This window comes from Siphateles boraxobius, unplaced genomic scaffold, assembly GCF_051911475.1.
Source record: "Siphateles boraxobius isolate OS27281-9 unplaced genomic scaffold, OSU_SipBor_1 46, whole genome shotgun sequence".
Lineage (NCBI taxonomy): Eukaryota > Metazoa > Chordata > Actinopteri > Cypriniformes > Leuciscidae > Siphateles > Siphateles boraxobius.
In genome coordinates, this window is record NW_027509097.1 from 18,342,776 (window position 1) to 18,394,759 (window position 51,984).

The window sequence follows — 51,984 nt, forward strand, 5'->3', positions numbered from 1 at the left end:
TGAAGGAAAACAGCCTACTTCAACCCATCTTGCAGGAAAGAGAGTACTGAAATGGTCGAAAGCTTTCAGGATCTCCTTTGGAGAAAAGACTCACTCAACGACTAGGTTCCACTTCTTAAGGCGTAAGCCCGATGTAACCCTCGTTCCCTGAGTAGGGAATGGAGACGTTCCGTCGGATGACGACGAATGGGGTTTCGCTTAGAAAGCCTATCAACTTCGAGTATTACAACATTTTGCCAATGGCAAAGGAATGCCATGGGTCTGCGGAATTTGCATAGCGTATCTCCTCCTTACCTCGTGGGTATAAAAGGAGGACGTCGGCAACATGCAGATATGTTTCTTCGCTGAGGAGCAAAGACTGAGCTCAGGCGATCCCCGCGGTACAGCGGAAAGTGGCAGGCAGACGGAACGTCTCCGTTCCCTACTCAGGGAACAAGGGTTACATCCGTAACGAGACGTTCCCTTTCGTTGTCACTCCGAGTTCCGTCGGATGGCGACGAATGGGGTCACCAGTCTAATCACGCCACCTTCTCAGCTGTCTTCCAGTGCCCTGCGTAAATCTGAGATCCCTGTCGTGAGACTGGACAAAGGACTCCTATTTATCACAGGAATACCAAGGTACACTGGGAAGCAAATCCCAAGCTTAGGGGAAATATGCAATTAATGCCAACCCAGAGGGGGCGGAAACTTAGAGAATACACATATGACCCGAAGGAACATATGGAGACACTGGGGTGTCCAGCCGCAGGTGGAATATTTCAACCCCAGGGGTGGCAAGGTGGCTTGCCAAGGGAAAGACACATGCTCAGAGAGGCTTACAGTGGAAATACACATGTGACGGTAGCTCAGGGGAGGCACCATGCACACGGAAGGCACCTAGCCGACGCGCAGGCAATAGACACTGGCGCCGACGTCAGGAGTGCCGGAGGAACTCAGGGCTTACAAGGAAGCTCACCTGAGGAGAATACCGCACGTATCCAGTCCGTGGAGAGGAATGGCGAGCAAGGGAAGACACCTCAGCTTCCCACCATAACAGACAAAGAGCTGGTCTGAGGTACTGAAACACTGTGTTCTGTCTACATAGGCGCGGAGAGTGCGTACTGGACAGAGCAGTGCCAAGGTTGGGTCTGCCTCCTCCAGGGGCAGCGCTTGCAGGTTCACCACGTGGTCCCGGAAGGGAGTGGTAGGAACCTTGGGCACATATCTGAGCCGGGGTCTCAGGATCACGTGAGAGTAAGCCGGCCCGAATTCCAGGCACGCTTCGTCAACGGAGAATGCATGCAGGTCCCCCACCCTCTTGATGGATGTGCGCAAGGTCAGGGAAGACGAGCAGCAGGTCATTCTAGTCACGCCGTACTGGCCCACCCGGGCCTGGTTCCCCGAACTTGTACTCCTCGCGACAGCACCTCCTTGGCCCATTCCTCTGAGGAAGGACCTCCTTTCTCAGGGACGGGGCACCCTGTGGCATCCTCGTCCCGATCTTTGGAGCCTCCACGTGTGGCTCCTGGACGGCTTGAGGCAGGTTTGAGGAGGATCTGCAGAGGATCTCTTCTCTCGGTATGGACATTGCCTCGGTCGCCATGTAAAAGGCGCAGCTTACAAGCGAGCGCGCGCAGTCACTGCTGACTTGCCTGAGACAATTCGAGGGCAAGAGTGCGGTTCCACTGAAACTTTTTCAGAGGCTCCTGGGGCATATGGCATCTGCAGCTGTGGCGACGCCGCTCGGATTGCTTCATATGAGACCGCTTCAGCTTTGGCTTCGCGACCGAGTCCCGAGGTGGGCATGGCATCAAGGTACGCTCCGAGTACCAATTACTCCGACCTGCCGTCAGACCTTCACCCCATGGTCGAACCTCAGTTTCTCAGGGCGGGTGTCCCCCTGGAACGAGCTTCCCGGCATGTTGTTGTCTCAACAGATGCCTCCACCACGGGCTGGGGCGCCATGTGCAATGGACATGCTGCCGCGGGCTCCTGGACAGGACCCCAGCGCCTATGGCATGTCAATTGCCTCGAGTTGTTGGCAGTACGTCTTGCCCTGCACCGCTTCCGGGCGCTGCTCAGGGGTCAACACGTACTAGTCCGATCAGACAATACTGCCACTGTGGCGTACATCAACCATCAAGGTGGTCTACGCTCCCGCCGTATGTGATACGCTCCCGGCCTATCACAACTCGCTCGCCACCTCCTCCTATGGAGTCAGAAGCATCTGAGGTCGCTTTGAGCCATTTCCAACCCGGAGCTCTGAACTGTGCAGCCGACGAGCCCCTCTCTGGAGAATGGCGACACCATCCCCTGTCGGTTCAGCTGATTTGGGACCAGTTCGGGGATGCACAGGTGGATCTGTTTGCCTCTCACGACTCGACCGATTGCGCCCTGGATTATTCCCTGACCAAGGGCACGCTCGGCACGGATGCACTGGCGCTCAGCTGGCAGCCGGGCCGCAAATATGCGTTTCCCCCATTGAGCCTACTTTCGTCGCTCGGAGAGCAAGGTCAGAGGCGCGCAGCTCAGTGAAGAGCCCTGGGTCAGTCCCGCCCTCGTGCAAGTCCATGAGCATCTGGGTCTGGTAGACCAGCAGAATGACCATGGCATGCAGTGAGGTGGCTGCCAGTCCCGTGGTGCCATAGGATCTCGCCACAAGTGTAGACGAAAAACTACAGGCCACGGACGGGTGCTTAGGATTACGCCGAGAAGAAGCACTCTGAGGACACATAGCATCGCAACAGAGTGTTCAGCCGGGGGGACCCCAGTGTACCCATGGGCAGCGGGCCCATCGAGGGGAGGAAAGGCGGATGAGATCAGCGAGCGGTCCCGAGAAGAAAAGGGGGCCTTCTAGGACTTCGAGATCTCATCATGCACGTCCGGGAAGAAAGGTATTGGGGTTTGCTGTGGACGAGGGTCGCCGGCCTTACCCAAATAAACAATCGTCCCGGGAAAGCATGGCTGTCATCTCCGGATCAGACTCAGGCACAGCCGTATGCACACCAGACGGTGGCAGCTGTGACGAGTCGTCACTTTCAGGAGAATCAAAGCCACCTTGTGAAGCTGCTACAAACATAGTATCATCCTCTGTAGCTTCAAATGAAACACACGGGCCACCAGAGGGTAGACCCGTGGGAATCACCTGTTCACTAGCAGGCACCGTCATTAAGGAGGGGGGCTGGGGTCGCGGACACAGAGTTGGCACCTTGTTCCAGACTGTCACCCTCAGGTCACCCTGGCCACCAGCCGAAGATCGGGGGGTGGATGAGGGGACTCTCACTCTTGTGAGTTCACCGAGTCTCGACCTTAATGACGCGGTGGTCATGTTCCCACAGAGAGAACATGAGTCATCCACGAGCGCTGCTCTAGCATGATCAAGCCCAAACATACTAGACAACGCTCGTGCCCATCAGAGTCCGATACCAAGCTGCCGCAACCATTCATTTTATTTTTTATTTTTTTAAATGCACAGGCGAGACGGCTTTAAAAAGACGTGCCACGTGCGAGCTCTTTTATGAGAGGAGAGAAAACTCCGCGATGTTGAAGCGAGCAGGGAGAAACACACTCACTGGCAGATCACTGCACAGATCAGCAGGCAATGTGAATTCGCTGCAGATCGCCGTCACACCAACACCAGAGAGTGACTCGTCTCGTAGAGCGAAGTCAGAAATAGCTGTGGAGTGAAGAGATACTCTTGGCTCCGAAGCAAAAACATATCTGCATGTTGCTGGCGTCCTCCTTTTATACCCACGAGGTAAGGCGGAGATACGCTATGCAAATTCCGCAGACCCATGGCATTTCTTTGCCATTGGTTCATTTTGTAATACTCGAAGTTGATAGACTTTCTAAGCGAAACCCCATTCATCGTCATCCGACGGAACTCAGAGTGACAACGAAAGGGCAAGAGAGATTTGCTCTTTTTCTGAAAATGTGGGTACCGCTGACCCCATTTTTATAGCAATCCGCGGCGGAAACAAACACACACATAACAAAAAACTCTAGCCGGCCCTCCAAACAGCCAGAGGGAGTGGATCGGTGACCACTCCAAGAGCAACTTCTCCATCCCTGGGGGGCCTGTCCAGGTTCAGCGTCTTTTTTCAGCTGTCACTTACCACCTGGAGCAGCCTGGTCGGCACTTCCGCAGCCGGCTCCACGCCGGGACCTGGGTGTAGGCTGCTGCGATGGTCCATCGGGAGCTGAGGTGGCTGCAGGCGGGCGCCCTTGGCAACGAGCAGGCGGAGGATCTGACGTTGGTGGGCAGGTGAAGGCAGCAGCGTCCCCCCGGGGCAGGATGTGTCAGATAGCCTCCGTCTGCTTCTGGGCTGTAGAGAACTGTTGGGCAAACTGTTGTACTGTTGAGCTACAGCGTCACCAAATAACCCAACCTTGGAAATGGGAGAGTCCAGGAACCGAACCTTGTCCGCTTCTCTCATGTCAGCCAGGTTGAGCCAGAGATGGCGCTCTTGGACCACAAGTGTGGACATCGCCGAACCAACTGCGCGAGCTGCAACTTTCGTGGCCCGGAGGGCGAGGTCAGTTGCAGCGCGGAGGTCAACCATGAGCTCACGGTCCGGACTACCTTCCTGCATGTTCATGAGTGCCTGGGCCTGGTGGACCTGGAGCAACGCCATGGCATGCAGAGAGGAAGTGGCTTGCCCACAAGCTTTGTAAGCCTTGACCGTAAGAGCTGTAAGGAACTCAGCTTTCTGGAAATATTAATAATCAATAATATCTTGTTATTATTAATTATAAATATTTGGGTCAGTTAATTGGATTAACTTGATGTGGCTGAATTAATATTACAATCAATTAATCAGTTCTTCCAACGAACTCTTTTGATTATTAATTTATTCTAAGAAAAGGGTATCTTCCATGGCCACCGAAGAATAAGTATTTCTTCGCCTGTACAGTACTTTGAGCCAGTAGCAAAAACCGTGATCATAAAGTGACTTGTATTGCAAACAAAACAGAACCAAATACATATTATGTACAAGTTTTATTAACTAAATATAGATATTTATATGAATATAAATAAACTAAACAACATACACACATGAATACATAAATAGGTTAGTGATAGGATGAAATTGGAAACCGGAAGAGGGTCTATGAGAAGAACCATCAGAATTTCATTTTCACATTTCATTGAATTGAATACTTGCATTTGTAATGGGAACAATTCTTGAAGTTGTTGAAAATTGAAGTCGTTGATGGTTCCGGCAGTGTCAAGTGGAAGTTGGTTGAGCGTTCTCTTTCTCCAGGAACGCATGATTGGTTTGGTCAAGGCCTGGGACTCTGTTGAGACCACGCCGAGCACCCAGGAGAAGTGAGGAAGTCGGAAGGATGGGTGATTGGAGTCGTTGTTGGTTGGAGTCTTTGTTCCAAAACTCTTGAAATTGTCCTTGGTTCTTTGTGAGAGAGTCATCTCTCTCCTGCCTGAGCCCATATCTGGTTGGAATCGAGGCCTGCTGGGCCCTTGGGCCCCCGTGGAGGGGGAGGGGGTTCCCCAGAATCACCAGAACAGTGTTGCGGCTGGATGAAAGAACTAAGAGAGGGAGGTCACATGTGGACTGTCTCTAATAAGGCCTGGAAAAGATCCTCCCCTAAGGGTTGAACTCGACCAATCAGAAAGGTGACATGTCTGAGAGGGAAAGTGGCTCTTAGTTGATTTATGGATCTTTGTCCCTAGCATGATTATACCTTCATTAATGTTCAGATAGCTATAACACATCCACACTGCATTCTAGAAGAAGGTGATGTACATCAAAGTGTGAGTCATTAAATGAGCATTAATTCGGTAGGAGGCATGATACAGGTGAGGTTACATTGATCGTTAGTTGGTTGTATACCAGGATACATACCATAATATATACCTAATAGTACACGAAACAGTAAACCATTTACACTGTTTCTTTCACAGTTTTATGCATGTTCATTTATAGATCAGTTAGTCTATGATTAATGCAGCAAAGTCTGTTTTAAAGAGGTTTCTGTTTCATAGTCTCTCTCTTGAGTATGTGGCCACATTCCTCGGAGGTCGTAAAATCTCCTTATCATGCCCTGTAACATGACACTGTTTCTGCCCTTGTGTTTGTTCATTTGGGCTGTGTGAGGAGTTTCATAAACCTTTGTATATAATGAATAATTAGTATGTGTCTGATTGCTCCTTACCCTACAGACCCCCCCTTTCGATCGTTGTTGTCCCCCCTCAAGGACAACCACGAGCGAAGTTGGAAGTGCAGAGAGATCAGACACACACTTGTCATAGAAGGCTGGAAGGCCATGGTGGCCTCTGGTTGCTCGTGTCTTCTGGAGCGGTGGTCGTTCCACGGCTGGTGATGTGGACAGTAGCCAAGTCCAGGTCTCTGCAGCAGGTGTTGAGGCAGCAGGTGTTGGGGCATTCTGAAGTTCATTAGTTTTAGGGCAGGTGTTTCCTTGTGGTTGCAGGAAGTGGTTAGGCCTCTATGTAGCATAAAGAGGTTTTCAAGCTGACCTGGTGCTGGTGGCCGGAGGTCAGAAGGTGGTTGTTAGCCTCTCAGTCACAAGAGGTCTGAAGGATTGAAGTGTTGTTCTGTCCTTATGGTGGTGCCGACGCAAGCTTGCCTAAGCTGGGGTGGGCAAGGAGTCGGAAGCTTGTACCTTACAGGACTCCTCGGGTGAGTCCTGTGCAGGGAGCTATTTTGCGTGTGTCAGCGGCTCCAGTAACTCTGAGGCAGGTGTGTCCAGCTGTCCTTGCGGAGCCTCAGATTTACACCTGTGTGAAGGGTATGGAAGAGGATGCTGTCGTTGACAGCTGTTGGTCTTCCTGTGGTGTTTGCAGGTTGAGGGTGCTGTCCTCCATGGCTCCTCCAAGGGGCTTGGCTGGTACCTGGGTTTTTGCCATGGTGACAGTTCTGTGCTGGTCCTGGGCATGCTCAGTCCAGCTGCATTGAATCTGGTTCGAACCTCAGTGTCTAGCTGGTCTGTAAGGCTTTGGGCACAGGTCCGCTCCTTGTGGGACGCTGTGATCTATTATGTGAGGTTGTTTACCTTCTGTTTTATACCCATAAGGTGGGGTAAGGAGATGAGAATCTTGATCACCCCGGTGTGGCTGTAACTCTGGCTTGGGTCATGGGTCGTTTGTCCTCTTCTCTCATGGTGCAGTTCCGTTGGCTCTGGTGCCGTCGGATATCAGCAGCCATGGGTGGAACAGTGTTCCTCGCGATGGCTTGTCAGTCTTTTTGGTCTCCTAACCGGTTAAGGTCAGGTTAAGCAGAGGATCTGCAACATTTTGGCACACCTGTGGTGAGAGACTAATGCATGACCCTAGAAAGTTCAGAGCTACGGTTTAATGGGTTCGCTAGATATGTAGCATAAAGCTAGGTATTTCATGTGTAGCTAGCTAGTGAAGTGTGTATTGTATCCTTATCATCTTAGCTGTGGATGTTAGGAGGCTAAGACTTGTGTGGTTCCGAGAGTATTTCCTGGAAAGGGCATAGCCGAGATGAAATAAATGACTTAAGATGGTTCTTATGACTAAAATATTTCTCTGGACTTAACTGGTGGTTCACTACGGCTTGACGAAGTGAAGAATAGGAGGAAAAAGGACAGCATTCCTATTCAAATTATGCTTATTATCAATCCTCAGGACTATAGTTATGCCCTAGTAATCGTTGAAATTACTTGTGTTGCAGGGTCATAAAAATTAGTGCACTTGTTGAAAATAAACAAAATCACAAATAAAGGTGTCTCGTGTTCCTTTCTGGGCCCTATGGGAAATGGAACCACATTTGAACAAGAGAGGAAATGGAAATAAATCATATACATGACAGAATAGACAAGTGAATAGCTGACTGCTATTATTATCGAAGTAAAATAAAAATAAAATGGACTTAAATAAGTGATCAAAACAGCGGGAATGATCTGAAATTGAGAATAATCAATAGCACTAGTGACTAACCTTTAGATTTGCCTGGACCAACACTCCATAGTGGGTCACAGCTGTTGCGTGTTTAAGACCACACCGTGTGTGTCCCTCCAAAGGTTTAGTCAACATGCTGATGAAAATTCTCAAAACTGTAAGAATTCTTCTCTAGCTACACAGCTTACATGTAATTAAACTTGGGTTTAATTGACAGGGCATCTGCAAATTTAGCCTACAGCGCTCAGCAAGGACTATGCCAAAACTAGTGAAGGTGAAATTCAGCTGAGAAGAATTGAAAGTAAGGAAAGAGAAAAATTAGAAACCCTAAATGGGGTTAAAGAAAGTATTTTAGAATACTTTGCGCTGTATACATAAAAGCTGTAATTAAGGCTTCAAGTAAATGATGCTAACCGCTAACAGTAGAAGTTATTATGTAGCTTAGCCTAAGCTGGATGGATGCTAGGTTAGCTTAGCTTAGCCTAAGCTGGATGGACGCTAGGTTAAGTTAGCTTAGCCACCTAGGCTGGTTTGTTTACAAGATGACGTCATGAGTTAGCACTTCCTGTGACAAGTCGTTGTCATGGGAACCAGTGCATGTCAGAACAATTCAACAGTCCATGAAGAATGTCTGCACATTTTAAATGAGTTATGCATGTTTAAACGGGTTAAAAGGGGGCGCCTATACTTTAAGTCTTTCAAGAACTTGATGTTACATTCAGTAAAATGCAAATGTGGTTTGGCATTTGCAAATTTTACTCATGGAACTCTTCTCTTTACTTTACGCAACTTATTCTATTTTTTTACAGAGTAAGGAAATAGATTTGCTGTAAGTCAAAGCTTGTCTAAGCCTATATAGTTACGTCCATCTCGTGCATAAATACTGACTTTTCAGCGAGTGAACAGTTTTGATCGCTAGGTAGCTCTCTGCTTGTAGATGCAGCCAAAATTTAGGTGAATTACATCAATCTAACAATAATTTGTAAGGTCTTTACTTTGTAGAAAGGGGAGCATCACCCAAGTCTACGCGTATAAAACACTGTACTGAGATTCCTTCGTCAGAAACAGATTAAGCAATACTGCAATTTGGATTCCTTCAACCAAAGCAGACTAATAAATACCGGTACAGTTTGCATGCCGCTGAGATGAGATTCCTTTGTCAAACAGACTTACGCTTTAATGCTGAAATTACCGATACCAGTTAAGACTCCTTTTTTTTTTTAATTATTATTATTTTAAGTAGAGATGTCAATTCCAGCTATCGTTTTATCTGCATTTAGACAAGCCAGCAGCTAGTGATCAAAATGTGTATCGCATATCATGTCCCATTTGGATCGGAATGATCAAATAAGCACTTTTAGGATAACAGTAGTTACGAAGGGGCTCTAGGTCATGCTAGTTTTCCCAGCTTAGGTGGTTTGCTTACTATCTGGCATTAGGGTGACGAATGCCCTATTTGGAGTTTGTATTTCCTGTAACAAGTCATTGTCATGGAAACTAATGTGCAGCAGTGTATATTTCAACCAGCGGGTTGCACAATGTCTGTATGTTTCAAAAAGCAGTGCATAGTCTGTTGCCACGTGAGGCTTACACCTGCATTCAAGATTTTCTTTAAATCAGTAAAATTTAAATTTTACTAATGCAAACTCTTGCTTCCTTATGAGCACACATTTTCATCTACTTTAAAAGTTTTATTTCCTATGCTGACTAGGAACTTTGTAGCAGAGTCGTGCATTGTGGTCATGCCGTGTGTCTTCTGGGTTTTGAAGTTCAGAGTCAAAAGGTTCTTGAAGCTGGTGTCTTCCTCCATCACAGGTTCGTTGCACGCTCCGAGGTAGCTCGCTTGATGTCTGTGGTAGTAGCACAGGGACTTTCAGGGTTACCCTGGTTGGTGTCTGGGACCGCGCCCAGTCTACATTCAGACTCTTAAGTCTGAGAATCCTGTTGTGATGGCTTGTTCCAGCTGCTGGTAGTTAGACTGGATGTTTTCTGGCTGCCGAGCCAGAAAGCGTCGCACCTCTGGGCTGGATGTGATCCAGGTCAGATAGAGTCTAGCAAGCTCTGGTGTAAATGCAGGGATATGTCTGGCCGTTCGGTTGAGGTCTTTGAGTGTCACTACACGCGTCGTTTCAAGATTCTTCTGAATCAATCCTTTTCCTTCCACGGCTGCAGAAGCTTTAAGGAAATTGTCTGATGACATGTTAAGCAGAGGGGTTTGTCCCCCCCCTTTTGTGCAGGGCTGGGGAAGCCTACGCTGCTGATGCGAAGTTCAGCAGGGTACATCTGTCTCGTGGGGTCCATTTGCAGTTGGTTGGACTGTTTCAGTTCTATTTGGACCACATCGAGCTGGTCTATAATGTTGCAGCATCGCTGAGTCAGTGTTGGGACTTCAGCTCTGGCTGCAAGCCGATGGCTTCAGCGTCTCTCTCTTTGAGTTCAACCAGTTCCTCTCTCGTCTGTTGGCAGGTGCTCAGCAGCTGTCAGAGCCGCTTGAAAACTGGTGATCTCTTTCAGTTGCTCCACGCTGTCAGGGTCCCTGCATCTGTCCTGTGCCTTCTCCCGTTAAGCAGGGTTCGTTCTCTGTGGAGTCCTGTGGCTGGCAGCGTTAGTTCATTTACCTCCTGTTTGAGGCCTGCGGGAGCATGGCCAAGGAGAAGATAATGCTGGTCAGCTCTTGGTGGCTCAGGCTGGGTGTCAGACGTCTGCTTTCGTTGTTGCCTAACTGTTCCTTCCTCTGCCGTGGCAGGTCGTTGCCTGCTTCAGGCTGAAGGATGTCCATGACACTGCTCTGCCGGGTCTTCAGGTGGTCCTGGTGGCAGGGCCGGGTGTCTGAGGCCTACTGGCACACTTGTGGGAACACGAGAGAGAAATGGCACAGGCAAATGCAAGTTTCTACAGAGGTGGTGAGCTATCTGTGTGGGAGAATGGCTATGTGGAGCAGCTAAAATTTAGTGTTGGTGAGCACACACAACAACAAAAAAAAGTTTTGAGTATCTTAGTTGACGTGCTTTAAGAAGCATCGACTGATGACTGGGCTCTTACATGTCATAACCTATTACTCAAAAATGCTGATGGTTCTTCTCACATGTTGTGCTAAGAGAGTAACAGATAGAGCAAAACCAACATAAAACAATAGCATGCAACCAGAAAAGAAGAGGAAGAAAGGAGTGTTTTACCTATTTAGGTTTAGCTAGGAGACATAGGTAAACAGGAGTCACTTATGGGTTATGCTGCTGTTAGACTAAGCTACCAGGGACACATCAGACATCTCAAGGTCCAAAAGAAGAAGAAGAAACAATGGGAAGTGTTTCCAGTTCTGTCTGGGGCCTACTGTGCGTTTGTGTTTAGCCGTACTTCATGTATTTAGCTTGGTGCTAAGGAGTGAGGATGGGTAAAACACAGACAGGAAGTAGGATATTAATGACCTGTGTAACTCACTATGGAAACAACAGTCGCTAGATATTGTAATCCTATAGAGAGAGAGAAGATGAGGATAGTGACTAGTGATCTAAAATAAGGTAAAGGTAAAGTTAGAACGTCCTTATAGCTCTAAGAAAACTAAAAGGAAAGGGAAGCGTATCAAGTAATTTAATTAAATTTCAAATTTAGTTAAGCCCTTTTTTTTTCTTTAGCTGAATATAAGAATTCAGGCTGAAACCAAAGTAAATAACTAAATTGAAATAAAATCAAAAAAAATTATGTAAACATTGTGTGTTCTCATAGCTCTGGTAACTAAGGGGGAACTTGAATAAGCAAATTAATTTAATTAAATTCAACTTAACTGAATAGGACGATTCAGGCTCAACAGGTGTAAATACACAAAATAAAATAGGGGTAGATTTAAGTAAAAATAAAAGAAACACAAATAAAAACCCAAAGTATCTGGGTTTCAATCTGAAAGTGAAACCAAGAGGAAGGGGTCGAGAGAGAGAAAGAGAGAGAGAAGAGGGTGGTTTAACCCTCTTATGAGACGTGCTTCGTGAAGCTCTGACACCAGGGTGAATCATTCGTCTCAAATCATTCGGAGTGTGTAATGTGTATCACTGCTAAGGTCACGTGATTTTATTAAACTGGGCTTCGTTACGCGTCATAGCTGTTTCGAAATTGTTTTAAATTTCAACGGTTCGTGAACCAGTGTGTATCTGGTCTCTATGTGATCTCGTATCACTTTATAGATTCGTACACATTTAATGACGCATTTGATTTAGGGTCTGATTGACTTTCAAGTCAAGCTTTCATAAAACGAGCCCTACAGTTTACTAAGATATTTTGCCTTGAAAGACACTTCATATTAAACGATATTAGGTAGCTCGCGGATTGCCATTACCTGATTACACCTTTTGATAAAACCTTTGCGATTGGTTTGTAAAAGGTGTTCCGTTGATTTGAGTTTCCGCTACACTTCCACTGTTTTGACCAGCAGGGGTCGCCAGTGAGTGCGCTTCAAACAAAGAATCATTTGTGACGCAGTTGACTCCTTTGATTCAAAGCCTCGAAGAGCTTTGACTCTCATTACTCGTGTTCAAATTACTCAGTTCAAATCAGGCAAAATCTATAGTCTTTGGTTTAAGGTTACACTTTACGCTCTAACGTGTCTAAGTTTTTAGGCGGTGCTAAAACTATCACTCGAGGTAGAGGGTTTTACTTGTAAGTTAGGATTGAGGGAGCTATTGGCTACAACCGTCGCTTGTTTACACGAGGGTCTGTGAGATTGGTGCTGTTGTCAGAAAAACTAGATAGGAACGCCTGCTCGCGTTCCGGACGCAATGCCAACCAACAACACAGATCGTTCGGAGCAGCGGACTAGCTGTGCTGACAGTTTGCACTGAGTCTCTCGCTTAGACACGACGTTGCGTGTGAGTGACTCTTTTTAACAAATCAAAACAGCACCGTTCTTTCACAGACAATGGCAAATTAGTTAGCTGGGCTAGAATTTATACCACTAATTCGACGCGATTGTTTCATATGAGCGCTTCAGCGGTTTAATATGAATACAATGACGTAACGCATAATAAGGCCTTAATCGGTGATTGAGGAACATCGCTCAGATCACATTCAAAAATGCTGAAAATGGAGATTTCTTCGTCCATATCAGGTTAATTTGTTCTGGTACCATTTATGCGCGCGGCTAATCTGAGATTTCTTCGCCAGAGAAGGCTTATGCTCGATTTATATCTGAAATTAGGCTTTCTTCGCTAATATCAGGAGTTTTTTATCGTACGATTTAAATATGCATTATAGCATTTGTGAACTTTCTGCCATTCATAGGAAGGCATATTCAAGCTATAGTTTTGCTGATTTACCCAGAAACTTGTACGTGCATGTATGAGATGTTAATAAAAACTTATGGGACAACATATGATTGATTACTGTCTGCTTGCATACAATGTTTAATACGATGCCTTAAAATTCTCCACCATATATGTAAGGAACTCAGCTTTCTGGAAATATTAATAATCAATAATATCTTGTTATTATTAATTATAAATATTTGGGTCAGTTAATTGGATTAACTTGATGTGGCTGAATTAATATTACAATCAATTAATCAGTTCTTCCAACGAACTCTTTTGATTATTAATTTATTCTAAGAAAAGGGTATCTTCCATGGCCACCGAAGAATAATTATTTCTTCGCCTGTACAGTACTTTGAGCCAGTAGCAAAAACCGTGATCGTAAAGTGACTTGTATTGCAAACAAAACAGAACCAAATACATATTATGTACAAGTTTTATTAACTAAATATAGATATTTATATGAATATAAATAAACTAAACAACATACACACATGAATACATAAATAGGTTAGTGATAGGATGAATTTGGAAACCGGAAGAGGGTCTATGAGAAGAACCATCAGAATTTCATTTTCACATTTCATTGAATTGAATACTTGCATTTGTAATGGGAACAATTCTTGAAGTTGTTGAAAATTGAAGTCGTTGATGGTTCCGGCAGTGTCAAGTGGAAGTTGGTTGAGCGTTCTCTTTCTCCAGGAACGCATGATTGGTTTGGTCAAGGCCTGGGACTCTGTTGAGGCCACGCCGAGCACCCAGGAGAAGTGAGGAAGTCGGAAGGATGGGTGATTGGAGTCGTTGTTGGTTGGAGTCTTTGTTCCAAAACTCTTGAAATTGTCCTTGGTTCTTTGTGAGAGAGTCATCTCTCTCCTGCCTGAGCCCATATCTGGTTGGAATCGAGGCCTGCTGGGCCCTGGGGCCCCCGTGGAGGGGGAGGGGGTTCCCCAGAATCACCAGAACAGTGTTGCGGCTGGATGAAAGAACTAAGAGAGGGAGGTCACATGTGGACTGTCTCTAATAAGGCCTGGAAAAGATCCTCCCCTAAGGGTTGAACTCGACCAATCAGAAAGGTGACATGTCTGAGAGGGAAAGTGGCTCTTAGTTGATTTACGGATCTTTGTCCCTAGCATGATTATACCTTCATTAATGTTCAGATAGCTATAACACATCCACACTGCATTCTAGAAGAAGGTGATGTACATCAAAGTGTGAGTCATTAAATGAGCATTAATTCGGTAGGAGGCATGATACAGGTGAGGTTACATTGATCGTTAGTTGGTTGTATACCAGGATACATACCATAATATATACCTAATAGTACACGAGACAGTAAACCATTTACACTGTTTCTTTCGCAGTTTTATGCATGTTCATTTATAGATCAGTTAGTCTATGATTAATGCAGCAAAGTCTGTTTTAAAGAGGTTTCTGTTTCATAGTCTCTCTCTTGAGTATGTGGCCACATTCCTCGGAGGTCGTAAAATCTCCTTATCATGCCCTGTAACATGACACTGTTTCTGCCCTTGTGTTTGTTCATTTGGGCTGTGTGAGGAGTTTCATAAACCTTTGTATATAATGAATAATTAGTATGTGTCTGATTGCTCCATACCCTACAGAGCAGACAAGAACTTACAAGCTTTAGAGGGGTGACGAGGATCACCCCTCCAGGAAGCGGCGGCCGCCGGACACAGTTGAATCACGACAGACCTCTCCACTGGAGGGATAGCCTCATAACCCTTTGCCTCTCCCCCGTCAAGGATAGTGAGGGGGGAGGAGCTACTTAGGCAGTTTCTGGCAGAGCATGGTGCCATCCATGCCCTCGTAAGCTTCTCATGCACTTCAGGAAAGAAAGGAACCGGGGCGGCGGACTGAGAACCAGCACGACCCGCCCCGATATACCAATCATCAAACCGAGACGGCTCTGGACACGGTGGAGGGTTCCACACGAGCCCTACCGCCTTGGCAGCCTTTTTCAGCATACCTGACATCTCTGGATTTAGCTCGGCCAACACTGGTCTCCCAGGAGGAGGCAGTGAAGACGAGTCGTCATCTCCAGAATTCAGCTCCCCATCTGATGCTGCGATCGACATACTATCCTCTGGAGGGGCCCCAAATGATGCATGTTAATCAGCATGTTGTAAGCCCAAACATACGACACAAGTTTCGTGACCGTCAGAGGGGGACAGCGCCAAACCGCACCCAGAAACGCACGGATGGAATGGCATCTTGAAAAAGACACACTCACACCCGTATTGCTCTTTTAGGAATGGGACCGTCACCAGTGCTGGAGCACACAGGGAATGACCGTGGCAACACTGAATTAGTTTTTAGACAAAAACAGTGAAGCACTCACCTCTCGCCCTCTAACCAACCGTCAACACACAACAAACAGTAGAAATTTGATGCTGTTAAAACAGCAGTTGAGAGCTGAGAAGCTTGCGATCATCGCTGCACCACGCTGTAAAACACCAACACTGGGAGGTCTTCCTGCAAGAACACCGACACACTCGCTCGTTGAAACAACAGCACTCTTCAGAGACATCAAAGACAATTTTCTCCGAAGCGAAAGGCAACTAGTGTGTGCATCCACTTCCGTATTTATAACAGTGAATTTATAACGTGAAGTAAAATGGCGGCGCCCTGTGTGGATGCGGCTGCATAGGCTCACGACAGTTTCGAACTCTCCGACCAAATTACTCCGTTTTCCGACCAAATTACTCTGTCTGGGAATGGCGGAAACAGTCGCCACGTATCATGAGCTGGTGTATGATCGTCAATATTTACTGGAATTACGACCATACAGCGACTTTGGGTTTGTAGACAAAAGTGTCCAGGAGTGTCCAAGTAGCCTTGGAGTGCTATGTCGGCAAGTCCCAGCGGCCGATAGCTCAGAGGACTCGTCTACCAATACAAGCCGACAGAGAAGGAAGCGGAGGCGGTGCGATCGAAGGCGGAAGCGCGGCTGCCGGGGAGGATTAACAGCTAGGCTAAAAGCTAATCCCCACAGAACGCCGCTTCCATCTATCTTTCTCTCAAATGTCCGCTCGCTAGACGGAAAAATGGATCACCTGCAGCTGGAGTTAACCCCAAATCAAGAGCTTAGAAACTGCTGTGTTTTAATCCTGACAGAGACATGGCTAAATACATCAATCCCGGATAACGTTGTTGACATTGAAGGACTTACTACATTCCGAGCCGACAGGAGCCGTGAACTCAGTGGTAGATCCCGGGGGGGGTGGTTTGTGTATTTACACAAATAACAACTGGTGTAAAAATGCTAGGACAACCTCAATTCATTGTTCATCGGACATTGAGTTTTTGACTGTAATCTGCAGGCCTGTTTACCTACCCAGGGAGTTTGGCTGTATTATTATTACTGCCGTGTACGTGCCTCCCAGTGCCAACACGAAGGTGGCTATGTCTGTTCTCTACCAGACCATCAGTGAGTTGCAATCCACTTATACTGAGGGCATCTTCATTGTTGCTGGGGATTTTAACCAGGCCAACATGAGAACAGTTCTTCCACACTTCCACCAGCATGTGGATGTTTGCAACAGAACATATTGGATAAGGCGTATACAAACATCAAAGGTGCTTTCAGAGCAGCCCCTCGCCCCCAACTTGGCTCGTCAGACCATCTATCTGTTATGCTAATTCCCGCATACAAGCCCCTGCTCATCAGTGGGAAACCTACAGTGAGGCAGGTGAGAATATGGTCAGAGGGGGCAATGGAGGCACTCCAGGACTGTTTTGATTGCTCTGACTGGGACATGTTCAGGACTGCTGCCACCTACGGCGGTCATACGAACATCGATGAGTACGCCATGTCGGTGTCAGCTTACATCAGCAAATGTACAGAGGACGTTAGCGTCATGAAGACCATCATTACCCGAGCTAATCAGAAACCCTGGGTTACTGCAAAAGTACGCAAGATGCTAAAAGCACGGAACACTGCCTTTAAGTCTGGCGACGTAGAGGCTGTGAGAACAGCAAGAGCCAATCTAAACCGTGCCATCAGGCTGGCAAAGCGTTTTCATAGTAAGAAAATCCAGGACCTGTTTCAGGACTCAACCAACACCAGCAACATGTGGAAAGGTATAAGGACCATCACTAACCATAAGGTAACATCTCCTCCAGTAGGTGAGGCTGACACTGACTTTCTCAATGAACTAAACATTTTCTTTGCGAGGTTTGAGGCACTAAATAGCACTTGTGCAGAAAAAGCAGTTCCTGATCAGCAAGAAAAAGCACTCTGCCTGGACATAGCTGATGTACGAAAGTCTCTGAGGAGGGTAAATACCCGGAAAGCCCCAGGCCCTGATAATATTCAGGGGCGAGTGCTCAAGGATTGTGCAGATCAGCTGGCCGGTGTTCTGACGGATATTTTTAACATCTCGCTAGACCAGGCCATAGTGCCAACGTGCTTAAAGACTGCCACTATCATTCCAGTGCCAAAAAAATCTCGGATCACCTCACTAAACGACTACCGGCCCATCGCACTGACTCCCATCACAATGAAGTGCTTTGAAAGGCTGGTTAAAGACTACATTATCTCCAGACTCCCTTCCATGCTGGATCCCTTCCAGTTTGCCTACCGGCCAAATCGCTGCACTGCGGATGCCATCTCCTCCGTCCTGCACCCGAGTCTTGCACACCTAGAGGAGAAGAACACGCATGTCAGGCTGCTGTTCCTGGACTTCAGTTCAGCTTTTAATTCCATCATTCCTCAACATCTGGTGGACAAACTGGGACACATGGGTCATGTGGGACAATTTCCGCTCACCGTTGCGGAACTGGCTGCTTGATTTCCTCACTGACAGACCTCAATCAGTGAGGGTTGGACAGAACACCTCTAGTGTCATTACTCTCAGTACAGGCTCCCCTCAGGGCTGTGTCCTGAGTCCTCTGTTGTTCACTTTGATGACACATGACTGCGTCCCTAGGCATGCCACAAATCTCATCGTGAAATTTGCGGATGACACAACGGTGGTAGGCCTAATAAAGGATGACAAGGAACTGGCCTACAGAGAGGAGGTGGAGCAGTTGGTGGGCTGGTGTAGAGATAACAGTCTGATCCTGAAAGTCGAAAAGACCAAAGAACTCATTGTCGACTTCAGGAAGAACCAGCCCAGCCATGTTCCACTACTCATCAACGACATAAACGTGGAGGTGGTTAGCAGTATAAAGTTTCTGGGTGTGTTCATTACTCACGATCTTACCTGGTCTGTCAACACTGCATCGCTGGTGAAGAGGGCACAGCAGCGGATGTACTTCTTAAGGAGGATGAGAAGAGCCCATCTGCCCCCGCCTATGCTCACCACATTTTACAGAAGCACCATAGAGAGCATCTTGACCAGCTGTATCTCAGTGTGGTGTGGAGGCTGTAGTGCCTCAGACTGGAAGGATGTAAGAAGGGTGGTGAAGACAGCAGAGAGAATCATCGGCACCTCTCTTCCCTCCATTCAGGACATTGCAGAGAACCGCTGTGCCTCTCGGGCCAGGAAAATTTGCGGGGACCCCTCTCACCCCCATTACGGTCTGTTTAGTCTACTGGCCTCCAGAAAGAGGTTCCGCAGCATGCGGTGTCGGACCTCCAGGTTTTATAACAGCTTTGTCCCCCAAGCCATCAGACTGTTGAACACTAATAAATAATACTTAGTACTGCTGGTCCTATACTTGACTGCTGTCAAATATTGAGATAGATATTTAGATAGCTAAATTATTTATTCCACTTTGCTATTTATATATTTATTATAATCTGTTTGTACAAATTTTTGGGATGAACATTTCCCTGCATTGAAACTGTAAAAAACTGTGGCCTATGCAAACGAAATTTCGTTCTGTATACACTTGTTGTATTCTGAATGACAATAAAGTCTGTCAAAGTCAAAGTCAAAGTCAAGTTATACCCGCGCCGTGGGGGCGGAGTGTGTGATGCGTATCATGCACGCCAATTCCATTGGCTCGTTCAATAGTACTCGAAGATGATAGGCTCTCTGACGCAATCCCCCTTTCAGTCGAGTCGACTATATCCGACGTTATCGACTGAAGGGGAACTATAAGTACGTGGAAACTGATGAAAAGTGCCCAGAAACATATCAAGGGTAAACCAGATGATTGGAAGGCAAACAAGGCAAACACGGATTTGTTTATAAAGAAAAGGGAAAGATGTTCCTTGCCACAGAGAGTTATGACTTCAGCCAATGATGAAAATTCTGAATTCCTCAGTAGTCTTTGTGAATTATATAATTAGTGATTTAAATACAGTAGTCCTCATTTGCATAGGCTCCTTAATTGTGCAGGAAAACAGGTGCATAATGAGTCCCTGCAGTTGGTTAAAAAAATGTTTGGCCAAGAACAAATTTTTCATACAATTACAGTAAAATTAATTTTAGTGAGCAATTATTGATGAATCATAATTTTGATGTGAAAACGTTCGTACACAGATTTAAAATTGTGCAGAGTGAAGGAGGCTCAATAAGTGACGATAGTGGTTAGTTACCTCTGATATTTTACTTTACAGATCTGTTTAATTTATTCAGTTGTTTGAATGGTATGTGCTTCTGTGGGGAAAAGGAAAACTGTCTTACTGAACAGAATGTTATAAAATATAAAAAAGTGTCGCCATATCTTTGTTCAAAATGGAGAATCTCTTTTATTGTTAAATGAATTGAAGGTGGTATACATTAATACATTTGGTTTTCAGTAGCTTCATATGACATTGCATAGAGAACACATAAGGATGTGGCATGTTTAAAGGGATAGTTCACCCAAAATTAATATTTTGTCATCATTTACTCACCATCATGTTATTCCATACCTGAATGATATTATTTTGTTCAAAATAAAATGATATATATTGAAGAATGTTGGTAACCAAACGTTTTGGTAACCATTGACTCACTTATTTGGTTCTTGACTCAATTTTAAAGAGCCCTTTATCCAAGAAGGAGAAAAATCTTAAATGATTGCATCATTTTTCATGTTAAATGGGCTATTTAGATTTTTCTAGTGGTAAAGTATGTTTACGAGCTGTTAGATTCATAAAATTTGAAATAAAATAAAAAATGGATAAAACATTTTTCTTTTAATTAAATTGATGGGAACGCCTAAAAGGTTCTATATATGAAGCAACTGACAGAACCCTTTATGGTTCTATGCAGAACCTTCTCTTCTAAGAGTGATGGACAAGGAAACCCCAGACTGTGTTTATGGACTTTCAGTTGGTTGTCATGAGTTCTCTTTGTTTTTAGTTTGTCTGTCTTGACCTAATTTCCCAGTTCTAAGCATGGGTCAGTTCAATATCGGTCATTGTCAATGTTAGTTGTGTTTATGTTACTGGCTACGTTCCTGAGTATTCGAGTTTGCTATTAAAGGACTATTTTGCAAGATATCCTGTTTCAAGTATCTTTGGATTCTAAGACCCGTGACACAGACATTATAACTATAGATTTTTAAACCTGTATTTCTTTCACAAATAAAAACACTACTTTTTTGTGCATTGTGTGTTAAGAACGTTGTTTTTACCAGTAACTAAAACCACTTAAACTTGCAGAATTGTGAGATTCAAGCAACACTATACTCTTGAAAATTAAAAATGGAACATTACCAATATTTTTTTTAATGGTTTTATATAGTCAAATTTTTTAACCCAATGAAATCGATGAAATTCACTATTACTACAACATTACTAAACATTTAGTTCAGACTGTTGACATCAAGTTCTAAATGGTATAGCCTATTGCCTCAGTCTCTTGCATTAGTCTCAAGAAAAACTTTTTTTCCGAAGAAACATTGAATTACTGCTTAGTTGTAGCAAACTCATGATAATAAAAAAAGGCATTGCTGAATAAAAATATTAGACCTTATCAAACTATTTGCATAACACGGGCAAATGTACTACCTTTGATAAATTATACAGCAGTTCAGACTGCTCAGATATCTGGGGTTCAGCACTGTCCTCTATTGACTTAAATAATGTACTACAACTGGAGCTTCAAGTATAATAACCTACATTTGTAATTTGCCACAGAAAAAAAATGTCCACAAGAAACTCACTGAATACTGACACATTATTATAAAATATGAGACACAAAGAAAATACATAAAATGTAAGTCTTGTGTTGTAACCCACTTTCTTTAAAGCTTGCAACTGTAGATGAGAATAAATGCTTTTGAACAAAAAGTCAACACACTTTTATACACAAACACTTATTTTTTCAATTAAACATTATTAATGACTTTATATATCTAACAGTATTTCATAAAAATTGATTAAACAAAGAAAAAGACATTTAAAAAAAAATACAAATTGTTATTCCAACGCTATGAAGTTGCTGGTATAATTATCATCAAGTCTTTATTTTTAGAACTATAATAATCCACTTGTTTGCCTTCACATGACACCAATTTTGGGTCTTTGCTCAGGTTGTTCTTTCGGTTTCTCCGGCAATGCCGAAAAACAGCAACTGAGAACAGCAGGAGAGAGCTTGCGATCAGGGCGAACCCACTCAAAAAGAATGTCGCCGTGTAAGTCCCTGTGGTGTCAACCAACCAACCTATACAAAAAAAAAAAAAAAAAAAAAACTTAATTACTTCACAGGTACCTTTTTTTAAAGTAACATTTATCCTACCAAGAAAATAACTGTTTTAATATGGTGAATTGAACAGTTTGGTTGGGTAACATGTCATTAACAGTTTACCACTTATTGGGCTATTGTAATTTGGCAAGTCATTGCAAAGGACAATTGTGGTTAATGTTCTCTTACGAGAGGTTCTCTCGTATTGCGTAAGTTTAGCTTACGCTACGGGAAAGATTCATCTTCTCGAGATACTGAAGCCAAAAAATTATCCTTAATTTTGTATTCCTTGTCAAAGCAGTGCAGCAGCTAGCAGACCTAGAGCAGGCCATCTCGCGTGCTCATTGGCTGCCCTGCGGGCAACTGCTGCAGCCTACCAGTGAGCCCGGCGTGACGTCACGCCCAATGAAGGGCGCCCGCGCCTTCATAGCATCACAGCCCGCCAGAATGGGCGTGGCTTAGCGTATCACACTAGGGGCTGTAGGCTGACTTCCCTGATTTTCGTCTCTTCAGCGAGCTCTTCGCATCGCTGGATCTGAGAGAAGCCACCGCCGCCGTCGAACAGCGGACAGCCAGCTTAGGAGAGCGCTGAGGAAGCCGGCCGTCTTCGCCACCTTCAGCCATCCGTGCGAGCTACGCTATCCGGCGACGTATCCTTTACCTTGCTAAAACCTATTCTAAAAGAGCAGCGAGTGTCTTTTTTAAGACGCCTCGCACTTCCGGCTGTGAAGCGCTTCCGCTGTCGACCCTGCGGGCTCGACTCGAAGCCTTCAACACCCCCCGCCTCTCCTCACCGACGCGCAGCTGCCGCTCATGAGCCTCACTGCCGTCGCATCTGAGAATGAGGCCGAGGGACACGTACGAGCACGCGGCTAGCTCTCTTTACGTTACAAGAGAGCTACCCCGCCCTCGTGTCCCCGTTCGCGCGTCATGCAGAGCCCTCTCGAGCTCTCTGCATGACCCGGACGGGCATCATCTGTGTTACATGTAGGTCCCGTGCCCACTACTCGTGCGTGCGCCCTCGTACAAACACTGTTCCAGTTCTGCTCCCGAGCACGCGGCTAGCTCTCTTTACGTTACAAGAGAGCTACCCCGCCCTCGCGTCCCCGTTCGCGCGTCATGCAGAGCCCTCTCGAGCTCTCTGCATGACCCGGACGGGCTTGCGCGCCGCCGTCGAAATGTCTCGCCATGTCAGTCCCCTTAGATAAGGCTACTGCAGTGGTGTATTTGGCAGCCAACGAGCCGGTAATGCAACCCGCTCGCCTGCACACATCCGCCGTTCTCGCGGCGACCCCAGAGAAATCTCACGTGAGTATAATGTCTGATTAAGAATGTAAGTTACGTGCCCGCTCACGAGCGCTCACGCTTACTAACAGACACATCGCCTCCGAAAAGACGTGCGTGTTTAAGTTTATTCCCTGTCAGTCCCACTAGTGAATGTAAGAAATGTGTCCACAAGTCTGTGCCCACTATCTGCCCGCTCTGTTACACGATCAAGAAAGCAGGTTATGAATGCAAGTCTCGTGCCCGCCAGAGTGCGTTCACGCTTGCTAACACAAACCTCCCCCCGGGCTCCGCCCGCGCGTTTAAGCGTTATCACAAAACGCAAGGCATTAATAAAACGCTCCCCATCCATTATGATCGGGGCGTCAAATACACTTGTAAGTCTAGTGCCCGCACTCATGCTTACAGGAAGCTTTTCCACCCGGAGCGCTGCTAGCGCGTCAAAGAGTGAAAAAAGAATGTTCCCCATCCCTTATGATTGGGACATCTCACATAAATCAGCCGGTCTCGGCTTTCAGCGAGCAGCCATTGCCCAGAACCGAGAGCGCGCGCACCGCGCTTTCGGCTCCGGGTCAGTTTCACAAAAGAAAGCAGGTTATGGATGTAAGTCCATAGTGCGTTCACGCTCGCTAACACAAACCTCCCCCCGGGCTCCGCCCGCGCGTTTTAAGTGTTATCACAAAACGCAGGGCATTAATAAAACGCTCCCCATCCATTATGATCGGGGCGTCAAATACACTTGTAAGTCTCATGCCAGCGCACACGCGGCGCACACAAGCCCGCAAATGGCGGCGGTCTGAACCCGGAGGCCATTCGCCCCCTAGCGGCTCACATAGCTGCGTGGGAAACTATCCCAGGGATTTCAGAATGGGTGTTGAGCACAATAAAGCAGGGCTATACACTTCAATTCATTCGCCGTCCCCCGCGCTTTCAAGCCCGGACCGCGACGATTGTGAATGCGTAAGTAGCACACCTACTTCACGCAGAAATAGCAAAGCTGCTGTGCAAAGGGGCTATAGAAAAGGTACCGCCTTCTCTGAGCGAGTCAGGCTTTTACAGCCGATATTTTCTCGTACCCAAGAAGGACGGAGCCTTCAGACCTATCCTAGATCTGAGACATTTGAACTAAGTGCTTGCGAAAAGACCGTTCAAAATGCTTACGACCAGGAAAATCCTCACGCACGTTCGCCCGAGGGACTGGTTTATTTCTCTAGATCTGAAGGATGCCTATTTTCAGATTCAGATAGTACCCCGTCACAGGCAATTTTTGAGATTCGCCTTCGACGGTCAGGTATATCATTACACCGTCCTGCCGTTCGGCCTGTCCCTGGCACCCTGTACATTTACGAAGTGCATGGACGCGGCGCTCGCCCCCCTGAGAAGTCAGGGGCTGCGAATAATGAACTATCTGGACGATTGGCTGATATTGGCACAGTCAGAGACAGAACTGCTATCTCACAGAACAGTGCTTCTCAGTCATCTGGAAAGCTTGGGTCTCACGGTCAACTGGACCAAGAGCTCATTACTGCCCAGCGGGTCAATTTCCTTTTAGCAATAGCACTGGACTCGGTGACCATGACGGCTTGTTTATCGACACAGCGCGTGCACCGTGTTCGCCACCTAGCCGCATCTTTCCAGAAGGGCAGCTTTCTCCCTTTGAAAACATTTCAAAGGATGTTGGGCTGTATGGCATCAGCTGCAGCGGTGCTCCAGCTGGGCCTACTGCGCATGCGCCCGCTCCAACGCTGGTTGAATGCTCGCGTGTCCCGCCGGGTGTCTGGCGGCCAGAAAATCAGAGTGACTCAGGCCTGCATAGCAGCTCTGCAGCCCTGGTTAGTGGCCGACTGGTACCAGCAGGGAGTAATGGTGGGAACCATCTCTTATCGTAAAGTCATCTCGTCAGACACGTCCAACTCGGGTTGGGGCGCACTGTTCGAGGGCAGACCGGCCTTTGGCCAGTGGTCAGACCAGGAGAAGGGTTTTCACATAAACTGTCTGGAAATGATAGCGGTCGAGAACGCGCTGAAGTGCTTCCTCCCGTTCATACAGGACCAGCATGTTCTTGTCCGCTCGGACAACATGTCTGTGGTATCCTATGTAAACCGTCAGGGCGGTGTCAGATCCAGAAATCTCTGCAATCTGACGGAACGCCTCCTTATTTGGTCTCCGATGCACCTGCGCTCACTGAGGGCGGCGCATGTGCCTGGCCATTTGAACGACGGCCCAGACAAACTGTCCAGAAACTGTGGCGCCTATTCGGCAGAGCGGAAGTCGACCTATTTGCGTCAAAAGACAACGCTCAATGCCCGACGGTCTGTTCGAAGGACGAGGATGCGCTGGCCCAGGTTTGGCCCAGCCTCCCGCTATATGCTTTCCCTCCGGTCTATCTGTTGCCACAGGTGATCAAGAGAATCAGGGAAACGCGCCACTCGGTGCTCCTCATAGCCCCGCGTTGGGAGAATCAGATTTGGTTCCCGGAATTAGCAGGGCTGTCACATACAGCTCCGTGGCCGAATCCGGTGAGGGCAGATCTCCTCTCTCAGGCTCACGGCAAGATCTGGCATCCCAATCCAGAGCGCTGGTCTCTGCATTTATGGTTGATCAACGGGTACTCGTTGCCCTGCCAGAAGGAGTGATGAACACGATCACGCAGTCTAGAGCCCCTTCCACGAGAAGGCTCTACGCGTCTAAATGGTCGGTGTTCTATGGATGGTGCACCGACAGAGATCTGGAACCGCGGACATGCGGGGTGGCGCATCTGCTCTCCTTCCTAAAAGAGCTGTTGGATAAGGGAAGGTCCCCATCCACGCTCAATGTATACGTGGCGGCCGTGGCAGCGTTCGCAGAATCGACGCACGGCCAGTCATTGGGAAGACACGAGTTGGCCATCCGCTTCCTTAGAGGAGCTAGAAGGATGAATCCGCCGCGCCCCCCGTCGGTTCCCATGTGGGATCTTTCATTGGTCCTCGAGGCCCTGAAAGCTTTTCCATTTGAACCACTAGACACCGTGGGGTTGAAATATCTATCACTGAAAACCGTCTTTCTGACTGCACTGTCGTCAGTAAAACGTGTAGGGGACCTGCATGTGCTGTCTGTCAGCGCGTCGTGTCTTGAGTTCGGACCGAATGACTCTAAAGTCATCCTCAGACCTAGACATGGCTATGTCCCTAAAGTGATGGGCACTCCATTCAGAGCGCAAGTTATTTCGTTGTCAGCTCTCCCAGCATCTGACAGCGAAGGTGATGTGAATCTCCTCTGCCCTGTCAGAGCGCTGAGGTTTTACATTACGCGCTCCGCCTCCTTCAGGCGTTCGGAACAGCTTTTTGTTTCGTTTGGTGGGCGCACCAAGGGTCTCGCCTCCTCGAAACAGAGCCTGTCCAGATGGATAGTAGACGCTATAGCGGCCGCTTACGCGTCAAAAGGTCTGCAATGCCCTCTGGGCATCAGGGCTCATTCCACGAGAGGCGTGGCCTCTTCGTGGGCATGGTCCAGTGGAATTTCTATCCATGACATATGTGTAGCGGCGGGCTGGAGCTCCCCGTCTACCTTTGTCAGGTTTTATAACCTAGAAGTTCCTGCCTTGCAGGCTAAACTGTTGTCAGTCTGAAGGAGAGGTGTATTCTGCCCAGATCTCCTGCTCAGATCACTCTCACATGACTCAGCTCTCCTGGTTGAGCTGCACTAAGTAGGGTATGTGCCATGTGCCTATACAGACCGGCGCGCTGCTCTGTATTCCCTATGTGTGCTTATGTACAAGTGATGGCCCGCGTGGCTGGCCACCTTATTTTTTCCACTTATGGGGTTCCCCTGAAAGCTCGGGGTCTCATGTGGATGCTTGGCGCGCACGGCGTTGACAAAGTGTTCCCGTAGCGTAAGCTAAACGCAATACGAGAGAACCTCTCGTAAGAGAACGATACTCGGTTACTAACGTAACCTCGGTTCTCTCTAGAGAGGGAACGAGTATTGCGTAACCGGCCGTGCTCGCGCCACGAGCGACTTCGCTTCAGTCGACGAAAACCAGGGAAGTCAGCCTACAGCCCCTAGTGTTATACGCTAAGCCACGCCCATTCTGGCGGGCTGTGACGCTATGAAGGCGCGGGCGCCCTTCATTGGGCATGACGTCACGCCGGGCTCACTGGTAGGCTGCAGCAGTTGCCCGCAGGGCAGCCAATGAGCACGCGAGATGGCCTGCTCTAGGTCTGCTAGCTGCTGCACTGCGTTGACAAGGAATACAAAATTAAGGATAATTTTTTGGCTTCAGTATCTCGAGAAGATGAATCTTTCCCGTAGCGTAAGCTAAACTTACGCAATACTCGTTCCCTCTCTAGAGAGAACCGAGGTTACGTTAGTAACCGAGTATCGTTTTTTTGGGGGTTTTTTCGTGCTTTAACATTCCAAGTGGTTTTTAACCTATCAAAATAAAATAATTTGAGGCCTTTACCTCCAATGGGTGGGCTGACCAGATAGGGAAGAGCGTGGAGGAAGTACACAACCCCAAGAGCTGAAGAGAGGTATGTTGTCCCTACAACATCTGATGTTACCACAGGAATCAGGGCAACATAGGCTCCATCAAAGTACCCATAGAGCACAGAGAAGGGTACCAGCAAGACAAATGTGCGTAAAAGGGGGATAAAAAGACAACATAGTCCCTCCATTCCTACAGCAAACATGTAGCATATATTCCTGTACTTCTTTAGACACCTGGGAGAGACACAGAAAGGGTTAGTCAGCATGATCTGGGGCCGGATGCATAAACGTAGGCATTATGTTAAGACATTGTGTTAAGTTAGTAAGGGGCAGTCAGTCTTAGTTTTAGGTATCAAATTAGGCTAATCTATGTTTGTATGTTACTAATTTAAATAAATAAAAAAACTATGAACAGTCTTAAAGGGGACCTATAATGCAAAATTCACTTTTGCATGGTGTTTGGACATAAATGTGTGATGGCAGTTTGTGTACACAACCACCCTGCAGTGATAAAAATCCACCCACTCCTTTTTTTTAAATACCCATAAATCATAAGCAGTGTCTCCCAACAACCTGTTTTCAGAATGCGGCTTTAGTGACGTCTATAAAGCCACAGGCCCCGCCCACGAGTTGACAGACACTGCCGTTAGAACCGCCCTGATCGAGGTCACAGCGAGTTGATAGTTGTACACATCCGCCATTGCAGCACTGACGAGAATGTCTCCCAAGCGTTGTCGGTGTTGTGTAGCTGGATGTATTAATCCACATAGCTCTATTTATTTACTGGAGCGATAGGCCTAACGTTACTGATCATGGCAGTAATGAAAGTGAGAGCGCACACAATTATTACAGTTCATAGGAGTTGTTTTACGGATATACAGTTTACCAGTTTATTAAGCACCCCCTGAAAAGGTGTGTATAATATTTGTTTACTGTTAGTTGTAATGAGTGTTTTTGTGTACTTCGCAGTGTATGTTGATATTAATGAAAGGGAGAGGGAGAGAGTTTATGGATAATACTTTAATGCGGACTTCTTATACAGTGTTTATTCAGCTCTTACAGTGATTTTCTAGAGTGAAATTGACGCTTCATTTTTTGTGTGATGTACAATAAACTTCATTGAACTCATCAGTATATTTTTACAACATTCGGACGCGTTCCGCTACAACAGGCTTGTACTAATAGTGGATAAAAGAAAGATGGAAAAACAAGTTATAACCGTAATTAAACTAGACAACACCTGTTCAATCTCCATACAGCATATATTATCTGGCTCTGTGGGCATTATTGTCCGACACCGGGTCGAAATGAACACAGCTACTGAGAGTTTATGTTTTGATATTATCATTCCGTGAGATGACGCGCAGCGGGAGCTCGTGAGGCTCCGCCCTCTGGGCCGACAGCAGCTGCTCATTTGCATTTAAAGGGATACACACTAAAACGGTGCGTTTTTTTGAGCCTCAAAAGTGACAATTTAAACATGCTGTAAAAAAATTATCTGTTGGTTATTTTGAGCTAAAACTAAAGAAATGTGATGTCTAACTTGTAAGACTAGTCTTAGAGGTTCATGCAACCCTCCCCATAAGCAAACAATAAACATTCTTTTTGGTTTCCTAAAACCTGAGGGTGTTTTTTTTGTTGCTTTTTGACCTCTTCAAATAACTCATCTGGCAAAAAACCATGACATAAAACACCCTCTTTCTAAACTGACAGCTGGGTCAACGATAAATAAAGAAAAGGACAAATCTTTTAAAATCAAATAACATGTGTTCCAAGTTATCACAAATGTACTATTCATGTTGGTTTCATGTTTGAGAAAATATTCACACCATTTAAAATAGGTTATGTATACATGTATACACATATTAAACATTATTATTAAACTTTTAAAAGTGAAAAAAAAAATTAAAGGTATTTTTTTTTACAAATATGTATTGTTATATTAAAGGTGCAATGTGTGATTTTTAGCGGCATCTAGTGGTGAGGTTACGAATTGCAAACAAAAAAAGTTACGGTGGCCGACAGGAAAATATGTCATCGTCTGAGACAGCAGAGAGTAGCCAGTTCAGCAATAAGGTTTCTTTACAAGGATAAATTAAGAAATTATGTTTACTTAATTATTCAGTAAAACTATGTTATTGTGAATATTATTGTTACTTGTTCATCATTGTGACAGTGTTTTATTCGCTGAACTAAGCTTGCTTCCTTGCAAGAAGAGCAACATAGTAACAAAACGTGTTTGTCTGTTTAGGGCTACTGTAGAAACATGTCGGCGCATTTCAATGTAAGGTGCAACGTGCATTTCAGTATCCTCATAACTGTGTTCCTTTCTTGAAGGAAATGCTATCTGCAAGGATTTTCAGTCAACAAACTTTTATACACAAACAATTATTTTCAGTCCGGATTTAGACCGTACCATAGTACTGAGACTGCTCTCATTAAAGTCACAAATGATTTGCTCTTATCATCCGATCTTGGTTGTATCTCTCTATTAGTGTTACTTGATCTTAGTGCTGCATTTGACACCATTGACCACAACATTCTATTAAATAGACTAGAAAACTATGTTGGCATTAGTGGAATTGCACTACCATTGTTTAAATCATACTTATCTGACCGTTATCAGTTTGTAGCAGTAAATGAAAAGATGTCTTATCGGTCAACAGTTCAGTATGGCGTACCACAAGGCTCAGTACTAGGACCGCTGCTGTTCACTCTGTACATGCTACCCGTTAGGAGATATCATTAGGAAATGGGAATTAGTTTTCACTGTTATGCTGATGATACTCAGCTCTTTATTTCCTCAAAACCTAACGAAACTTACCAATTCACAGAATTAACGGAATGCATAACTGATATAAAAAAATTGGATGACTAGTCATTTCCTTCTACTAAATTCTGAAAAAACAGAGATTCTAATTATTGGACAAAAAACTTCCACACGCAATAACCTAGAATACTGTTTAACACTTGATGGCTGCTCTGTCAAGTCTTCGTCGTCAGTTAGAAATGCTGGGTATTTCCTGGGTATGCTCTTTGATACCAATCTCTCATTTGAAAGTCACGTGTCTAGTATCTGTAAAAGCGAATTTTTCCATCTTAAAAATATATCTAAATTACGTCATATGCTCTCATTGACAAATGCGGAACAATTAGTTCATGCGTTCATGACCTCAAGGCTAGATTGTAATGCTCAACTGGGTGGTTGCCCTGCACGCTTAATAAACAAACTACAGCTGGTCCAAAACACAGCCACTAGAGTTCTTACCAGAACCAGGAAGTATGACCATATTAGCCCGGTTCTGTCAACACTGCATTGGCTCCCTATTAAACATCGTATACATTTTAAAATATTGCTGATTACTTACAAAGCACTAAATGGTTTAGCTCCCCAGTACTTGAGCGAGCTCTTAACCCATTATAGTTCTTCACGTCTATTGCGATCTCAAAACTCCAGCCAGTTGATAATACCTAGAATATCAAAATCAACTGATGGTGGTAGATCCTTTTCCTATTTAGCACCAAAACTTTGGAACAATCTTCCTAACATTGTCCGGGAAGCAGACACAGTCTGTCAGTTCAAATCTAGACTAAAAACACATCTCTTTGGCTTAGCATACACAGAACACATTATAGATTGCCATAGTTCAATGTTAGGCTGCATAGTTGAGATCAGCCGGAACCGGGAACACTTCCCATAAATCCTGATGCACTTTGTACATCATAAGAAGGATGGCGTCTACGCTAATATTAGTCTCAATGTTTATCCCGAGGTTTACCGCAGTCCGCCGGATCCAGGCCATATCCAGATCTGATGAAGGACCATCACTTGGACACAACGACAACGCATCCCTGAAGTGCCAGCCTCATCAACACTGTGAAGGCCTCATGGACACCTCAATGATGACTCCGACCCCTAACCAGATGAACTGGATAAATATTGTGAAAGTTCTGATCCAATCTGACTTCTGACCTATTATGCCGCCTAAATCATAATCATACACTGTTCGTTTGTTGGCCAAAGGAGGACTGCCCCCTCGACTGAGCCTGGGTTCTCCCAAGGTTTTTTTCTCCATTCTGTCACCTGAAGGAGTTTTTGGTTCCTTGCCCCTGTCGCCTTTTTTTTTTTTTTTTTGCCTTCATTCGTCATTGACTTTTGGCTTGCTTAGTTGGGGACATTTAACATTTAATTTTGAATTTAACAATACTATTACAACTTTACTTTCCTGTTATCTCTGTAAAGCTGCTTTGAAACAATTTGTATTGTAAAAGCACTATATAAATAAAGGTGACTTGACTTGACTTGACTAAGGGGAGCCGTGGTGTATGTTCATTAAGTAAGGTCTTTATACACCACTGAAAACTTCTTTTTCAAGGTAGTGACGAAACGCACTCTGTAGCACTGTTTGTTCGCTTTTGGCTACGGTAAAAACATGACGAGACAATATGTCGACCTCCATAGAAGGGGCTGCCCGCGGTTATGGACATATAAATGTCTCATTCTAAGGTAATAAAAACATAACGGTTCATTATGCGAGGTCTTTATACACCACTGAAAGCATAGTTATGGATCTTATATTGCATTTCTGTCAATAGATCCTCAGAAATATCACACATTGCACCTTTAATTTATATAATTCATAATTCATTAAAAGTGTTTGGGGAGTCACACAATATGACATTTTACAACCTGATATTTTAAGAGACTTATTTACATAATCATGAGGGTCTGCAGGGGTCTTCTCTATGACATAATTTCCTGTTTTGTATTTATTTCTGCTTGTTGGTCATACCACATGACTTTGATTATGTAATTAAAAGTTTTTCAAATATAAAAAAGAAGTGAAGCATTTTTGTTAAAACTATGTTTTAAATAAATAACAGTAAACGATGATGCTAAACTACTAGGCTTATGCCCCCCAATAATTTAATTAATCTTAGAATAGGTGTATTAATTACACTGTATTGAGATCTGGACCAAAAAAATTGTCTCATGTCAATGACCCAGTTGTTTATTGGATAACAAAATTGGTTCATAGAAAAAAACAGATAATTAGATCTGAAGAAAAGAAAAAACAAAAATTTGCCTAAGTCAATAAATGACCTATTCCTGTTTTTGACTAATGCAATATTAACACAGTTCACAAAACAACATACCTCATGTCAGTGAGCCAGCCAAATGTGATGTTGCCCATGATGTCAATGACCCCTAGTATGGACATCAGGAACGCAGCATGCTGATGACCGACACCTACATCCAGTGCGTAGGGCACTAGGTACACAAATGGAAGACTGCATCCACTGGCCAGCAGCAGGAAGGAGCCTGACAACACCATGAAGTCAGGCATGAGCAGGAAGTGGTATTCTTGCATGGACTGAAGGCAACGTTGTTTAGCATTCACTTCTAATTTATCGCCTGCAGCCTTCCCCGTATGTACGCCATTTAACGCAGGCGGCTTAATGCTATACCCACACTCTGAGTCCACTGGAAGAGGGCAGGCCTCCTCTTCCTTTAGAATGATGGGCCGTAACAGAGCTCCACATACACACAGGTTAGACACAAAGCCCCCTAAAATGAGGAGGGCCCCACGCCATGAATAGTGTTCGATTAGCAGCTGCACTACTGGGGCCAGGATGAAGGTCCCGATGCCACTGCCAGACATGGCAATGCCATAGGCCAAAGCCTTCCTCTCACAGAAATAGATCCCGACCATGGCAATGGCTGGAGTATAGCAAAGGGCAAAGCCAAGCCCTAAAAAAAGAAGGATATAAAATAAAACCGTAAACATGCTGAACTTGCTACATACTAAGCACCGCGGATGGGTCTGTAGATCAGTGTTTTTAGGGATCTTGGGGCTCTTACCAGTTACCACTCCCAGGGTAAGGTAAAGATATTCCAGACTGGTGGCGAAGGAGCTGAGGACTAGTCCTACTGAGGCCAGGAATCCTCCTAGTATTACAGCTACGCGACATGACAAGTGATTCCCAATCAGGCTTCCGAGTGGAGCTGCAAAAGTAACGTGAATAAATGTTGTGCTCATACTGAACAATATGTTTGAAATAATAAAAGTCATATTTAAATACATTTACATTTATTCATTTAGCTGACGCTTTTATCCAAAGCGACTTACAATTGCTATATTTGAGAGGTCGCACGCCTCTGGAGCAACTAGGGGTTAAGTGTCTTGCTCAGGGACACATAGGTGTCTAACAGTGGATTCGAACCTGGGTCTCTCACACCAAAGGCATGTGTCTTATCCACTGCGCCATCACCACCCCAAATAATATTTACTGTAAGCCGGGTTTCCATCCACAGACACTACTTTGTAATCATTACTGTGTCATTCCGTGTCAACTCATCCAGAGGTCCCCGGCTCAATTTTTTTAAATAAATTTTTGTCTGGTGAAAGAAATATATAAATGAAGAAGAAAGCCAAAATATTAAATGTCTTGAATGTATATTTACTGAGTAATCCACTATTTTGTAGAGGGGGGTCAAAATGACAATTTTCACCTGAGATTTGGAACCAAAATACAGGGGTGTAAAAATGACTTTAGAATGATGGCAGCATCCTTATTTGGTAGGTCTATTAGTAAAATCTGTTGACTTTAGAAATCTTTGTTGCATTATATGCCAACAGTGGCAGTTCAAAAATGTCAAAAAACAAAAGTTCCCTTTCGTTGTCACTCCGAGTTACGTCGGATGACGACGAATGGGGTTTCGCTTAGAAAGCCTATCAACTTCGAGTATTACAAAACGAGCCAATGGCAAAGAAATGCCATGGGTCTGCGGAATTTGCATGGCGTAACTCCGCCCCACCTCGTGGGTATAAAAGGAGGAAGCCGGCAGCAAGCAGATATGTTTTCGCTTCGGAGCCAAGTGTATTCTTCTCTCCACAAGCCATCTCTGAATTGTCAGCTTTACAAACGAGTACCTCGAGTGTTGGTGTGACGGCGATCTACGGCGAGAGCGTGCTTCCTGCTGATCTGTTGCAGTGGTCTGCCAGTCGGTGCGTTTCTCCCCGGGTGCTTCAACACTTGAGTTTTCTCTCACTAAAAGAGCTTACACGTGGCACGTCTTTTTAAAGATGTCTCGCCCGTGTACTTCTGGTTGCGGCAGATTGGTATCGGACTCTGATGGGCACGAGCGTTGCATAGTATGTTTGGGCATTGATCATGCTAGAGCAGCGCTCGTGGATGACTCATGTTCTCTCTGTGGGAACATGACCATCGCGTCATTACGGTCGAGACTCGGTGAACTCGCAAGAGTGAGAGTCCCCTCATCCACCCCCCGTCCTGCGGCTGGTGGCCAGGGTGATCTGAGGGTTACGGTCTGGAACAAGGCGCCGACTATGTGTCCGCGACCCCAGCCCCCCTCTTCAATGACGGTGCCCGCTAGTGAACTGCTGATTCCCGCGGGTCTACCCTCTGGTGGCCCGCGTGCTTCAGTTGAAGCTACAGAGGAAGATGCCATGTCTGTTGCAGCATCACTTGGCGGGTTTGACTCTTCTGGAAGTGAGGGCTCGTCACAGCTGCCACCTTCCGGTGTGCATACGGCTGTGCTCGAGTCTGATCCGGAGATGACGGCCATGCTTTCCCGGGCAGCCGCGAGCATCGGACTTGAGTGGAGGCCTCCACCCTGTCCTGAGCGCTCGCGGCTGGACGATTGGTTTTTGGGTAAGGCCGCCGACCCTCGTCCTCGGCAAACCCCAATACCTTTCTTCCCGGATGTGCTTGATGAGATCTCGAAGTCCTGGAAGACCCCCCTGTCTTCTCGGGACCGCTCGCTGGTCTCATCCGCCTTTCCTCCCCTCGATGAGGCAGCTGCCCGTGGGTACACTGGGCTTCCCCCGGTTGAACGCTCTGTTGCCATGCAACTATGTCCTCAGAGTGCTTCTTCTCGGGGCGAGCCTAAGCACCCATCCAAAGCCTGTAGATTTTCGTCGACCCTGGTGGCGAAGTCTTACAGAGCGGCGGGACAGGCGGCTGCTTCACTGCATGCTATGGCCACTCTGCAGGTCTACCAGGCCCAGATGCTCAGAGACATGCACGAGGGTAGGACAAACCCAGGGCTCTTTGATGAGCTGCGCACCGCGACCGACCTTGCTCTCCGGGCGACGAAGGTTACCGCGCGCTCCCTGGGTTTGGTGATGTCCACAGCTGTGGTCCAGGAGCGACATCTGTGGCTGAACCTGGCTGACATGCGGGACGCTGAGCGGACCCGTCTGCTTAACGCCCCCTTGTCCCAGGCCGGCCTCTTCGGCGGTGCAGTTGAAGACTTTGCCCAACAGTTTTCAACTTCCCAGAAACAGACCGAGGCCATCAAACACATTCTGCCCCGCCGGCCCGCTGCTGCCTCCACCTTGCCGGCCGGGCAGACGCCTCGACCTGTTTCCCGCCGAGGGCGCCCTCCTGCGGCTCCCGCCCCTCCCGCCCGGACCACGCAGCAGCCTCCACCCAGGGCCGGTCGCGGAGGAAGCCGTAAGAAGGCGCCACAGCCCTCTCCTGCCCCGCCCCCCGCTAAACGCCGGGCCAAGCGGCGCTCCTGAGACGGGCTGCTCAGGGATGATGATTGTTTCTCAGGAGGTGGTAGCAGGACCACTCCTTCCCCCGGTGGAGGGCCGGGGGAGAATCTTTTGTTCTCCACTCCCTGCTGCTCACCCACGGGTGGGCAGCACCCTAATGTGGTTAAAGACAGAAACAATCCCCTCTTCCCTGAGCTCACAGAGTTCTCGGGCGACACAGAGCGCCGCCCACAAGCCGTGCTCTCCTCGCCCCTCTCTGTCCCAGAGGCGGTTGACACGGCGTGCCGTCCACGGACCGCTTCGCCCCTGTCCCCCTCTGTCGCCAGACCCCTGGCAGAGCAGGCCCCCGCGGGACGACCAGCCTGGTCCTCCCCTGGCCCCCTCTGCCAGGGTGCGGTTGCTAACTGTGCCCCCTCTCCGGGCCGCTATGCCGTCCACTTCTGGGCCAGTTACTCCGCCTCGCTGCCCCTCCGGGGGGACGCCTGTGGCTCGTATGATCCCGTTGGTTCAGTTCCTGGGAGCCTGGCTAGAGCTTCCCCGTCTGTCCCACTGGATCGCGCGTACCGTCAGGCTCGGCTATGCGATTCAGTTCGCACGGTCTCCTCCCCGCTTCAGGGGAGTCCGCTCCACTTTGGTCGGTGGCAATGCCCCTATCATGAGAGCAGAGATTGCCACCCTGCTGGCGAAGGGTGCAATCGAGACTGTCCCTCCAGCCGAGATGAGGTCCGGCTTCTACAGCCCCTACTTCATTGTCCCCAAGAAAACCGGTGGGTTACGGCCAATCCTGGACTTGCGCGTGCTGAACCGCTCCCTTCACCGGATGCCGTTCAAGATGCTCACCGCCAAACGCGTTTTCGAATGCATACGGCCCCAGGATTGGTTTGCAGCGATCGACCTGAAGGACGCCTACTTTCATGTCTCCATTCTTCCTCGACACAGACCGTTCCTCCGGTTTGCTTTCGAGGGGCAGGCATACCAGTACGCGGTTCTCCCTTTCGGGCTAGCCCTGTCTCCTCGCATCTTCACGAAGGTCGTCGAGGCGGCCCTTGTTCCCCTTCGAGAGCAAGGGGTTCGCATCCTGAGTTATATCGACGACTGGCTGATCCTAGCTCACTCTCGAGATCAGGTTTGTGAACACAGGGACCTAGTGCTCCGGCACCTAGCCCGTCTAGGCCTTCGGGTCAACTGGGAGAAGAGCAAACTTTGCCCCGTGCAGAGGATCTCTTTTCTCGGTATGGACATCGACTCGGTCGCCATGTCCGCGCAGCTTACGAGCGAGCGCGCGCAGTCACTGCTGACTTGCCTAAGACAATTCGAGGGCAAGAGTGCGGTTCCACTGAAACTTTTTCAGAGGCTCCTGGGGCATATGGCATCTGCAGCCGCGGTCACGCCGCTCGGATTGCTTCATATGAGACCGCTTCAGCTTTGGCTTCGCGACCGAGTCCCGAGGTGGGCATGGCAACACGGCACGTTCCGAGTACCAGTTACTCCGACCTGCCGTCAGTTCTTCACCCCGTGGACGAACCTCGATTTTCTCAGGGCCGGTGTCCCCCTGGCTCGAGCTTCCCGGCATGTTATTGTCTCAACAGATGCCTCCACCACGGGCTGGGGCGCCATGTGCAATGGACATGCTGCTGCGGGCTCCTGGACAGGACCCCAGCGGCTATGGCATGTCAATTGCCTCGAGTTGTTGGCAGTACGCCTTGCCCTGCACCGCTTCCGAGCGTTGCTCAGGGGTCAACACGTACTAGTCCGCTCAGACAATACCGCCACTGTAGCGTACATCTACCATCAGGGTGGTCTACGCTCCCGCCGTATGTCACAACTCGCTCGCCACCTCCTCCTGTGGAGTCAGAAGCATCTGAGGTCGCTTCGAGCCATCTTCATTCCCGGAGCGCTGAACTGTGCAGCCGACGAGCTCTCACGGCTTCAGCCCCTCCCTGGAGAATGGCGACTCCATCCCCAGTCGGTTCAGCTGATTTGGGACCAGTTCGGGGACGCTCAGATAGATCTGTTTGCCTCTCACGACTCGACCCACTGCGCCCAGTTCTATTCCCTGACCGAGGGCACGCTCGGCACGGATGCTCTGGCGCACAGCTGGCCGCAGGGCCGCAAATATGCGTTTCCCCCAGTGAGCCTTCTTGCGCACACTTTGCGCAAGGTCAGGGAGGACGAGGAGCAGGTCATTCTGGTTGCCCCTTACTGGCCCAACCGGACCTGGTTCCCCGAACTAGTACTCCTCGCGACAGCACCTCCCTGGCCGATCCCTCTGAGGAAGAACCTTCTTTCTCAGGGACGGGGCACCCTATGGCACCCTCGTCCCGATCTTTGGAACCTCCACGTGTGGCTCCTGGATGGGACGAGGCAGGTTTGAGTACCCTACCACCAGCGGTGGTGGCTACCATCACTTCCGCTAGAGCGTCGTCCACGAGACACGTCTATGCGTTGAAGTGGAACCTCTTCGTCAACTGGTGCTCTTCTCACCGAGAAGACCCCCGGAGATGCTCGATCAGTGTTTTGCTTTCCTTCCTTCAACAGGGGCTGGAGCGAAGGCTGTCTCCCTCCACCCTGAAGGTCTATGTTGCCGCCATTGCCGCACATCATGACCTCATCGAAGGTAAGTCGGTGGGGAAGCACGACCTGATCATCAGGTTCCTGAGAGGAGCGAGGAGACTGAATCCTCCTCGTCCTCCTCTCGTTCCCTCTTGGGACCTCTCAGTGGTTCTAACTGCCCTGAAGAGTGCTCCCTTTGAGCCCCTGCAATCAGTCGAGCTTAAGTTCCTGTCTATGAAGACAGTGCTCCTGGTTGCACTGGCCTCCATCAAGAGGGTTGGGGACCTGCACGCATTCTCCGTTGACGAAGCGTGCCTGGAATTTGGGCCGGCTTACTCTCACGTGATCCTGAGACCCCGGCCTGGATATGTGCCCAAGGTTCCTACCACTCCCTTCCGGGACCAGGTGGTGAACCTGCAAGCGCTGCCCTCGGAGGAGGCAGACCCAGCCTTGGCACTGCTCTGTCCAGTACGCGCTCTCCGCGCCTATGTAGACAGAACGCAGTGTTTCAGGACCTCAGACCAGCTCTTTGTCTGTTATGGTGGGAAGCTGAAGGGAAAGGCTCTCTCCAAGCAAAGGTTGTCTCACTGGATAGTGGACACCATTGCTTTGGCTTACCAGCAGCAAGGTCGACCGTGCCCCCTTGGGGTGACTGCCCACTCCACCCGGAGTGTGGCGTCCTCTTGGGCTCTAGCGCATGGCGCCTCGCTAACAGACATCTGCAGAGCTGCAGGCTGGGCGACACCTAACACATTCGCCAGATTCTATAATCTCCGAGTGGAGCCTGTGTCCTCTCGTGTACTCGCTTCAACCAGCTAGTACCGGACCCGCTCAGGTGTCTTCGCTTGCTCGCCATTCCACTCCACGGACTGGATACGTGCGATATTTTCCTCAGGTGAGCTTCTCCGAAAGCCCTGAGCTCCTCCAGCACTCCTGACGTCGGCGCCAGTGTCTATTGCCTGTGCGTCGGCTAGGTGCCTCCCGTGTGCATGGTCCCTCCTCTGAGCGACCCCCACATGTGTATTTCCACTGTAAGCCTCTCTGAGCGTGTGTCTTTCCCTTGGCAAGCCACCTTGCCACCCCTGGGGTTGAAATATTCCACCTGCGGCTGGACACCCCAGTGTTTTCCATATGCTTCCTTCGGGTCATATGTGTATTCTCTAAGTTCCACCCCTTCCGGGCTGGCATTAATTGCATACTTCCCCTAAGCTTGGGATATGCTTCCCAGTGTACCTTGGTATTCCTGTGTTATATGGAGTCCTTTGTCCAGGCTGACAGGGATCTCGATTTACGCAGGGCACTGGAAGACAGCTGAGAAGGTGGCGTGATTAGACTGGTAACCCCATTCGTCGTCATCCGACGTAACTCGGAGTGACAACGAAAGGGAACGTCTACGGTTACGTATGTAACCCTCGTTCCCTGAGTAGGGAACGGAGACGTTACGTCTGCCTGCCACTTTCCGCTGTACCGCGGGGATCGCCTGAGCTCAGTCTTGGCTCCTCAGCGAAGAAACATATCTGCTTGCTGCCGGCTTCCTCCTTTTATACCCACGAGGTGGGGCGGAGTTACGCCATGCAAATTCCGCAGACCCATGGCATTTCTTTGCCATTGGCTCGTTTTGTAATACTCGAAGTTGATAGGCTTTCTAAGCGAAACCCCATTCGTCGTCATCCGACGTAACGTCTCCGTTCCCTACTCAGGGAACGAGGGTTACATACGTAACCGTAGACGTTTTTTGCCTCAAATTTGCATGCATGTGACTCAAGAAGTATTAAAGATATCTTAATATCCTTTTAGATTCTGGTTCTTTGAAAACTTTCATTTTAGTAACTTTTTCAGAAGTCAAAAACCAAACGTGGGTCAATTTGCATAAAGATGATACTTTTTTATTTTAAAGAGGAATATCTTAAGAACAAATAATGTTAAAATTAGAATTGTATAATTTTTTTTCATCAGCTCAATTGCATAGAACATACCTGTCTGAGGGCCATAAATATTATTTTTCTAAAGTTGTCATGCCTGTAACTCTAAAAGTATTAAAGATTTCTTAATACCCTTATAGATTCTAATTCTTATATAAACTTTCCTTTTGAAATCTTCATTTTCAAGGCCCTATATAGTTAAGTCCCATTGATATGGGGATCTCAAAGCAGCTCCATGTTCAAATTGTTGAATTTTACCCATTTTCAGTGATCAAAAACCAAATGTGGCACACTTTGCACACAGCTGATACTTATTACATCAAGAAGAATGTCTGAAAAAAAAAGTTTAAACTAGAAATTAATTTAGTTTCCCTCTACCAGAAGAATCGGTTTAAAAGAAGAAAAAAAGAATCAACTGTGTGTAAAGTGACACACGCTTAGTTTTTGACAACTGAAAATTTGTACAATTTACTCATGGAGCCACATTAAGATCTTCATATCTCTGGGATTGAACCATCTAGGGCCTTTAAAATGAAGATACTAAAAGAAAAGTTTGTTAAGAACCAGAATCTAAAAGATATTAAGATATATTTAATACTTCTTGAGTTACAGGCATGCAAACTTGAGGCAAAAAACACAAGAAGTGCTTTTTGCCATTTTTTAACTGTCACTGTTAGCATATAATGCAAAAAAGACTGCTGGAGTAAACTGATTTTATTAATAGACCTACCAATCTCTGTGTAAAAATAAAAGGATGCTGCCATCTTTCTAAAGTCCTTTTTACACTCCTGTAATTTGGCTACAAATCTCAGGTAAAAATTGTCATTTTGATCCCCCTCTACAAAACAGTGGATTACTCAGTAATACATCCAGGACATTTAATATTTTGGCTTTCATCACTATTAATGTTTGTCTTTCTACAGAAAAAATATTGACAAAATCAAACATTTGAGCTGGGGAAGTTTCCAAAATTTGGTTGAATTGACACGGAATTACCATACTTTTAAATGAATACTTTTATTCAGCAAAGATGCGAAAGGGACTTATTCACACAAAAAATGCTGTTGTTTTGAACTTCTATTCATCAAAAACATCTGAAAAAAAGTATCATGGTTTCCACAAAAATATTTACCACCACCACTGTTTTCGACATTGCTTATAATAAGAAATGTTCCTTGAGCACAAACACAGCACATTAGAATAAATTCTGAAGGATCATGTGACAATGAATACTGGAGTAATTGCTACTGAAACCGCAAACCTTTGAACAGTAGTGTTTTTTGAACAAATTTAGAAATATTACAAAATTCGCTCAGATAATTGGTCACTATTACCGCTATTATTAAGCTGCTCTCTCCTATTACATGACAACATACAGTATTACAACAAACTGTATATGATTTGCAAACTATGTGCTTCCACAGACCCCTGACAAAAACAAATCAGCCTTGTGATAAAAGAGAACATGTCGGCCAAACATGAAATTGGAAAGCTTTATGTAATAACAGCATTTCCTTATGAGGCGCCACGTAGGATTTAAATCAAACTTCGCTTATCAATACATACATAACACACGCGCATATACACCTATAAAGTACTCGCATATACATGTATACTATTGGATGTTCAAAATACATATATGAAATACACGTGCACACTAATATGAAATCCATACCAATACATATTATGTTAGTAATGAATGCATATACACTTGTGAATAACTTACACGCATACACCTATAAATACTCGCATATACATATAAACTTCCATGCATATACACCTATAAACCCTCGCACATACATATACACTCGCTGCACGCAGACACACCTATAAACACTCGCACATACATATAAACTTCCATGCATATACCTTTAAACACTCGCACATACATAAACCCGGATGCGCGCATACACATCCATAAAACATTCGCGCGTACATACAAAATAAAACGTGGATGCATGCTTTAGTTGTGTATATATGTATATGCGAGTGATTTCATATGTGGATGTGCGTGAACTTTTCAGTGCAAACGGAAGGCATTTCAGTGTAACCGGAAGGCATTTCAGTGTAAAATGAAGTCATTTCAGTGTAAAAGGAAGTCATTTGTGCGTTCACGGAACAATATTCCCCCTCTGTGGGGGGAAAAAACAATCCGTGGCAGCGGTTTTGCAATCCAACCCCTCAGTTTATAAACTGTACTCACGATTTCTTAAACTGTTCACTCGGTTTAACAAATCGTGCCCACGATGATTCAACCTGGCCACCTGTTTATGAGGGATGCTTGCATTGTGTTTTTAACTTCATTTTTTAAAATGGATAATTTCTTGAATTTTCTATAAAAAAAAACGACACTTAGGCTTGTACCTTTAAAGTCAATTTTTGGGAGAAAAAAGCTCAGTATAATAGAATAAGCACAAAAAAAAGACTTCACGTGAATATGTATATAAAAAAGTATATATGTATATATACATACATATGTATGTAAAAAATAAATAACACAAACACAAGGTTAGGTTTTATTACATAAAAATAAAACATTAATAAATAATTTTATGATTAACATATTACTGTCTTCAGTGAACTCATTTATAGTTATAATTATAAACAAAAAAAAATAATATTCATTATTATTATTAGCACATTTAGGCTACATATTTAGAAGCGCTTTTAACAAAAAAAGGAACAAAGCAATTCGTCAAATGTCAGTCATAATACAGGTTAGACAGTAATAATACAGGGCTAAGATTATCATAAATAAACACAAGATTTTGACGCATAGGCCTATCCAAGTGTTTGTGTGGAGTGTGGAGGCGCGCGGGCGATAGGCAAATTTTCCTATCAACAGTGGAAACAAATTAAAATACTCTATCATTTCTGGTCATACAGAAAAGAATAATACATCATTCGCAACTACTTTTATTTGTGCAAACTGAATGGACGCATAAGTACACGGACCCAAGACTATCAAACTTTTTCTACAAATACATTATTTGAAATATTTAATAATATAAGGTCCGTGTACTTCAGCGTCCACTGGTTTTTCTTTTTTTAACCCGTAATTGAAAAACGAAAAATGAACGGTTGTTAGGCTATTTTTAAAACGCAAAGTTGAGCACCAGAATTTGAATTTGAACTGCAGGCTACACACCAAATGCTGCGCAAAAAAAAAAAAAAAATATTGACGTATTTTCAGATTTTTGTTTATGACTTTTTTCACCTTTATTAAATATTTGAAATATTCACAAATTAATATGGAAAAAATCCTACATGGTGCCTCCTTCGAAGGAAGGATGAATAGGCTGCATCCTTCGAAGTCCGCGGCCTTCGGAGGATGCAGCCTTCACATTGGGACACAGCTCATGATTGCAAATGCGGTAAATAGACAGGTTACGCACAAATGACTTCCGTTTGCACTGAAAAGTTCACGCACATCCACATATGAAATCACTCGCATATACATATAGGCTATACACAACTAAAGCATATATGCATGGAAGTTTATAGCCTATGTATGTGGGAGTGTTTATAGGTGTCTGCGTGCAGCGAGTGTATATGTATGTGTGAGTGTTTATAGGTGTATATGCATGGAAGTTTATATGTATATGCGAGTGTTCATAGGTGTATATGCATGGAAGTTTATATGCATGTGCGAGTGTTTATATGTGTATATGCATGGAAGTTTATATGTATATGCGAGTAGGCCTATTTATAGGTGTATGCGTGCGTCAAGTTTATATGTATATGCAAGTTATTCACAAGTGTATATGCATTCATTACTAACATAATATGTATTGGTATGGATTTCATATTAGTGTGCACGTGTATTTCATATATGTATTTTGAACATCCAATAGTATACATGTACATGCGAGTACTTTATAGGTGTATATGCACGTGTGTTATGTATGTATTGATAAGCGAAGTTTGATTTAAATCCTACGTGGCGCCTCATATTTCCTACGTCTTTTGTTTACTAGTCAGCAGCCTTAAGAAGGCCTTTCCTTTGCAATGTAACTCTTAAGATTGCTGCACTGTCAACAGCAGACAGTGCCGGCAGTATAGGAAAGCAAACAGGCTTGTTTTTTTGGGTCAAGCTTGCGACACTGGCGTGTCCTCTCAAGATGTTCGCTGTGTGTTGCTGACTTCAAGAGAACGTTTTGAGCCTCCCACAGGCTGCAGGTCTTGCTTAGTTTCTTATGCAACAGTATTGTCTCAGATGTGCAAAAACTTTCTCACTGAGTTATGCAAATCGAAGCCCTATTTTAGACCGGCCAATGATGATGATTGTGATGCGCTAATGTGTGACGGTTTTAGTGTCAACTATGACGTTTCCTTACCACACAGCATGGTTGTGCAGTCCACTAATGAATGAATCCATGCCGTCCCAGAGTAATCTCTTCCAAAGTGCATCTGAAACTCAACAAAGAATATAGAGATGCATCTGGAAAAGAGAAAATGACAAAACAACTCTGATTAGACAGAACACAAACACGTTTGTGGTCTTTAAAGGACCATATTGTGACTAACAACTTCAGACTAACAACACACTATAAAGTCCAGTGCCATTCACAGCCAGTTATTATGAACAGCTGTGGAGATTGTGGGTGTCTGGATATGAAAGGCTGAGACAGGGTAATGAGGCACAAGCCTCTGCAGTGCCTGTTCAGCACCTGAACAAACAAAACTAGATCACCAGGCAGGTCACTCGGGTCAGAGCATTCAGTGTGGTTATGACAGCCAGCAACTCTCACGTCTTCCACCACTGAGACAGACGTGTCTGGCCATCGGCCATTAAAGAAGGAGATGTCCTTCAGGCAACCATTCCACTATTAGTGTTAAAACACCATTGGCTTAGACAAGGTGCAGACTCAAAAGGTAAAATCTTACTTTAACACTTGAATAACACACACATACTTGAATGATAAGAGCTTTTTAAGGGGTTGAGGGCAGAGAACAGAATATCCATAAGATAAAAAGAGGTTAAAAAGGCACGTTTTCCATCTGAAAACCACTGGCTGCACTTTAAACTCAAAAAGAGTTTCATCATCTGGTAATCCTCGGGTTGATTATTACCACTTATCTCAGCAGGACTTAAGAAATTGTCAAAAGAATGTTTGTTTCAGAGGTGAGGTCGAATGAACTGTTTCGTTCTTGCCAGCCTGCTAGCAATTTCATCCTAGTAAATTTCATTAGCAGCTTTGCAGACCTGTTCTTCAGGTTCTTGTGTTTCACACCTTTACCTGTCAGATGATGTACCTGCACATTTAAATTTAATGATGAAATAATTACAGGGTTTAAAAAGCATAGTCGGTAGAATGCATTCACCACCCCAGGGGTAATTTTAAAATACTGCTAAATGGAACAGCTTGTCTAAAGCAGTATAAAAGGAAAACTTTACCTCTCACCACATAGTACTGTATATAGAAAAACAGCACATTACAAAAAACTTACTACAGCACATTACAAAATAAACACACAAGTGTGTTAACATAACCAGTCAAAGCAGTAAAAACCACTGTGTTATCTATATCCAAGTGTGAATGCCTGAAAGTTGTTTACAAGTCAGTCAAATGTAACCTGGCCTCGAAGGCTGCAGCAGAAACACCAGATAGCGCTTGTCACTTTGTGAACCAATGACTCATTCTAGGTAATTCTCAGTGTGAACTAAATATAGCGTTCTGTTGTGCCACATGTAACATACTATACAAGAGTATGTACTATGTGACAGGTTAAACCCATTTGAGGAACAAATCCAGACATTTTTAAGGACAGAAGGTTTACGAGACTGTTTGTTTTTATTGTATGTTTACTTTATATTTGCATTATTAGTTGTTGTTTTTTTAAAGATTTAAATTCAATAGAATTTTTTTGTCACTAAAAAAAAAAAGTTTAAGAGCGAAAGTTTATATTCTTCAGCTATTCATTTTTATTAAGAAACTGGGCAGGTTAAAACCTGCGGTTTAATTATAGCTGAAAACAAAACACCTATCCCTATTTCAACATGTTCTAGTTCTATTTAGTAACAGCATATACTCTCCAAAAAAAAAAGCTTACCTCGTAACAGCTCTTGTGCAAACAGTTACCACAAAGCAGCCAGCCACGATCATCCATCCCCACCCTCCATCCGGCGGAAGGACCCCACCTTTCTTCCTTTCCTGAGCCATGGAGTCTGTCCTTCCCACCGCTTTTATTTCCTTCAACTCCAAAACTCCCAGTCCCAAACACACGCTGCACCTCTCTGCCGCCACACTCACTGGTCATGGAATTCCTTCTGCAGATGTGAGGCCCGGTCAGTGAGTCCACTGAGCGCAAGATGACACACAGCAAAACAGGCAAGAATATGTAACAAGCTCAGCTAAAATGATTAACAGGGTGATGCACATCTTCTGTAAATAAGCAGAAAATGTGATATCCTCCAGGTTTTGGGCTGCTTTTTGGTCTTACAAATGATTCACAGAGAAAAGTGAAATGTTGCATGACTGCATTCATGGGAAGTGTTTCTGAGCCCATTCTAACTGATGGGTTGCCATATTAACTTGAGACCTTGCAGTTTGTCTTCCTGACTCTTCTGACTGTTTAGGCGAAATTGAAAAGCTGAACTATTTTTTTAAATGACTTTTAAATAATTTTGACATAGGCCTAGCTCTTTCCCAGACAGCAACATAGTTTCGTCCCACATCTTGGTACTTGTAGAATCTAAATGTTTTTGGTGTCTGAAAAAAAATAGATGTTGACACTTACTTTCAATCTATTAAAATCAGTGACACCGGTGTGGAACATTTGATGCAAACTAGAGCCATTAAGAGCTCAAAATAATCAATTGTTTCATGTGCAATGTGCCTTGTCATACACAATGTACTGTCATGATAAGATGATTCCAGTTGTTTTCCCTTATTATGCAACTGAACTTGTAGTTTATGAGTCTTCTAGTCTTGATATCAGCTGACTGTGGGAACAGTCCCAATTCAACATTGTTTCACTGCAGCATGAAAAACACATACGTCAGTTCAATAGATTATTATCAAATTAGACAAATTATATGTGTCTGAAAAACTGTGTCTCAAATCTGATCTTTAACATGCAAATCCAGTCACATGCTAGGACTTGCAAAGAACCGCATTGGTGGATTTAAAGTGGTTCACTTCAGAAGTTGTCTACAAGAGAGGTGGAGAAAAACAGCCAACATGGGAGTCACTGGAGAGCATTTTATTTTTTGTTTTGTTTTTTAAATTTGTTTGTTTTTAAATTCATTTTATTATTATATATAATTTCATTTCATTTTGCATTTGAACATTTGTTGTACATTTGCCTAATTATCAAATATGTTAAACCTTTTTTTTAAAACCTTAAGCTTTTTTTTACATCTGTCACTCAACATATTATTACTATTTTTGAGGTTTATTCTTGACGTGTTAACATTTAGCTAAATAATTGTTTGTCTTTAAAAGAATACAATTGTTAAAGAAATTAATAATATAATAATAATAATAATAATAATAATAATAATAATAATAATAATAATAATGAAAGAAAACTGAGAAAAAGCTTCATATTTTGTTTTTCTTTGAACAGCTGAATATAAGTACACAACTGCGACATTATTCGCGTGTTGAAACCAGATGTTTGGAAAAACTTCTTAAATGGGGAAATTGAGGCACTTACCATTTTTATAAAACAACCGCAGACACGATCCAAACGGTCCCCATTTAACTCTTCTGCAATCACATGAACTGGTCCTGACGTCTGAAACTCGTCTGTACATTAATTTAATTGAGTTGGTGCAGCATGTCCATCATCATCCAGCGGTTTTCCACAATTGAACAAGTTTGCAGCTGTGGGAACGTCACGGCCACGGACCACGGTACTTGAACGTGTTTAAGTGTGCGAGCTGTGAACTATAGCTACTTACCTCAGTTTCCACTCCCCCTCACACGTGAAAAGACAATTATGCAAGTATGCATGGCAGGGTCTCGTGAGGATTTCCTACTCTCACTTGAAATATGGGCTGTTTGGGAGTTGCCCTTACCTACTGGTTGTGGGGGAACAACGCCACTGTTTAAAAACATGCTCACATATAGGCTACCATTTAATAGGCCTACAGTCTATTTTTATGTTGTTAGTGTGAATCAAATTGTTTTGATTACCATTACATAAATTATTCGATAGACACATAAATAAGTGCATTCATCACCGCAGATGATAAATAAATTAAAGTAGCCTAACCATAAAATTAAAATGGGCAATTCTTATATTTATATGGTTCCCCTTTTCATTACAAATGATTTATCCTTGCATGTTATTATTTTTTCTTTAATTAAGCTGCGGCTGAATGTAACCGATCGGCGAAAAGTTGCCGGTTGCAGGAGGGGAGGAGCTGAAAACAAAGACGTGAAGTCGGACACTTTCTGGTTCCTGTAGTGTCGCGCTGTTTTATCACATCTGAAGTGAATAAATGCACATTTTCATTCTATACTTCAAACTGTCTGTTTGTACATGAATAAAGTTCATAATTTAAATACCAATGAAGTGGGGTCCTTTTTTATCAGTTTTATTTTGATAAACATGACACAATATCGTGACAACTGAAAAGAGCTTTTACTGTTATAAAAATGCGCAGATTTGTGAGCATTAGGGGAACTGAAGTTGTCTTGTCAGAATAAACAGGAAACACACTTGATCATTGTCATGCGGTGAATCTGGCCAATCATGGAACAGCTGTGTCATGATCAGAGCTCGTGCAGCTGCTCTTGAGAAACTGCGCTGGCTGAGTCAGCCATCTGCTCTCGAATCGCTCTCACAGTACTTTGATGCCATATGTCACAGTGATGTAGCGCTACTCCCTCAAGTTGGACAAAATTTCGAAACTGCATGCACTGCTTCAAGTCAGCCGCCAATTGGTCTGTGGAGCGCTGCATGAAGCCTGTTTACTGGCACATGAGATTGCAGCAATAGCACCATCCAATGATCTAATCAATTCCCTATGGACAAAATGAAGTCCCCGCCTACATTTTTCTTGTTCAAGTCTAGAAGCCAGTTCATGGTCATATAGGCCCTGTCCCAAATGGCACACTTCATATGCACTTTTGGTTTTGTGGACTTACAATGGCTACCACGTGCACATGTCCGTTAAGTCCATGAGACCGTAGGGTGTCCCATTTGTCATTTTAGGTTTCAGAAGGGTGCTCGCGAGCGCACCCTTTGCGGTCAGTATGTGCACTTTTGCCAAGCACACACTGATGCAAGCTTCAAACAATCAAAGTGGTGTTACGTCACAAAAGTGCAGACTCAGAGGAAGTGGTGCAGATATGACGTCACTTTGTAGGCCATTCAGCAATTAGCATCACATTGGTTCCCTCAACAAAAACCCAACAGGATTTCCCCATAGGCTTTTGGATTATCGCTAAAAACAAGCTCTGTGATAAAAAAAAGTTTATGATACTAGTCCATTTTGTCCATCAAGGTAATTATCACGAGATGAACACAACGTTTATGCATTTTGAAGCCTAAATACAGTTGCCAGAAGTAAAAAGTTAAAGGTAGGCTATAAAACAAACCATGAATTTAACATGCTCCATCACTAAGCTTCGGACAGCTTTTTCAGAATTTCCCAGAATGTTTGAGTTAGAATAGTTTATAAGAGCACAATTATAAGCATAACGATGCTGTAAAAGTGAACTGAGTTAACCTGTTCGGTGTGATGACGTTTAGTCTCCTCGACAGCCTCTTAGTCCTATTAGTCCTCTTAGTAATATTAGACAATATCAGACAGCTGGATTCCCTGGCTAACCATTCAAAAATAAAGGGTTAATCCACCCAAAAAATGAAAAATTATGTTAGCATTTACTTTTCAAACTCATTAGAATTTTGTTATTATTTTTAATTTAGGCTTTTATTCACACATAAACACTGATCAATGGATATAAAATAGAGCACATTAAATATGGTCAGTGTAAGCTCAAACACAAGTGAGGTTTGTTCTCACAAGTCAAGCAAAAACTGTCAAAAATGTCTGGATTTGTTTTTTGATAAAGGAAAGTGCTATGAGTTTAGAACGACAGGATGGTGACAGAAATGTAATTTTTGGGTGAACTATCGCTTTAAGTATTCTAGACAGCTAATAGTACCTACTGTATATTTCAAACAGTGTCTATATAAATTAAATTTGTCACTACCATACATTTGCTTTGCTACTAACCATCCAATAGTGACAACTATTTTTAATCTTAACAAATTGCATGTGTTGTTATTTAATTCAGTAATAAACAGTTACAAGTGTTATTTATTAAGGCTCAGACCGTTACTGTTCACTCTGTACATGCTACCCTTAGGAGATATTATTAGGAAGCATGGCATTAGTTCTCTTACGAGAGTATCTCTTGTACTGCGTAATATCGTACGCTATGGGGAAAACCTCTTTTCCACGAGATATTGAAGCCAAAAAATATCCTTAATTTTGAATCAATGTAAAACGCATTGCGACAGCATGTAGACATAGACAAGGCGGCTCGCGTGCCTATTGGCTGAATTGTGGCAACAGCAGCAGCCAATCGAGAGAGGCCCTGCGTGACGTGATACCAAATGAGGGTGCCGAGCCACACTCAGCGACGGGGACCGCCATGTCATCTGAGTTTCCTGCCTGGGTGAGGATCATGGGGCTCTCGCTCTCGTCGACGGCGGATGCCCTCACTGTGAGCTGATGCCTATGGTGACTCTGAGGACTCGCCTGGCATCCTTTTCAGAGCCTGCACTTCAGCCTGCTGTAGCGCTACTCCGTAAAAAGCGCCGTGCTCAGCGCGGCCCCCAGCCGTCTCCTGCCCGCCAAAGCTCGCCGGTTCGCCCGCCAACTTCGCCCGCCAGCTTCGCCCGCTGCTTCCGCCATTGAGATCGACGAAACAGCCGAGGCCTGTTCCATCCTGGCATCAGACAGTGAGGATTGGGCGAGCTCTGTGGACCTCCCCCCACTGTCCGCGAGCCTTCTGGGAGACGGGTTGGCATTGAGTCTGAGTTGATGCGTCTGCTCTCTCAAGCCGTCGACAACCTCGGCCTCGACTGGGAGGCGCCCGCACAGCCGGCTGGACGGATGCTTCCTCAAGAAGGACCACGCACCGTCACAATCCACAATCCCTTTTCTTCCTGAGCTTCACGAAGAAGTCGCGAGGTCTTGGAACGCCCCCTTCTCGGCCAGAATGCGTACCCTGTCTCTGCTGCATTCTCCACTGTGGACGGTGCGAAAGAGAGAGGGTACCTTTCTCTTCCTCCAGTGGAAGCAGCGGTAGCATCCCATCTCTGCCCGCCCTCTGCTGGACGGCGGGCTCAGACGGTACTGCCATCTAAAGCCTGCCGAGTGACGTCAGCCATGCACGGTCGCACTTACACCGCCGCCGGGCAAGCTGTGTCAGCGCTGCACACAATGGCCATCCTGCAGATCTTCCAGGCCGACCTTCTCTGTCAAATGGATGAGGAAGGCGCGGAATC

General features: G+C 45.4%; 1 protein-coding gene across 3 annotated transcripts; it reads right to left on the reverse strand.

Annotated features, from left to right (window-relative positions):
* Positions 1-19,810: 19,810 nt before the first annotated feature.
* slc16a12b (solute carrier family 16 member 12b) lies at positions 19,811-48,504 on the reverse strand. 3 transcript variants are annotated; one of them, XM_077201210.1, is made up of 7 exons: positions 48,172-48,504; positions 46,564-46,811; positions 44,847-44,950; positions 33,373-33,516; positions 32,667-33,261; positions 27,484-27,743; positions 19,811-21,737 (listed from the first exon to the last, which is right to left on the reverse strand). In XM_077201210.1, the coding sequence occupies exons 2-7, from the start codon at positions 46,671-46,673 to the stop codon at positions 21,505-21,507; spliced, it is 1,446 nt and encodes a 481-aa protein (XP_077057325.1). In that variant the 5' UTR covers positions 46,674-46,811; positions 48,172-48,504; the 3' UTR covers positions 19,811-21,504. The 3 variants fall into 3 exon arrangements, with proteins under 3 accessions (XP_077057325.1, XP_077057327.1, XP_077057326.1); XM_077201212.1 differs by having other exon boundaries at positions 46,564-46,780; positions 48,172-48,435; XM_077201211.1 differs by having other exon boundaries at positions 46,564-47,663; positions 48,172-48,402.
* Between the last annotated feature and the right edge of the window lie 3,480 nt (positions 48,505-51,984).

Excerpts from the sequence above, each read along its gene's own strand:
- slc16a12b (XM_077201210.1), bottom strand. The coding sequence starts at position 46,673 with ATGGCTCAGGAAAGGAAGAAAGGTGGGGTCCTTCCGCCGGATGGAGGG. Across the intron at positions 33,262-33,372 it reads TACCCTGGGAGTGGTAACTG|GGCTTGGCTTTGCCCTTTGC; the intron begins GTAAGAGCCCCA and ends TTCTTTTTTTAG. Across the intron at positions 27,744-32,666 it reads GGCTGGCTCACTGACATGAG|GTGTCTAAAGAAGTACAGGA; the intron begins GTATGTTGTTTT and ends TGTCTCTCCCAG.